At 37.6% G+C, this 72089-nt stretch overlaps 1 protein-coding gene across 1 annotated transcript; it reads left to right on the top strand.

Moving 5' to 3' along the window:
- The first annotated feature begins 22181 nt into the window (after window positions 1-22181).
- On the top strand, window positions 22182-25941 carry LOC131437407 (CCAAT/enhancer-binding protein). Its single transcript, XM_058606718.1, has 2 exons — window positions 22182-22734; window positions 22796-25941. The coding sequence occupies exon 2, from the start codon at window positions 23159-23161 to the stop codon at window positions 24350-24352; it is 1194 nt and encodes a 397-aa protein (XP_058462701.1). The 5' UTR covers window positions 22182-22734; window positions 22796-23158; the 3' UTR covers window positions 24353-25941.
- Window positions 25942-72089: the final 46148 nt, after the last annotated feature.

The following is a 72089-nucleotide window of genomic DNA, read 5'->3' as shown; positions in this document are numbered from 1 at the left end:
ATCTCACTCTCTCTTTTTTTTCAAGATAGACGATTTCCACAAACTTATAGGTTCACATGAAAAGTCTTACAGTTTTATACGGATTTCCCAAATTTGTTGTGGATACCACTTCCGGTTCCGGAGCTACAGGGTAAACAAAATTTGTAGAGTTTGTTAGATTAAGCCCGAACAAACTTTTCTATTCAATGAATAGTTGTTTTTGGGAATTCTACAGAGCAGTTCCAAGAATGAGTAAACGAAAAAGTTACAAAATCTTTATCGACCTTCTTCGATTTGGATGAAACTTTGCACATGGCTTCAGTATGGCAAACCATAAGTTTTGATCCGATGGAGAGGTCAATCCGACTCACGACTGATTTTCAAAAAATGAGTAAGTATTATTGCATTTCTCAAAAACTGCCATTTTCAAATCGTTGTAACTCGGAAACCGTTAATTGTACAAAAACGGCGTTCAGGAAGAAGTTGTAAGGAATCGATTTTGCACTCTAAAAAAATATACACCGTAAAAAATTTTGGGATTTTTTCTCAATAATTACAAAATAATCCGAAAAAGTTATATAAAAAAAATAAGGGTTTCAATTTTTTTTTTGATAATTTTTATTTTTTAAAGCTCTTATTAATACCTACAGATTGATGGCTATCTCATCCGTGCCTTTTGAAAAATGAAGAAGTTACAGCTAAAACAGTATACGGGTGCATGCAAATAATCAAGTTCTTCTCGTTGTAATTCGGAAACCGTTAATCGTACAAAAATGACGTCCAGGAAGAAGTGATAGGGAATCAATAGGGCACTCTAAAAAAAATTTACACTGAAAAAAAGTTGATTATTTTTCTCAATAATTTCAAAATGAACCAAACACAATTAAATTAAAATTATATCAGGGTTTCAATTTTTTTGATAATTTTTATTTCAAAGCTCTTATTAAACCCTATAGATTGATGGCTATACCATCTGTGCCTTTTGGAAAAATGAAGAAGTTACAGCTAAAACAATTTACAGATATATTCGAAATTTTAAGTTCTCGTTGAAAGATAATTATTTAAACAGTAGAACTAACGTAACTACGAACGAATAAACACATGTAGAACCAAAGAGGTGTGCCAGTTGACTACCTACTGTTTACAACCAACGTACTTACCTGCGATTTGCTTTCTTAAATTCTACCTGTTTCACATATTAATAGCTATTCATCGTAGAACAGATATCGATTTATAACAAATCTCTTTCGTAACAGTTACAATACTACAATATGGTTTTCCCAAAGTGTTGTAAACCTTTTCCTGGTTTTTGTGTGTTCCGGAAAATTTTTCCAATTCGAATGACGATGCACGTAGTACTCATACAATTTTCAAAACCTTTAAGCTTTAAATATAATTAAGAATTATTCATGAAAATATAAAAAATGGTGTTATAATTAAATATCCAAGTATCTCATACACAGCTACTTTTAGAAGAAAGGATATCATGAATGAATTTATTGACTTTAACCTGTAGAATAATATTCTAATGTTTAAATGATTATCTTTCAACGAGAACTTGAAATTTCGAATATATCTGTAAATTGTTTTAGCTGTAACTTCTTCATTTTTTTGTAGGCTTTAATAAGAGCTTTAAAATAAAAATTATCAAAAAAAAATCTAAAACACTGATTTTTTTATTTAACTTTTTTCGGATTATTGAGAAAAAAATCAAAATTTTTTTCAGTGTATATTTTTTAGAGTGCCCAATCGATTCCCTACAACTTCTTCCTGAATGCCATTTTTGTACAATTAACGATTTCCGAGTTACAACGATTTGAAAAAGGCATGCATGCATTTGTGAAATGCAAAAATACATATGCCCTTTTTAAAAATCAGTCGTGAGTCGGATTGACCTCTCCATCGGTTCAAAACTTATGGTTTGCCATACTGAAACCATGTGCAAAGTTTCATCCAAATCGGAGAAGGTCGATTCTGATTTTGTCACTTTTTCGTCTACTCATTCCTGGAATTGCTCATATCCAGCAATTAGTGGAAGAAACCTGTTTTAATCTACCTAGTGGTGTAACATTTACATTTCATGAGAAATTGTTCGTGAAGTTCTGAGTTATGGTAACATTTATTTCAAGGCAACAAATTTGTCACTAGCATTGTAAAGGTGAGAGTTTTATGTGCTATGTGTGGTCAGAAATTTTGTCATTTCATAACCTAATTGGGTAATTTGTAGTGAATGCGGAAATAGAATAAACAACCTACTCAATTATGTTTTACACGAACATGCCATAACCTCACAAAATCAATAGATTGAACTTTTTTGACAGCTGCCGACGGTTTGTTTACAGTTTGAAAGTTCATCAGAGGTTCATCGTTTGAATTTAAAAATTGCAGGTGGCCTCACACAAACATCGCTCCTTGATGCTGAAAACGCATAAAGGGCAATCTTTACAGTTCTTGCCACTGTGGAACACGTTTTGAACAGGTACTTTTTCGTCATTTTTCAATTTTTAATTTGCAGTCGCAAAACAAAACAAACCACCGGTAGCTGTCAAAGATGAACTTGATTCATCGGCAGGTCATTTGTATCTTCATCGTGTAAAATCTAATTGTTCGATTTATCTAACAATTTCATTAAGCTTCATTTATCTAACCATTTCAAATTAATTTCAATGAATCTTCATGCACATTTTTTTCAGCTCAAGTTTTTCAGTAAACTACAAAATATTCCTTTTACGAACCTTAAGCTTTCGATTTCAATTCGTTCCATTACCAGCGAAAGCTTATATGGGAACGACTGTTGTACCATTTTATGACCCCATCGATTCGATCTACAGTCGCTTGATTGAAGTGATACCGCACTCATCAACGAATCGAACGGCCATCAGTCGAACGAAAGGAAAAGTTGACATCGTTTCAACCCATTTACGACCGAACGGGTCATCTGATGCGCAAAACCGGCGGTTAGGTATTCAAATCCTTTTCTCACGACTGTCACTATCAGGTGAAACTGTGGGAACCGTACCGATTTCCGCAGTCTCACTAACTGATCTCGTACTGCGGTCGAGGGATGGCGTCTCGTATCTTGCGTATTTGGCGGCTTATCTCGACGATAAGAACCTTGAAAAGTGAAAACAGCGACGTCGATGTTTACGTTGCAGCTCACAACGTAATCAGGTCCCTAGCGAAACAGCGACTTGTTATCTCTGTTCCGTTGCACGATGAGTCAAAATAATTAAGTGCAAAATCACCTCGGATTTGCAGATATGGGACTATGTTATAACCGTGTTGATAGAGAAACTTCCGGTTGCGTTCGATTGCAGATAACGTTTCGTGGAAACGGGAGCTGACTTAAACTCTAATAGTTACTTTCGAACGTAACAATACAATGACAAGTTCATCTAGTGCCTGCAGGTAACACGTGTTGCTTATCAGCTGAGCTCAGTCCTTCGTACCATGTTTGATCAAAGGTCTTTGGTTTTCGTAGGTACGTCACCATGGATCAATCTTAAGGTGATTTAACCGAATCTTACCTACTTGCGTTGAAATAATTTATAGCTACTGAATCCCACAGCATTTTTGAGTAACCGACCAGGAAGTCAAATTAGTAGGTTACGATTGATTAGTCTAAGCAGTTTATCTAAAGATTTTCTGATCTTGTTGTGACTGTCAGTTTAACATACTTTAGCGATGATGTTTAAGCCGAAGGTTGTCGGCAAAGCTCAGTTATGGCTGGTTTTCATTAGGGAATTGATAACATTATTATTTTTCTACTAATAGAACTGGCCTACCAGACGTGTGGTATCCGACGGATAAAATTGGTTAAAACTGTGTGTACGTTGTTCTTGTGTTTTCGTTATCAAAGGTAACAAAAAACCAAGAGCTTTTCATTTCACGTTATTTGAAATATATATGACAAAACAAGATTTCGTTATTTGGAATTTGGCTCGTGAATTTTTTTTTGTTAAACCAACCCACAGTCTGAAAAAAAAACAGGAAACCCGCAAAGAAATCGGGAACCGTGGAAAAAGGCATCAAACAAGAGTGTTTCTTATGTAAAAAAATCCAAGAAATTGTAATGGCCGCACGAATCGCCATCCTGCTTGTTTTACCCCAAATGCCCAGCAGTTTTTGTCGAATCGAATGCCAGAACTTATACTGGCCACACGAAACGTTTTGGTGGCTATTGTACCCCGATTCCCTTTATATGTGAAATTTCCATCTAAATCCCCCTTGAGTCTTAAGCGAGCCACGTTGAAAGCACACGAAAACTACCTTATATTATGTAAAAAAGTCTGTAGAATTGAATGGAAGAACCTACACTGGCCGCACGGAACGTTTGGATGACTATTTTACCCCATTTACTCCATTTCATGAGATCCTTACTATAAATCGTCCTTAAATCTTGGTAAAACTCCGTACAAGACTTCTGGTTTAGTGATAAAACCATTACAATAATGGTATTTTCGAAACGGAATTGACAAGCGTATGCCGGAAAACGATGTTTAAGGTCGTCCTCGAATCTAAGATGGCGACTTTCGGTTTATTGATTTTTTTTTGAGAATCATCACAATACAAATATTATCGAAACGGATTTGTCTACTGTTTGGACGAAAACGATGATTAAAGTAATTCGAAAATTCAATATGGTAACGTCTGGTTAATCTATATTCTTTGAAAACCATAACTGTATTTCATTTTTGGAACGGATTTGATAAATAGATACCTTAAAAAATGTTTGAGGTCGTTTTGGAATCCTAGTTTGTGATATACCTTTCTCATATAGAAAGGTTATGCAATCACTGTGTAAACCGACTTTTGAACCGAGGCCCGGAAGGTTGAGTTTCATATACCATTCGACTCAGTTCGTCGAGATCACAAAATGTCTGTGTGTGTATTCTATTTTCTCAGAGATGGCTTAACTGATTTTCACAAACTAAGATTCAAATGAAAGGTCTTATAGCCTTATAAATTTTTTGCCTTTCTCATATAGAAAGGTTATGCAATCACTTGGAAAACCGACCAAAAAACTACACAAATCGATAGTCATTATCAGTAAGCAACTAAACAAACCGATTCCGGCTATCTTGATTCCCGGTATCCGGTTCCGGAAGTACCGGAAATAGTGGTCATATATACGAAAATAGATCTCACTCACTTCTCTCAGCGATGGTTTGACCGATTTTCACCAACTTAGATTCAAATGGAAGGTCTCCCGGTCCCATACGGAATTCCTGAATTTCATCCGGATCCGACTTCCGGTTCCGGAATTATAGGGTAAAGTGTGTTCAATATTGTACACCGTCACTTAAAATATTTTCGGATGCAACATACATTTAAATCGTTTTTGTGTCATGTTAGTTGGTGGCCGTACGAACCGACTTTGATTATACCGGTTCTCGGGTTCCGGTGCCGGAAGTGCATATAATAGTGAACCCATTTCGTTTTCTTAAGGATGGCTTACGCAATCAAAGCACTGTTTTATTCTGTATGTTATGCATAAACAATCTCTTGGTTTCTTTCAAAAATCGAAGAGAAAATTTTTGAATAAAATACCACAATATTATATGTACATGAGAAAGGCATCATTAAACCACTAGGTGGATTAAAACAGGTTTTTTATTTGGATCCCATTTCCGGTTCCGGAATTGCAAGAATTCCCATACAAAGTTCCTGAGTTTCATATTGATCCGACATCCGGTTCCGGAATTACAAGGTGATATGCACAAAAAAAAGGAAAGCAATAGTCACACACGTTTCTCAAAGATGACTGAACCGATTTTCACAAACTTAGATTTAAATGAAAGGTCTTATAGCCTTATACATTTTTTTTTATTTGGATCCCATTTCCGGTTCCGGAATTGCAAGGAAATATGTGAAAATTTATGAAAAAATATTCAATCAATTTTCTCGGAAATTTCTTGACCAATTTTCACAAACTAAGAAGCAAATGAAAGGTTTTAAAATTCTTTTACAAGTCCCCGATCCAGATTCGACTTCCGGTTCCGGTATTACGAGGCGATTTTCAATTTCATGAGTATTTACTTACTGCTAAATTGATCTAGTTGACGGATCTTATTAGTTAGTGATTATATAAAACTACTTTGGGACTACTAGTCCCCGGTTTCCGCTTCCGAAAGCACCGATAGTAGTGAAGAAAATCTCCAAAAACGGAACTCCCGTCGATTTCTCAGCAAACGGTTAAGCCGTTTTTCACGATTTATGAGCTCTCATTGTCTTTAAATATACTGTGCAATTTCATCCTGATCCGACTTCCGGTTCCGAAATTATAGGGCGATGAATGTCAAAACATTCAAATTCAAAATGATGATGCAGGGGAACGAATATAGTGTGATGGGTAAGTCGATGCCTTTAACGCTGCCCACCTGGGTTCGATTCCCAACCTCGCACATAAGGTCAGAAAACTCTTTTGACCCGAAGAGGTGAATGACAACAATGTTAAAACCTCCTATAATCGAAACAAAATGACAATGCAAAACTGGTACGCGACAGTACGTGCGGCTTTGCTCCATTCACAGCGTGCTTTGTTCAATTTCGTATAGCGTGCAGGGTTGCCACATTTATATTTTTCAGGTGAAAAATATGTAAATTTCTAATCCTTTTATTCAATTAGTACCTATATGTTAGTGTTATTACAAGATCATGATAAAGATGCTTTTCAATAATAGTGCACTTATTGCCTTTCTCATAAAGTAAGTTTATACTTTCTTATAGTTATTTATATGTTTCGTTCGAGACGTCAGTCACTGATGAGTCGAAGACGAAACGTAAACATATGAAGTTTATACAATCACTTGGAAAATTGACCCGAAGGGCTAAGTGTTCTATATCATTCGACACAGTTCATCAGTGAGTATGGGTCAAATAATGTCACTCATAAAATAAAAAATCTCGTAGTCCCATAGGTAGCTTTTGAACATCACACCGTCATTTAGAGCAACGAAGGGTAAAATTCTTCTTGATTTGGCTTAAAACTGATTCAATTTGTAGGCTATATTATTTACTTACTAAACGAACCGACTTTGGTTATACTGGTTCCAAGTTCCTGGTTCCAGAAGTACCAGAAGTAGTAGTCAAAAAGTTTAAAACGAGACTAACTCAATTTTCACAGAGATGATTTGATCGATTTCCACAAACAGGCCCAAATAAAAGTTCCTACAGTCTCATAGGTTGCTGTTTAATTTCATCCGGGTCCGATTTCCGGTTCCTGAACTATAGGGTAAAGTATGTTTAATCTTTAGTGCGACGATGCAAAATATAGAAAAATTCTTATCAAATTGACATAACTGTTTACAATTTGAAAAGGTTATGTTAGTTTATACCCAAAGAAAGTTTCTTATTTTATTCAAGATTGAAAAAAAAATTTCTTCACAAAATCTCTTGGGCATGTTTCTGAAAATATTAGTAATATGAGAAAGGCATCATTACACCACTAGGTGGATTAAAACAGGTTTTTAAACGGATTTTAACGTCGTTTACTAAGTAACTAATATAGCCTATAAAATGAAACAGTTTTAAGTCAAATCTAGAAGAATTTTACCCTTTGGTCGTCAAATGGTGGGATAACTAAGTCCTCACAAGTTCTATCTCATGCCTCCCCGTGTGTTTATGATGGCATTTGGTCAATAGAACGGCGTCGACGTGGGTACAATCGCCTTCTGCGTTAGTAGCAGAATGAGAGGGTGCGAAATGGCTTGTAAGGTAAAGCCCATCCTGAAGTGCAATATTTATCATAGTGTATTGAATCATATAATTCTGTTGTTTTTTATATTATATATTATATATTATATATTATATATGGAATTGAATTATATTACATTATATTATATATAGTAATAATGAAATTAAAAACAATAATAATAATAATTATTATTATTATTACTATTGAACGAGAAATATTCTATTTCCTACAGTACTGTGACCATAGAAGAGAATTACACTGCGATATTAACCGTTTTATATTGTATCATCGCATAATATTTCATATACTATCGTCTTATATTATAATTTATTATATTGTATTATATTATGGTATATTATATTACATTATATTATATTATTTTATCTATTATATTATATTATATTATATTGTAATATGCTTAATTATATCGACAACAGGGAGGGGCAGGGAGTGCATCAGGCTATCTTACAAGTGAATGACTGGATGATGGAGTGGATTACCAACCTGAGTCACGTGGGGGAAGCTGTTGTGTTTCTCCCTGAAGGTCTGAAATGAGTAAGACGCACCCTTCTCACAAACAAACCATCTGGCGGGTTTAAGCCGGTACAGCGAAATTCTTTATTATATGGCTGGATGTTCTTGCTTTCTTTTAACAGCAGTTATATGAAAGCTAACTGAATATGAAAGCTAATATGAATGAAAGCTAATCAAATTCGGATCTACTGTATGTCTACCCGTATACACTGGTAATGGCTTGAACAGATGGTGGCTTCACACACACAAACATACATACATACAAATATAGAACAATTTTACTTTTTTGCATCGTCGCTCTAAATGACGATGTACAAATTTAAACAAACTTTACCTTTTGAAAGCATGATGGAATAGGTTGCTATCTATGGCATTTTTTTATTTTATGAGTGACATTCTTTGACACATACTCACACACAGACACATACATTGCTCAGCTCGATGCACTGTGTCGAAAGATATAGAACACTTATTTTCATTAGTCAATTCTAAAGTGATTGGATAAATTTCCTGTATGAGGAAGGCAATAAGTGTACTTTTATAAAAAAGCATTACACTAACAGTAAGTGCAAATTGAATAATAGATTTTCAAATTTACAAATTTACTTTAAAAATATAGATTTAAATGTGACAACCCTGCACACTAGACGAAATTGAGTAAAGCACGCTGCGAACGGAGCAAAGCCAGTCGTGTTTTCTTCTTTCGTATCGCACGTACCGACGCGTACCAGTTTCGCATCGTCATTTTGTTTTGACACTCATCGCCCTATAATTTCGGAACCGGCAGTCGGATGTGGATAAAATTTCTCAGTATATTTTAAGACAATGAAGACTTCAATTTGAATCATGATTCGTTAAAATCGGTTTAACCGTAGCTGAGAAATCGAGGTGCGTTCAGTTTTTGGAGCTTTTCTTCACTATTATCGGTGCTTTCGGAAGCGGAAACCGGGGACTAGTAGTTCCAAAGTAGTTTTATATATTCACTAACTAACAAGATCTGCCAACTAACTGAATTTAGTGTTAAGTTTTATGACAACGTGAACTTCGTTTCGTCATCGCTTGTGAAAAAATATTCTTAAAATTGAAAATTTTCACTAACCGCACTGTTATACCGGAATCGGAAGTCGGATCTGGATCAACTTTTCAGAAATTTTTTAGAGAATTTGAAGGTCTTCAATTTGCATCTTAGATTGTGAAAATCGGTTAAGAAATTTCCTATAAAATTGGGTGCGCAATTTTTTAATAAATTTGCGTATATTTCCTTGTGATTCCGGAACCGGAAATCGAATCCCAATGAAATTCAAGAATAGTGTATGAGGCAATAGGACCTTTTATTTGAATCTAAGTTCGTGAAAATCACCTTAGCCACCTCTAGGAAAATTGAGTGACATTATTTGATACACACACACACACACAGACATTTTGTGACCTTGACGAGCTGAGTCGAATGGTATATGATACTCGGCCCTCCGGGTCTCGTTTGTAAAGTCGGTTTTCATTGCGATTGTATAGCCTTTCTTTATGGAAAAAGACATAACCTATACCATTATACCTCGGAACCTGAAGTGACAGCTTATTGATCTTCGAACTTGATTCACAATGCAATAGTAGCTCTCAAACGAGCCTTAGTTTGTTATAATCGTTTAAAACTTTTCAGTATATTCTAATACTTTGCGGTATCACGGCTCTGTGCACTATTTTAAGTAGCATAGTAGTATCGTATAGTGAACGAATTGAAACCGATACTTCCATAATTCGCTCACCTACGATTCGTTTCATTAGAGAATATTTGGGTTTTGGAAAGTACGCTCGCCATTCCGAAAGAAAAACAATTAGAATCTGAGCGATTTTCAGCTAGCCAAACCAAGATTTGCACTGCATTCATTTTATGAATATTCCAGAGGAGCGATTCAGTGCGATGCTTTTTGAGTTGTGCATGTATAAATAAATCGAAAATATATTACGACTTGAAATAATATTCTGCACAGCGCCTGCGCACACGACGATCATGTTCGAATCTTTACCACTTTACCGAAAAGCATGAACTATCCTATCTAAAGAATTCGTTTGTCATTGGAAAAAAATGTGTCATTTCATCAATCACCTGTAAAGCTGTTCGGTCACCGGCAAAGCATGAATCGAAATGTATGCCAAGCCAACTAATGTGTGCTTCGAGGAAAAAAACTAAAATTAATATTTGTCCAAGCCAACGCTTTCTCACAGCGTTTCTTATCACTGACGAATGGGCGCAAAGAGGGAAAAACGACAACACAAACATACACCGTTTGATGGTTGGCTACTTCAAACCGCACAAATAGTCTCCACCGGACAGAAAACGTCTCGGTGTCGGAGAGCAGCTCATTCGAGAGGACCTCCACAGGCGCACACCTTAGTTTGCATTCGAACACTTGTTATCACCGTCTTTTCAAACAACATAGGCAGCAAATGTCGCCAAGCGATATTTGCTGCGGTTTCTGATAAAACAGCGCAAGCATAATCGCATTCGAGCAGAAAATGAAGAAAACAAAAAACATTCTGATAACGGTGAACAACGAAAAGCTTAGGATGAATAAATCACCCGTTTCAGGTCACACCTGTAAAAACGTGTTTGCGTTTGACCAGGTGCATTACCGTAGTTTTCGGCGACGTCAGGTCGTTGGTATTGAAGAGATTTTAGTAGCTGACAGGTCACGCTGTTTTGTTGATGAATCAGATATCTGCTCATGCCGATGGCAAACGTCACTGTTTTAGTGTGTGGCTCTGATGGTTCAAACAATTGATCTGAGTCACCCCCGTGAACACTCAACCATCTTATCAGCGATAAGCGAATGCCAATTGAAACAAAATGACATGGAAAAAATCATCGATTAGTATGATATTGTACTTTCAATGCATAACAAATATGACGTACAGAAACTGTAAAATAAATTGGATTTTCATCATGATCGAGTAACTTTGTTCTCAGTCTAGTAATTTTGGTCTTTTAAGTCTAGTAATCTAGATCTTTTAAGGCATATTGGAACATTAGGTGTTTTTCGTTTTTAACCACGGGTATTACAGACTACATACTGTTAAACATTTTTTTTTATACTCTAACGTCGGTATCTCCATAAAGTTAGTTTAGTGGGGGCGCTGTCCGTGCGCCGCCTGCACCCTGGGACGCATAGCCATACGCTACAACTCCAGGCACTCAAGCAATAGTTTCGGACAAATCTTCCATTCCGGTGTTATAGAGATAAGAAAATATCAACACAATGAAACAAACTAAAATTTATCTAATCATAAATCATTCGTTTCAAAATTCATTCTAATATCTATAATAAATATGTGATATGAAAAGAAAATACTGACTATTTTGATTTGCTGTGAATAAAAAAATTGCTTATTTCCACCCCTGCATTAAACTACGTGTGCAATAGAAAAGTGTTCTGCAAATAGCATGAACTTTGAGGGGTGGGTAGGGTCTAAAACTTTTGAAAAATCATTTGTTATTTTCTTTATATTTTCTTATAGTAAAACATTTCAAGAATTTTCTGTGAAATTTTCAAGCCTATTGGAACGAAACTCTAGAAGTTATGGACCTTTATCTATGGCAGAAGCACGAGCTCGGCGCACAGGCCCAAGATTTCTATTTCGATTGGCTTCAAAATTTGACAAAACATTCTTGAAATGTTTCGTTATAATAAATTATAAAACAAAAAATATGATTTTTTGAAAATGTTGGAGCCTACTGGCTCCCTAGAGTAATTAATTGTTTCCATTGATTTTATAGACAAAAAACTTAAAACGCGTTTCTCTCAAAAGCAGGTTTTGAAAGTCCGTCTACATTGTCATTCAAAAACTACTGCACCATTTTTTTTTTCAAATTTTGCACACACTTTCTACATAGAAAAAAACCAGACCCCAACGTTTTCCTTTTCGTTGTTTGTTACTTTGGGGAGCTTTAACAGCCATAAAATTGTGGATTTTGTGGTGAGAAATCGTAGTTTTCACATTGAACAACCACCAAAAATTTAAAAAAAAATTAAAAATTCAAACAGAAACGTTGGGGTCTAGAAAAACTTCTTCTCTAACTATGCTGCGTTCATTTGTTCACTTCTGATTAGTCTGCACTGAGATACAGTGGACACCGCAAATCATGATTTTTAAGAAGCGTTATCAAAAATACCTCTTCATCGAGTTATTTCTCAATATTTTTCCACGAAAAAACTACAAAATGTTGTTGGAATGATGCTTTTTATCATGCAAAACATTGGATCATGCAAAACCCCCCCTCCCCCTCCCCCTTAAGTCTGCTCAGCAAATTATGTTGATCCGTGGGTTTGCGTCAGCAGTTCAACATAATCTGCTGATGCACTGATGAGTGGAAGACGAAACGTAAACATGCAATATTTACGTTACTATTTCCCCATCAAATCCATCAAATTCAAATCCCCTTCAAATTACTATTCACGCACGGAAAGAACGAAATCAGCATTTTGGAGAAAAAATTAGTTGATTTTCTGATTTTAGTTAGTTATTTTTTTGAGACAACTAAAAAAATCTTACTTTTGCTAATTTAGATTTTTTAATTCTCATTCCCTTAATAATAATAAAATATTGGTAGAAATGGCTATTTTTTTAGTTGAATTAGAGAAATAAAACGTTGCTTTCAATCAACATAAATGGTTGAATTGACTTCTGCAATTTGCAGCTATATGGCGCACTGTCACCGAAAAAACGCTAACACCGTAATGACTACTAGCCACTAGATGGCACACTACTACCGAAAAAAATCTCAGTCGCGGTTGTCTATTATATATTGGCAGGTATAAATACGTTGACATGTACAATTAAACTGCAACATTCGAATCTCACTTCACTGTTCCGCGTAAAAACATTATTACGCACAATCGCGCACAAATTCTGAATAAATACACTTTCCACTAAGAGTTTACGTAATCTTTATAAATGGATATATCGTAATACATGCGGAAAACATCAAAACAATTTGCAAGCAGTTTCAACAAGACTGTCCTTTTTTGCTTTTTAATGGATTGTTTTTTTTTAGAAAAGTAAATTCTGAATTCTAACTAACTTCATAGTTATTTTGGAAATTTTGTTGTTAAAATCCACTAATTCAAAAACAGTAATACTAATTAGGCGCAGAGCTAATTTCGGTCGTTCCATGCGTTATTGTTAGCAACCAATTTTTTTCATATTGATTATAATTTATTTCAAAAATGTGTCATTCTCGAAACCAATGTGTTCAGTGTGGTGAATTTCCTTCGCTCTTCATTTTCAGTTTTGTTTAACACTCACACGCTCGGGTTGGGATTTTCATCGATTTTTTTTTTCAAAAATTTGTAACTACTGAATAAATTGACCGATCTTGATGCCTTTGGTGAAAGAAAAACCGGGTATTCTTTAATTTCATTCTGCCCTAATCGGTTTTGATATGGTCCAAAAACACCGGTGTTATTCCAGATCGCCTTGGGGTAAGTCGGTTTTGCCATTTGGGGTATTCTATCAAAAAAACTAAAAATGTATATGGGAACAGTTCTGGAACAATCTGAAATGTGCAAGATTTACTAAAACGCATCAATTTGAATAAACTAATCATTTGGCCAACCATCCCATAGGGTACTGGAACCGGTTACAAAACATTTTTGCGTCTTTTCAAAAAAGTTTTTCAGAAGTTTTTCTGACACCAAATGCTTCAAGATCGGTCAATTTATTCAGAAGTTACAAATTTTTGAGAAAAAAAATCGATGAAAATCCCAACCCGAGCGTTTGAGTGTTAATAGAACAACCATATGAGGCAATGAAACAGGTGAAAATGTGTTAAGAAATTGAATTTGGAGTATTTTCGGTACACTCTTGTGTTGTTAAATTGTAGAAAATGCACTCTCAGTTGAAAAGAAGAACTAGTCCTACGTCAAAAATAAGCATAAAAAATATTTTTGAATTCAAAGGTTCATCGTGTACAAATTTCTATGCCACGCTTTGCGGTTGCGTTACGTTAAATTTACTAATTGACTTTTCGAATTCAATTTAGGAAATATTTAGTATTTGAGCTTTCCAAATCGACAGATTAAAACCAAACTCTACCGGCAGAACAAATGAAATCAGACAGAGGAATCCAAAACAAAACACCAACAACTCACATTCGAGGTACGATCTATACTCTAGCAATATGTGGTCTTGAATGAAAGTGAAAATCACCAGCGCTGGCCTATCGACGAATCGCGCGAATGAGACAAAGTGGAGATAGAGAAAAAAAACTAAACTATGCTGAAACAAAGCCGTCCATAACCGAATCCATGCCAACAGACTATCTCGAATCGAACTGAACCATCATCGTCATCGGCGTCCAGGCGATCACCACGAGCGGCATTGTAGTGTTATTGTGGCTGTTAGAGACGCTAGAGATTATATCATACAGCTAAAGCTATAGAGTGTGTTAAGCTGCGGTAGCGGTACGAGCCAAGAGTGAAACCGACCGCGGAGAACGGTCACCTCGGATAGCGGTACTTCATTTCGCTTTTATGTATGACGTATTCAGCTCCAACTAGCGCTGACGCAGCATAAAGCGAGCGAACGAGCGACCGAGCGGGTGAGCGATTGAAATACCTTCGGACGCTAATCGCCGATCCAACAGTGAGCATGAGAATATCTAGTATGCAACATAGCAAAGTTGCCAGATTGAACAGGGCATGGTTCAGTCAAACATTTTAATAACGAGGCATAATACTTTTATACTCAAAACATAAAAAAAACGTATCTAGATGAGCAAGTACATTTTTTTTTATCTACTACTATTCATACTATACTATACTAGTTATACTATTTTCATAACGAGTTTTTCTTTCTATTGTCAAAAACAGACGTTCAAGTATAAAATTGAGCATACAATAAAGGGTAACGCTTTCAGTCAGCTCATATACAAAAACCATTAGTTAGAGTGAAATCTGCTGTCTCTGTTCGACGGATTGATCTTAAGGGTGAGATGAAAATAGGTGCATTCGCTTCGAAATTTCGTGTCGTTATAACAGCAGTAATAATCAATTTTATCATATTTTTCGCCTCTTTCAATTTTTGCACCAGCCTGAATTTTTTAGTGATAAATAAAAAATTTTGGACATTTTAAAGTGGTATGTTTTCATATTTTTAAAAAATGTGGACGACCGCAATATTTGATTTTTTTCTAAAAAATAAATAACAGTCGACCATGCGTCCCCATCCTTTAGGGGCTGGGGTCCACGAGGAGATTGATAGTACGGAGAGAGCTAATTCTCCGGACAGTACCAGCCTAGATGCCGTGTGGAATCCGGCGGAAAAAAAATGAACCAAGAATAGATCCACTGGGTTCCTGCTTCCATGTCGTAAAAGACGATAATTGCAGGAGTTCCTTTATCCTTTCAGTTATCAGATATTTTCAATGTTTCACTTCTGATTACTCTATTTTACTAAATTATCTCTTCATTCAACCTATCAATTTCCGTCTAGCTTCGGAAAAAATGTTTTATTTGGAATGTCTTCTTTTTCCATGTTATTGTCTTTCAGGATTATAAATTGAATGATAACAATCAACTACTGCGCAAATCCGTTGATAATACAAAGTTAATAACAGAGATAACATATATCGGTATATTGAATACATAGTAAACAACACTTGATATTAATATTTCAAACAATAAATTAATATTTTTCTCGGTAGCCGGCTGCCCAGATAAACCAATATAACCAAATAATAATTTTAATAAATATTCAAAATAATAAAGCGGAAATAACAAAGAATCAAGACGCGCGTGAAATCTGTTGACCTGCATTTGGTGATTTAAAATGATTTTATAACAACTGTTTAGAATATGTGAATGCAATGAATCAACTATTTTGTCTAAATCCTATTCACTCATTTATTTTGTATCACGTAATTTCATTTATGAAAAATAGGAAAGTATAGTATTGCAAATTTTTCTTTAGTTTCCTCAAATAAGGGCTGTAAATCAAGAATTCCCGGGACTTCAATATAGGATATTGTTGAAACGTTCACTCGGGAAGTCAGTGAGTTTAGTGGTGCATCCGAGCATCTTGAAACCGGAACATACTGAGTCGCGCGCGAATAATACCAATACTGAAATTTTTACTAACAAATATCCTTCTCCCGTGACACTTGTGGAGTGCGCAGTAGTATATACGACCTCTAGTAACAACAAGTGTTGGACTAACATCCCTTCCCATTCCTTAGACGATCTACGTTCGGGCCTGGCCGGCGCCGGTACTGATCAATGAATTCTGGGATTGCCAGGAGATGTACATTGAAGGATGATTTACCAGTCTCAGGTCGGATCATCTAGAAATTCCCTGTACAATTTCTGCTAATCCCGATCAGTAACGGAGTAGCAACCAGGGGTGGTCGCTCAAGCTCAAGCTCAAAATAAATAACAGTCGACCGTGCGTTCCCATCAAGTTCTGCTAGAAGGAAATGCATTGTGCTTTGTTCTAGTAGTTTATGCAACTCAAGCGCAGGGCTTAGAAATCAAAGTAACGAAAAGGAGGAAATACACAATCATACCTCGGGTACAACCTAGAAAGCTACAAAGCAAGAACTTACTGGTATGTGGTTCATATATGAATGATAGTAATATATGAACGTCGCGAGTATCACACATATGAAATTTGGTTACGGCAGTCAAGAACTAGAGCGGGTGTCAGTTTTTCACGTGTTGTTGATGGATGTAATGAATGAATTCGATAGAATTTCATGAAATGGTCAAATCGCCTTGCACTGTGAGGGCTCGTACAACGCGCTTTACTTTTTGCCATTTCTGTATATTTCACTAAATGCATATCCAGTTGAAACAACAGCAAATCATATATTTCTTCTTTTAAATTGGTGTCAAACAGAAGTGGCCATTGATAAAGGTTGGAATCGATTACTTAGAATTATTGACTGCATATTTCATTCAAATAGAAAATGGGAGAAAAAATGGTATGAAAATACATTGCTATTTGAAAGCACACTCTGATTATTTTCGTTTATTCTATAGACTTATCATCGTCCCCTCTTTTAGTGATAGTCGTTGGTAGCTGTACTGATTTAAGCATTTCTAACAATATTTCCGCATAAGATAAGTAGTAAATAATGGCGGCCACGTGTGAACAGCAACCAACAGTTCTATTGCCAATAGCGCATTCACAGCAACGGCGCTGGATTCCCAAATATCCAGTTGAATTTGGAGTGTACTCGATATAGCACTTGTAAGCTTTGAAAAATGAGATACAGCTTATTACGGGCCCGATTAGCTTTTTTATGATCTGTGTGTCTTAATAAGACCATCTCGCGATAAAGCTTTAAATCTAAAATTGCTTGGCAGAACATCCTTCTCAAAAGCTTCTATTCCAGAGCTACTAAGGAGTGTATCGAAAAGTAGTTAGCAATATTGATTATTGAATAAAAATTTTGACATCAGTTTTCGATATATTGTAGAAAAATTACATATTTATGAATTTCACTGATTATATTGAAGAAAATCCTAGTTTCTATGAAACGCTCGCACATTGGACTTCACATTCTTCATTAAATTCTGCACAGTTACTTTTGTGACTTTCTTGGTGGTAGCTGTCCAGTTTTTTTAACTCCTGCATGTTTTGGGACACTGTACCTTCCTTCCGAAAGTGCCGCTTGACAATTGCCCAATACCTTTCAATTGGACGAAGATCCGGGCAACTCGGTGTGTTGATGTCCTTTTCCACGAATTGTACATTATTTTTTGACAACCACTGTACAACGGAGTTGGCGTAGTGGGCTGAAGCCAAATCCGGCCAGAAAAGAGGAGGAGCCTTATACTTTATGTACAGTGGCAGCATTCTCTTCTTCATACATTCTTCCTCGTACACCTTGGCGTCAATTGTGCCCTTCGTGAAGAAAATCGACGACCGCAAACCACAGGTACAAATTGCTTGCCAGACAAACACCTTCTGCCCAAACTTTTCCATCGCCACCGTGGTGTCAGCGTCGTCCAGGTCCTGGTACACCGATTTCGTATAATATTGCGGTCCGGGCAGCGCTCGAGAGCCTTCCTTGGCGTAGGTTTCGTCGTCGATCAGGATGCATCCGTCTTTATTCTGTAGAATCCGGTTATACAGTTTTCGTGCTCTTGTTTTGGCCTGAACTTGCTGTACCAGGGACTTTTTCGGCACCTTCTGTTTCTTGTACGTTTTCAGGGAGTTCCGAACTTTGATTCGTTGAATCATCCCGATGCTGGTGTTGAACTGCTTGGCCAAATCCCGCGTCGACGCCGATGGGTTTTTCCTGATGTACTCAACCACTTTTAAGTCCCGGCCGGGCTGGCTGGGACCCGTTTTCCTACCGGATCGGGGCAAATCCTTCATGGAAAGGGTCTTACCGAACTTCTCGATAATATTTTTGACCCTGATGTGGTGCACTTTCACCCGTTTAGCAATTCCGTTATACGTGACACCACTTTCTGAGCACCAAGTGTGCAGAGTTTTCTTTCGCGTTTCCGGATCAATTCGACTCATCATTGAAACGATAAACCGTACCGAAACCAATCGATTGCGCAGCTGTTATTGACATGTAAACAAACATGTCACCGCAAAACACGCTCCAAAAAATTAAGCCATTTCAGAGTAATAGCTGTTTGACTGTTGCTAACTACTTATCGATACACTCCTCAATGTAATATAATATAATATAATATAATATAATATAATATAATATAATATAATATAATATAATATAATGTAATATAATATAATATAATATAATATAATATAATATAATATAATATAATATAATATAATACAATATAATATAATTTAATATAATATAATATAATATAATATAATATAATACAAAAAATATAATATCACAACATAATGCAATATAATACAGTATACGATGGCATACACTGGGGTCTCTTTTTACGAGGATTTCCGAAGTTACACGTTTATTTATGCGGATTTCCGAAGTTACGCGGTTGTTTTATGCGGATTTCCAAAGTTTAGCGGTTTTTTTTCGGTTTAAAAAAAAAATTTCGAATTTGGAAGTCTCAAAATTTTTCTATGTTCCAAAGTCGATTTTCAGAGATTTTTTTTTGAGATTACACCAGATCTGGACGTTTCATGCATTTCTAAGATTTTTGGCATCAAAAAATTTGTTTTCTTTAGTTTGGAGTTTTTTTTACGCGGATTTCCGAAGTAACGCGTTATTTTTTACGTGGATTTCCGAAGTTACGCGGATTTCCAAAGTTACGCGGATTTCCGAAGTTACGCGGTTTTTTTTCCGGCATGAATAAAAATTTTCTAATTTGGAAGTCTCACACGGAAAGACCAAAATCAGCATTTTGGCGAAAAAATTAGTTGATTTTCTGATTTTAGTTAGTTATTTTTTGAGACAACTAAAAAAATCTTACTTTTGTTAATTTAGATTTTTTAAAACTCATTCCCTTAATAATAATAAAATATTTGTTGAAATGGCTATTTTTTTAGTTGAATTCACCAATTAAACGTGCTGCCATTTCTTAGCTAAGGCACACTTCATATCCATTCAACTAATTTTGTAGTTGAATTAGAGAAATAAAACGTTGTTTTCAACCAACATAAATGGTTGAATTGGTTTCTACAATTTGCAGCTATATGGCGCTCTGTTACCGAAAAAATGTTAACACCGTAATGACTACTAGCCACTAGATGGTCTTTTCTATATTGGCTGGTGTAAACACGATGTTGTATTGGAGAAAAAGACATAAGCGAAACATAAACTTCTTTTAGAAAATTTTTCTTCTAGATCGCTGTTTTCTTCATTCGACTTCGCAAAATCGACTCTCTCACTGAAAACTTTGAGCACTCAGAAAACAAAAACCGAATACAAGTAGTACACCGGACGGCGTGGCTCGGAAGGTTGGAAGATACAAAAAACATCATTTGACATGTACAATTAGAGTGCAACATTCGATACTCACTTCACTGTTCCGCGTAAAACATTATTACGCACAATCGCTTCAAATGCGCACAAATTCTGAATAAATACACTTTCCACTGACAGTTTACGTCATTTTTACATTTCGGTTTAGAAATTTATATATGGATATATCGTAACACGTGCGAAAAACATCTAAACAATTTGCAAGCAGTTTCAACAAGGCCGTTCCTTTTAGATTTTTAATGGATTGTTTTGCTTTGACACTTCTCATGAGTTTTTGGCTAATAAACTTGTTAATAAGACCAATTTCATTTTTGTTTTCTTTGTGCTGATAGATAAATAGAAACAAATTTTCTGATTTTAATAACAAAATTAGTTGTCAATGAGAATTTCATGTAGGATTGAAATATTGCTGGTTTGTGTCCGGGATATTCGCCAACTAAACACATTCTCTAAAAATAAGAGTTTTTTTCAGAAAAGTAAATTCTCAATTTTAACTAATTTTATAGTTATTTTGGAATCTTTGTCGTTAAAATCAACTAATTCAAAAACAGAAATTCGAATTAGGCGCAGAGCTAATTTCGGTCGTTCCGTGCAAAATTTTTCTATGTGCCAAAGTCGATTTTCACAGATTTTTTTTAGATTGCACCAGATCTAGACGTTTCGTGCATTTCTAAGATTTTTGGTATCAAAAAATTTTTTTTCTTTAGTTTGGAGTTTTTTTTACGCGGATTTCCAAAGTTACGCGGATTTCCGAAGTTCCGCGATTTTTTCCGGCATGAATAAAAATTTTCGAATTTTCTATGTGCCAAAGTCTATTTTCACAGATTTTTTTAAGATTACACCAGATCTGGACGTTTCATGCATTTCTAAGATTTTTGGCATCAACAAAATTTTTTTTCTTTAGTTTGGAGGTATTTTTAGGCGGATTTCCAAAGTTACGCGGTTTTTTTTACGCGAATTTCCGAATTTACGCGGATTTCCGAAGTTACCCGTTTTTTACGTGGTACGTATCCCCCGCGTACAAAGAGATCTCAGTGTAATATAATATAATACAAAATAATATAACATAACATAAAATAGTGTAAGACGATAATATATGAAATAATATGCTATGATACAATTTAACAGTTAATGATGCGACAATCAAATTATTTGTGCATATAAACCGGAAGTGCTATACTTGACTGTCCTTTTGTTAAGGTTACCTTTCACCTCGACCACGATGAGTTTGTAGACGAATTCGAGAAAATAGAACTTGTTGGTTTGTATTTCTTGAATAATGGATAATGAATGATGATCGCACATCGATAGTTTCTGAAAGTGCATGGAGATAAGATAAGGTAACTCTGTTCCGATAGGTGATTCGAATAATGTTGATGTTTACATTCTGTTCTTGCCACTGTATTTCTTTCCTTCGTCACCTTGATCCGACCGTAGAAACAAACCGCAATATAGTAATTAAGCTAGCAACACTGTTATACAAACCGTTCCGACCAACAAGTGGTAGTATGCATCCTCATCATAGCAACAACAATCGGGTGGTAAATTTGACGTCACCGTCGTATAGCAAATAAGTGTGCACGACGAATCGGCTAACGCAGCTCGGTGCGTAGAGTCGCGCACGACCAGCAACGAGAGTGAGAGTAGGCTCTGATGCTCCCCAGTTGCAGTCGCGGAGATCAAACTTCGTACCGAAAACTCCCGCTTTTCGGATTGGGTGGCTGTGATGTCAATACTGCGCTCTGATAGGTATGAGGAAACTCTCACTCTCAAAGTCGAACTGTCACCACCGTACCATTGTGGTCGTGGGGTAGTGGATGGGGTCGTGCGAGCTCTCGGTTTACCACCCAACCCTTCGCCGAATCCAACCCGGTTGCTTGGATGGTGTTGCTGCTGCTGTTCTATACCGAAAGTAACAGTGGAGAGAATTTTCGCTCGCGAGAAAACAAAACCACGAGCGGCGCTTTAAGCCCATGCGCTTTTTCGATTGATACCAGGTTGCTTAATACTGTTTTGCCTCACTTAAGCCTAGGCCATCCGACTGTCAACAGCGAAAAGCGCGCGCGGGCTGTCTATTTGCTGGTAAAGTTGGATTCGGAAAAAAGCAAAACCGAAAGTGTTTCTTTCTCTTCCCAGTAATCGGGCTGGAAAATGGTTTGACGCGGAGCGGGGGAAGAAGTTCGGAGTAGTGTCTGATTCGGACGGTTAGAAAAACGATCGCGACTTTGTTGTTGGTGGTGGTGGTGGAAACCGAGTGAGTGAAACAGAACAATCATCGGTGTCGAATCTGGTTGAATCATTTGGACTTAGGAACGTTGTCCTACGGCACACACCGAAAGGAGGTCTGTGAGAAAGTGCAAACTTCTCTGAACCACTACGACCCCCCTCCACCCTCGAAAGGGACAGCTACAGCGTGAGTGGAAGCGGGACGGACAATCTGCCGTTGGGTTCGAAAGAAGAAGTTGTTAATATATAACAAGTTGCATCATAGTCTTAAGACTTCAGTCTTAAGAAAGTGAACTGCCAATAAACATCTTTCGCAAATCAAAAAAAAAACAGAAATAAAACAAAACAGCGCTTTTTGACAGAACGGGTTAGTGGTGCATTCCGTGAATAATCTCGAGTTATTTTTGAAATGTTTTAATTCTGTGAAGGACCTTCCGGGATCGAGTAGCCGAAGCAGCAGCAGCAGCAGCAGCAGCAGCAGCAAGGAATTCCCACCGGAAAAGGACTTTTTGGATTACAATGGATTATTTTTATTTCTGGATTTACAACAGGAAGAAATGTGAATGCATTCAACAGAATCTGTGATAGAAATCGGGTGTTAGAAATGGACTGTTGTGAGTAATGAGGACTGACAAGGACTGACAGTGAAACTGTGCAATAACGGAAGAAAATTTACGGTGCAATTTGGCGATTCGTGATGGTTTTTAGTGCAATAAATCAGTAAAAGGTTTCGGATTTTTGGATAACCACTTGAAAGAAGTGTTTTCTGGAGTGATATTTGTGTATAAAATATGGAATCGCCTCAAATGTACGATACAAATCATATTCAAGTGCGCAGTGATATCAAAAAGCTTACGATGGCAGCGAACAACAATAGTACCAATAACAATAATGCAGCAACACCAAACAACAATAACTCACCAACGGCGATCAATCAGAACACGTTGGCACTCAAGCAACAGCAACAGCAGCAACAACAGGCTCAGCTGAACCCGATTGTGCAACCAAATGGGAACGTGTTAACCAACGGAAATCTACTATCGAAGCAGATGCTCCAGCAAATCCAGTACTCTCAAAGTGAGCTGGATGAGCTCACATCTCAGGAAATATCGTTGGACCTCCAGCATCTGATCGATGATCAGTTCCGTGATCCGGAGGCACTTGGTATCTTCACCGAAATGGTTACTGTTGGCAGTACCAATGGTAACGTAACGAACCCCTTGGTACAGACGGCTGCTGCGAAAGCCCTCCAGCTACAGCAGGCCCGGTTGTCTCAGCATACCAACGGGAACACCAATTATCAACGATCTCTGGCTTACATGCCACAGCCAGTGCACACTGGTGCCACCTATGCAAACAACTCCAGCGATGAGAACAGCAGTGTCGGTTCTTCGGACTCGGCCAACATCAAAGAAGAACCCGTCGATCCGAACGAGTACCGTCGCCAGCTACAGCAAGCCACAGGGGCTCAGTTTATGGGTAATACAACCTACCAGCTTGCTGGTGGCGGTGCCGGTGGTGGGGGTGTCGGAACGGGCAACTACGTGACCAACGGAAATGGCAATACCTTCTCGAACCTGACTCCGGCGACCGTGTTACATCACCAAGCCTTGCCACACCTTGCCGGGGCAGCCCATCTGGCAAACCTTACCAAGCACAACAAACTGCTTCCGCATGTGTCCCGGAAATCCCAGCAAAAACACGTCGACAAAGGAACCGACGAGTACCGGAGGAGACGTGAACGGAACAACATTGCCGTTCGGAAGTCCCGCGAAAAGGCCAAAGTACGATCCCGGGAGGTCGAGGAAAAGGTCAAGACTCTTCTGAAGGAGAAGGACGTCCTGCTGCGAAAGATCGAGGAGAAGAACAACGAGATCCAGCTGTACAAGCAACTCTACATGCATCTGATGAACCACAGCAACCCGGAGATCAACCAGATCTGTCGCAGCGCGCTGAATCTTTCGAACATGGGTGATCATATGTAGGATTAGTGATTTTATGTAACCGATTCTCCTCCCGCTTCTTTTTCGTCCTACTCCTACTTTTCGACATCCACCACACCCACGCTGCCGTTGAAGAAGTGGTCTGTCTAGCTTGTAGTAAATTAAATTGCATAAATCGCATTACTTAGTGAAACGTAGTGGAGCGAAACGTTTGTAAATATCATTCGAAAACTGAAGAACAAGTGTGAACTCATGCAGCAAATGGCGATAGTTTAATTGAATTAACCCTACCTTTTTGATGAACGTTTAGTACCAAAGACAGTATGTGTAAAAACTATGTAACCCGCCGGACTCTAATCCCATGAGGGTAGCCCAAAACGGTAGCAAAGAGTATGTTAAAGCTGTGCGAGGCAAAGCAAAACTTGATTTGGAAATGGATTACCTGTAAATAGACTTATTATTATTTACCGTGCATACTGAACAGCTGCTGAAGAACAAGAAAGTTATATTTTCTACCTAACACAGGACAGCTTCGACAAGACTTGTTTTTACTTCTATTACCACCCTTTTTTACCGATATATTTTATTCGTTTGTGAATGTTGAATAAATGTTTAAAAAACGGTTTGAAAACAAAATAAAAAAAAAACAAGTGTTATGTTTGAACGACAGAAAGAAACAGTCTCATTTTGTTGAATCTACTCGAACTCTCGCACCTTTTTTTCTGTAAAATGCTTTCCTTCGCAGCGCGAACCCAAGGTCAGTCTTGAAATGCCTCACATTGGCTTCCGTTTCCCATCGACATACTTCAAACCAATGTATACTATTATCCTAGAATCCTCGAAAACTAAACTAAAACGTGATTGCATGAAACGAAGTTACCAATCTCAGTCCGTTAAGACACTATTTTTTTGTCGCTGTAAATACTAAATCGTGTAACAATCTCATCTTGTCAATCAGTATCAACTCGAAATCGAAAAGACATTGTTTATACTGTATAAATTAATACTAAAATCGAACAACACACACGGAAATCGTTTGCAATAATAAGTATATTTCAATATCCTCGAGCGGCGATCTAGGCTAATTTTACATAGAGAAAGTGATCTAGAATTCTAATGAAAATAATGACAGTAGCACGAACCGTAGTGAAACCGAAAGTGAACTGAAATTTTCAATCACACATACCGATACAGACACGCATATACGTTGACTTCAAACTCAAGACTCGTGGCCTTAAGGTGAAATATACATATATTTTTCGATAAATATTAATGACCGCAGAATGTAAATGATAGCTCTATATTTTAAATACATCATTGACTAATCGGGAAACTGAAGTCCGAGTTGTTATCGCTAAGGTTCTTAATTGTAGCAGACGTGTCGTGAATTACAGAGATAAGTTAGCAGAATTTTGAATGTTTCATTACATTACTTTCGGTAGGTATTCGATTAAAAAAACGAACAAATAAACAAAAACAAAAAAAAAACTGGGATGCGAGTTTAACTAGTTCTTGAAGCAAGACTCTCAAGTTTCTATAATTATAAAGAAACAATCACACTTACACATAGAAAAAGTTAATGAACACACAAGTACTGTAGTTTTCTCAGCTTGAAAAGTCTGTTTTGAAAATAAGAAAAAATAAAGAATGTATTCAAAAAATGTCTAAAACAACAGCGGTGTTTTTTTTGTAAGTCGGTTTTTCGATTCCCGTCGCAGTGCTTCTCAGCCGATTAAGATACCCACTTGATCCTTTTCTAATTATGTGCAACGTCATCGTCGCTGGCAGATATAGCGGATGGCAGATTTAATTTCTTGGCAGGCGCTTCGGATAGTCACCAGTTTATTTTGTTGCTATGAAATCTTTGATGTTCGTATTTTAGCTCAAGTTCAACAATGCTTTCACCCCGAGGGACGCATGTCAGACTGGTCTGTATGATTGGTTGGGATGACTATCGGAAAGATTTCTTGTAGTTGATTTCAAAATTGAGATTAGTGGCTTGATCAAACCACCTTACATACAGAAAAAATAAATGATTTCCACCGAACCTTCGAGATAGTGTTGTTGTTTAGGTTTTTCGGTATTTACAAATTTTCATCTCGGAATTTTTTCTTCGCTTCATCTTTCGTGTATCGCCAGAAACATGAAACTCGAAAAACACGATTTTTTAAAGACTGTCCCATAAAGTATGGACGCACTTTGATTTCGCTGTAAATAATTCACAAGTGTTAGATGTTCAAATTTTATTCGATATACTGATCATATTAGAATATTATTCTCAAAATTTGCTACTTAGTCATTGTAGATTAGCTGGCGCACCTTCTTGCGAACGTTCCTCATTAAATTCCGTACAGACTTCTTGGCGACAAGTTTTGATACTTTTTTCCAATCATTTTCGAACTTGACAATGGTTTCGGCTGCCGAGACATGTTTCCTAAGATGTGTCTTCGTTAATGCTCAAAATTCCTCAATTGGTCGAAGTTGTCTTTTGGGACGAAAGTGACATTTTTAGTATAGTATACCATTCTACCGTTGATTTCGAGTAGTGGCAAGAAGCAAGATCTGGCCAAAAGACAACAGGATCCTTGTGGCTTCGAATCATGGGTAGAAGTCGTTTTTGTAAACAATCCTTGATGTATATTTCGCTGTTCATTGAAGCAGTGGTGATGAAGGGTTTCGAAATCTTACCACAGCTACAAATTGCTTGCCAGACCATAGCTTTCTTACCAAATTTTTCGACTTCAATTGATGTCTAGGACTGGTTTAACACTTGCTCTTCTCGCACCGTATAATATTGTGGTCCCGGCAAGGATTTGTAATCGAGTTTCACGTAGGTTTCGTCGTCCATGATTATGCAGTTCAAATTTCCAGCAAGAATCGTATTGTACAGCTTTCGAACCCTCGTCCTGATCGATGCTTCTTGTTTCGGACTACGTTTTAGTTGTTTCTGCTTCTTACAGGTTCGAAGATTCCAACGTTCTTTAGCACGAAGAACATTTGACTTCGAAGTACCCACTTTTTTGGCCACATCCCGAACTGAAACCTCCTTCTTTTGCTTGAATGCCTTCAGTATACGTTTATCCAACTGAGGGTTAGCAGGACCTTTTTTCCGACCCGTTTTCGGTTTATCCTCAAAGGTGTTATCCTCACCGAACTTCCTGATTGCATTTCGCACGGCTTTTTCACTTACTCCTTCCATTTTTGCTATCTTTCTTAGTGACAGTCAGCGTTCTGTGCACCATTTGTACACAAGTTTTCGACGTTGTTCTGCTGAAAGTCCACGCATTTCGAAACAAACTAATGAAAACGAATAAACAACTGCACAAGTGGTTAGAGAACATTGTAAACAACAGGACGCAGCTATAAAAATTGACAGATTCTGAACCATTGCGAAATGCGGTTTTTGATTGCGTCCATACTTTCTGGGACAGTCGTTAACCACACAGCAGAGAAGCTGAGTATTTCTTCCGGTGACTGAATCCATCTAGGTCGGGGCTCGAACATACGACAACTGCCTGGTAAGACCAGTTTCCAATACATTGCAATACATGGTATCATTTTATCTTTTATCTTAGCAGTTATACAATGGTATACCAGGGATAGAAACTTGAGTCTGGTGAGTGCTTAATTCACCTCTCCGGAGAAACAATTATGAAAACGTATTTAGTCCAACTAGCAGGGAGATGAGATCTACATTTTATCACTGTCATAAAAGACAACCAAAAGGAGCGTTGCAGTTCAGTTCAGAGTTTACATTCAGGAACAGGTAAAACTATGGGAATTAAAATTACATGGCATGAAATTCAATGAAGAAGAAAACAGTATCGGCTGTGACTGAAAGGCTGAACAGAGCTCCATTGTATCACAAAATACGTTCGTTAATCGACTGAACCATAGAAAAACATATCTGCTTGGCTGGAAATTGATAGATATGCACTCATATACGTAAGTGAACTTCCTAACCTTACAGACGAAACCTGTCAAATTTCAAATATGATCAGTATCTAACGATGAAAACAAATTGGAAAATTGACATGCGAATGCAATTCTCCAATGAAAACCGGGAAAATGTTACCGTAGGGACATTTTCCCTGGTTTCATTACATAATTGAATTCGCTTGTAAATTTTCCAATCTGTTTTCCCCGTTAGATACTGATTGTATTTAAAACCTGCTCAAGACGGCTCTACATCTTAAAAAAGAATTTTTCAGTAGAATTTTTAAGGTTTACCCTTTTTTTATAAATATAAAAAATAGGTATACAATACTTTAGTAAAATTTTCCGAGCCCCGGAGGACCGAGTGTCATATACCAATCGATTCAGCTCAACGAACGCATGTCCGTGTGTATGTGTGTGTGTGTGTGTGTGTGTGTTGTCAACAAAGAGGTCGAGATGTCAGAGATGGCTGTACCGATTTTAATCCAACTAGTCGCAAATGAAAGGTCTCCCCGTCACCCTGAACGCTATTGAGATCGAATGTTTACTTTTTGAGTTATACAAAGTTTTATGTCAAAATTTTTTGGCAATATCTGTCACAATTGACCTTAAAAACAGAATATTATTTCAGACTTAGATTCCGCACGGTAATAGCTATCTAACAAGCCATAGATTGTCAAAATTCGTCCATTTTAAACGGAGGTATCGGTTTTAACAGTTCGGCTGAAAAGTTCGTATCGTTTAATAGAAACACACATTTTTTTGCCAAAATTCGTTTTTATCATTCAACATAATTGCCATCAGAGGCGATACAGCGATTATAGCGATCTTCCAACTTTTCGATACCATTTTTGTAGTACGATTTGTCCTTTGCCTCAAAATAGGCCTCAGTTTCAGCGATTACCTCTTTATTGCTTCTAAATTTTTTACCAGAAAGCATTCTCTTGAGGTCTGAGAACAGGAAAAAGTCACTGGGGGCCAAATCTGGAGAATACGGTGGATGAGGGAGCAATTCGAAGCCCAATTCGTTCAATTTCAGCATGGTTTTTATCGACTTGTGACACGGTGCATTGTCTTGATGAAACAAAACTTTTTTCTTCTTCAAATGAGGCCGTTTTTTTGGAATTTCGTCCTTCAAACGGTCTAATAACGCTATGTAATAGTCACTTTTGATGGTTTTTCCCTTTTCAAGGTAGTCGATGAAAATTATATCATGCGAATCCCAAAATACAGACGCCATAACCTTACCGGCCGATTGTTGAGTCTTTCCACGCTTTGGGTTCGGTTCATCGCGTGCAGTCCACTCAGCTGACTGTCGATTGGACTCCGGAGTGAAGTGATGGAGCCATGTTTCGTCCATTGTGATATATCGACGAAAAAAATCGGTTTTATTTCGATATAACAGCTCCAAACACTGCTCAGAATCATCAATTCGTTGTTGTTTTTGATCGATTGTGAGCTCACGCGGCACCCATTTTGCACAAAGCTTTCTCATATCCAAATATTCGTGAATAATATGTCCAACACGTTCCTTTGATATCTTTAGGGTGTCAGCTATCTCGATCAACTTCACTTTACGGTCATTGAAAATCATTTTGTGGATTTTTTTCACGTTTTCATCGGTAACAGCCTCTTTTGGACGTCCACTGCGTTCATCGTCTTCGGTGCTCATATGACCAGTACGAAATTTTGCAAACCACTTACGAATTGTTGCTTCGCCCGGTGCAAAGTCTGGATAACACTCATCAAGCCATTTTTTGGTATCAGCGGCACTTTTTTTCATCAAAAAGTAGTGTTTCATCAACACACGAAATTCCTTTTTTTCCATTTTTTTCACAATAACAAAAGTAGCTTCACTCAAAATGCAATATCTCACAAACTAATAATCAGACAGCTGTCAAATTTATACACGTATCTTTTGAAGGTTGGTACTAACTGAAAATGGTATGGATTTAATTCTAGTGGTGCCCTCTCATAGAAACGATACGAACTTTTCAGCCGATCTGTTATACACCACTGTTATATCAAGTGTATGGGCATCATGAGAGTGCGTGTTTATTTTTTCACCTCTAGCACTGGATCGAACCAAAGTGCTAGAGCAGAGCACTTAAATTCTCTGAGGTGTGCGCATATATTGTCACCGAAGTGATCATTCTGGTGTATGGTTAAGAGCAGTGCGGGGCAAGCATATTCAGCAAAAATACAATTTATCGTTGAAATTTAGTTTTCCTTGCTGCGGAAAAGATTGCCATAACAAGGCCAGTGCTACCTTCTGTAAATCTAAAAATTAAATCACAGAAGTGTTCGCTCACCAGCACGCATCAATGGTCACTTAGGTGTATTTAGGCGAGAATGCGTGAGAGCGATTGATGCAAAGAGAATGTGTTTCACTCGCACCAACTTCTTTAACCACACACACACACTCAAATTCTGTCTATTCGACACTGCGAAGAAGTGCACTTTCCTTTTTGTGAGATGTTCGTCAACGGCCTCCCCAGTGTTGAAATGAAACTTACTCGATGGTGTGTCACTTTAGTGAAATGCCATCACTGCTGGTGAGACATTTCTCAACTAATTTTCATTAAAATATCACTTTTAATTTCCACAAACACAACAAACTCCCCGAAGACAGTACGGTTCTATACTACACTCAATTTATAAGTTTTAAAGAAACGTTGATGAATTGTCGATCAATATAAAATAAAATTTAAGCAAAAAACACACATATCAGGTTTTATGTACTTATTCCTTATATCTAGCAATACAAATAATCAAAACTTTAATATAAAGTTCGAGTTTCACTCTCTCAAGTTCCTCAGGTTTTAGATGTCGATAGCTTATTCATGTTAATACTATAGTAGTTTACTAGCGCCTCCTAGGCAAATAGTTTTCGATTTGTCTATCCTCCACAAATTTATTGAAAAACTGATCGATGACATTACTCTCGCAAACAATTCTGATTTTCAGTTAATAAACACTACCTTGTAGATACAATACACAATACAATAGCTGTTTACTCAATCGTATAATAGGTACTGAAACCCTAGAACAACTTCTCAAAGAAACCATCTGAATAAGTCAATATATATTTCCAACCTTGAATTGCACACTAGCGCCACCGATTAGAGAATTTTCAGACACTGTTTACACTATTTGATCTGTTTTGAACTCCGGATCATTCTTTCCGAAAACAACAACAATCTATATCATCTGGGTTTAGAGATATCTCATTATAAATTTTCTATTGTCAAATTTCCCACTAGCGCCATTCGGTGGAAAAGTTCTCAACTAACATGGTTTTCATAATGTATACGTTGACATTCCTAACAACTTTTCAACAAACAAAACTGCTCTATATCTTTAAGTTTTTTGATAAGAGCATAATTCTGATAATTAAAATGTGTATTCAAGCACACTAACTACATCTGATGAAGATATTCCGAGTTAAAACATTTGCTGTTTGACAAACTTTGAATTCTTGCATTCTTCAAAATACTATAATTTGCGAGTTACTTGAAGTTCAAATCGTTTTGTCTGTGTTAAACGAATGGTTTATATCATACATTTTTCAAAGCGCTCCTGGCGGAGCAGTTCTCAACTAATTGTCTGTCAAACTACACTAAATTGTTGGTCTAAGTATCTACAACAGGTTTGCCGAAGATTGTGTGGCTCTATCTGTCGACCGAAGCGAGATTACCGTTCACAGCCCCAATCAGTCGAAATCCCATATGCTCTGGGTCCCGTTTAGCGCGGTTATCCGGCAATAACGAATCCGGCAACAACGAATACCGGCAAAACCGAATCCGCGTTGTACGAGACCCCACTGTATAATGTACAGTGTCCACTAGACCCAAATCGGACAATCCGAAACATGTAAAAAAAAGGCTGATTAAAAGTCAATTAGAAAAGCAAGAAAATACCTGCAATTCGTGATTCAATAAGCTTTAAAAGTTCATTAATGGTTACTTTACAGAACTTTTATTCAAACTTCAAAGTTACAGCATTGGATGGTTACAGCTCTCTAGTTCGAACTAAATCTCTTAAATGAAGGAACCGGACGTGGAATCAGCACATTTGAGCGCGTTTTGTATACACTGAAAATCATTTTTGCCTTTCTCATATAGAAAGGTTATGCAATCACTTGAAAAACCGAGTAGTGAAAATTGGTCTAGCAATGACTGTGTGTGTGTGTTGTGTGTGTGTGTATGTATGTGTCAAATAATCTCACTACGTTTTCTCGGAGATGGCTGTACCGATTTTGGGGGTAAAGTGTGTTCAATATTGTACACCGTCACTTAAACCGGCGAAACAAAACACGTAAAAAATATTCTATACTGGATAGGGGTTGGGTCTAAACGATGTAAAAAATATCACAATTTTTGCGAATTTTTCCCAGAATTATCGTTTAACAAATTAAATTCAAATGTTTTGCATGATAAAAAGCATCATTCGAACAACATTTTGTGATTTTATCGTGGATAAATATTGAGAAATAAGTCGGTGAAGAGGTATTTTTGATGACGTTTCTTAAAAATCATGATTTGCCGTGTCCACTGTAACTCAGCGCAGACTAATCAGAAGTGAACAAATGAACGCAGCATAGTTAGAGAAGAAGTCTAGACCCCCACGTTTCTGTTAGATTTTTTTTAATTTTTCAATTTTTTGGCGATTGTTCAAAGTGAAAACTACGATTTTTCACGAAAAAATTCACCATTTTGTAACTGTAAAACCTCCCCACCTCGTGCAGTAGTTTTTGAATGACGATGGACACGGACTTTCAAAACTTTCGAGAAAAAGTTTTTTGTCTATATAATCATCGGAAAAAATTAACTACTCCAGGGAGCCCGTAGAGTCTAACATTTTCAAAAAATCATATTTTTTCTTATATAATTTACATAATTGAAACATTTCAAGAATGTTTTGTCAAGTTTTGAAGTCAATCGAAGTAGAAATCTTGGGCCTGTGCGCCGAGCTCTTGCTTCTTCGTTGAATGAGATAGCCATAGATAAAGGTTCATTACTTCCAGAGTTTCGTTCCAATAGGCTTAAAAATTTCACAGAAAATTCTTGAAATGTTTTACTATAAGAAAATAATAAATGATTTTTAAAATATTTTAGACCCTACCCTCCTCTTAAACCGGCGAAACAAAAAACGTAAAAAAATTTCAAAACTGGTCTCAAAACTACACAAATCGATAGTCATTATCAGTAGGCAACTAAAAAACCTGATTCTGGCTATTCTGGTTCCCGGTCTCCGGTTCCGGAAGCACCTGAGTTATAGGGTGAAATGTGTTGAATATTGTACACCGTCACTTAAACTGGCGGAACAACAACCGTAAAAAATGTTGTAAACTGGACTCAAAACCGTTACTCCCAATCTTAGGGTCAAACGAAAGGTCTTATGGTCCTACCAAAAATTACTGCATATTTTCGGATACAACAAACATTCAAATCGTCATTTAGAGTGCGATGGAAAAATTGTACATATAAAATTTGAATGAAAACTAGTAGAGTTTGTACGTCATGTTAGTTTTTGCCCTTATGAACCGACTTCGATTATACTGGTACTCGGGTTCCGGTGCCGGAAGTGCATATAATAGTGAACCCACTTCGTTTTCTTAAGGATGACCTACGCGAGAAAATCACTGTTTCATTTTGTATGTTATACTAGTTAATGCACAAACAATCTCTTGGTTTGTTTCAAAAATCGAAGAGAAAAATTTTGAATAGAATACCACAATATTATACATGAGAAAATGATGCCTTTCTCATGTATAATATTGTGGTACACCACTAGGTGGATTAAAACAGGTTTTTTACATTCTTTCGAAACTCAGGCAACGTTGCCAGGTATACCGATTTATCGAAATTTACCCCAATTTTGGACCGCTATACCACAATACAGATATGTGATCATAAAGATAAATACCGATCTTGGGTTTTTGATGGGATAAGCATGAGAAAAGGTTGTCGTAAGATCTTTTTTTTGCTCACTTAACTGAGCTCCGTAGACACATTTTCCTGGTACTTATTCAGATACAGATATAGTGCCGATGGATGTTTGCGCTAGATACAGATTTTTGGAAAAAATGACCTGGCAACGCTGAACTCAGGGCTTCCTTGTAGGTTATGAGCTTTCGCAAAACTATTGTTCTCGGCATCTTCAGTACTGTAGTAAGCTTGGAATCAGACCACTCTGGATTTTTCTGGAGTTTGTGCATAATGTGTTTTCTTCTCTCTATACGTTATTTCAGTTCCCCATAGAAGTGTAAACAAATCACTGTCAAATATTATCGTTTAGTAACACTAGAAACGTGCTAAAGATGCGCTAGGGGAGTGCCAATTTACTGTCAGTGCTAGGCTTTAAACTTCCTTTCTATTTGGAAATAATGGTAGATAATGGACTAATAATCTAACAGTTGATGAGTGCAATCGGCTTTGGGATGCCCATTTTAGTCCGCACGTTAGTCTAGTAGACTTCAAAATTCGAAAACTTTCCATGCTACTTCATTGCACTAGAAATCATTTGTATTTTATGCCACAAGACTGGGGTACAACTAATTTGTCCTAAATTTTCTTTGTAACGTTATCAGATGTTCGTAATCTGCCAAATAACCGATTCTATGCACGCACCCGATACGCACATATTTTTATGCAAATTTAGTTTTCGTCGTGACCACCGAAACCAGTAGAAGTGATTTTATTTTTTGGATATGGTTCGCATTTTCCTGTTTTCGAAAAACCAGAATTTTAAATTTGACGATTTGTCTATTACCCAACTGAACCAGACCATGCGTTGGTTGAAACAATGCGCGGGTCTACAAAAGATAGAACCTGTACATCATAGAAAAAATGACCGCATCATTTGCTGGGTTCCCATGCCTGCACGCACGCACTGTCCGTACAGATCTGTCGGTACGTTTGTCGTCTGCCGCGGGTTTAGCGGAGATCGTGCGATACATGGTGACATTACAATGCGTTAGTTCAAACCCTAGCGCTTACAATTTGAATACAGGCGCGAACTGTGCGTCGCTAGAGTCGCGTAGCATTGGACGAAAGGAAAAGTGAAACTTTCACCCACTAACGGGCTGTAAAATTTTTGACAAAGAATGCCATTCATCTATGCTCGTGCATACCTGCATAAACAGGAAGCAGTTGAAATCAACATTGACTGATCAGCATTTTTTCCGTACAAATTGACCGCTGTCAGACTATAACACTCTGAGAGCTAGATCGTTTAATTGCATTCGTGTTGTGAATAAGAAAAAAAAAACAACTTTAGCCCTTCAGGAGAAGTTTGCATTTCACTCAACGCAACCGTTTGTCTTAAAACTCGCGTATGAGGTTTACTCACAGGAAACGGTCAAAATCTGTCTTCGGACACTCACGCATTTTCCGCACCTTTTCATGAGCTGCCAAACGAGATGCCGAATGTTTCATGCTACCACTGACCTACTGGCGATCCGGACGGCCGGATGCATCTGAAAAAGGGACCTAAATTCTAAATATAAAACCTATTTATGTTTTGCTTTCTCCGACTGCAATTTTTATTTTCCCAGTTGATTCTAGCGACAGCATCGGCCCCAAAGCGCACACTGCACACCACCGACTGCCGGGTTGTTGGACAGGTTGTTCTGGCTTGCTGCTTCGGATGAGATTACATCGTCGATGAAAGTTACGCGTTCCGTGCGGTGCGGTAGTTGCTGTCTGGTAGTCCGAAGGAAAGCGCCATGAAACCAAAAGAAAGGCTGGCGCTCACGGTCAGGCCAAGAACGAATCGTTCGGAAAATGTCATGTTGTTGAACAAGCAAATTTCATTTTTCTGCTTTAATTTTTGAATTTGCTTTGATTGTATGCTTGAAACAGAAGCCTAGATGTATTGGAATACGGCCTATAATAATAAATCGAGTATAAGATACAAATTTGTTGCCGATTTTTTTTTGTGTTCGGAGTTAACAAAACCTATAAATCTGGTACAATTCTTATTAGAACTCATTAAATTGATTCCGAGCTCTAATAAGCCTCCGAGTTAGACACCCGAATCCAAAGTTCATCCGGAAATTAACAGTTCGGCTGAAAAGTTCGTATCGTTTAATAGAAACACACATTTTTTTACCAAAATTCGTTTTTATTATTCAACATAATTGCCATCAGATTGATGGTTTTTCTCTTTTCAAGGTAGTCGATGAAAATTATACCATGCGAATCCCAAAATACAGACGCCATAACCTTACCGGTCGGTTGTTGAGTCTTTCCACGCTTTGGGTTCGGTTCATCGCGTGCAGTCCACTCAGCTGACTGTCGATTGGACTCCGGAGTGAAGTGATGGAGCCATGTTTTGTCCATTGTTATATATCGAAGAAAAAAATCAGTTTCATTTCGATATAACAGCTCCAAACACTGCTCAGAATCATCAATTCGTTGTTGGTTTTGATCGATTGTGAGCTCACGCGGCACCCATTTTGCACAAAGCTTTCTCATATCCAAATATTCGTGAATAATATGTCCAACACGTTCCTTTGATATCTTTAGGGTGTCAGCTATCTCGATCAACTTCACTTTACGGTCATTAAAAAACCATTTTGTGAATTTTTTTCGCGTTTTCATCGGTAACAGCCTCTTTTGGACGTCCACTGCGTTCATCGTCTTCGGTGCTCATATGACCAGTACGAAATTTTGCAAACCACTTACTAATTGTTGCTTCGCCTGGTAAAGAGTCTGGATAACACTCATCAAGCCATTTTTTGGTATCGGCGGCACTTTTTTTCATCAAAAAGTAGTGTTTCATCAACACACGAAATTCCTTTTTTTTCAATTTTTTTCACAATAACAAAAGTAGCATCACTCAAAATGCAATATCTCACAAACTAATAATCAGACAGCTGTCAAATTCATACACGTATCTTTTGAAGGTTGGTACTAACCAGGCCCGTACCCAGGATTTCGTTTCGGGAGGGGCCCAAAGATTAAAAATAATGTTACTGAAGATTCATATAATTCTAATTCTCGGTGTGCCTTTTACGGGTGTTTTTAACAGACACTTTAAAATTTTCCACTGGAACTGTTATTGTATTACATTTCTTTACGTTTACTGTCTTGTTATTTCTGCAAACCATGTCTTAGACTTTCTAAATAATTATATATCTGTTTTTGATTTCGGGAGGGGCCCGGGCCCCTCGGGCCCCCCCTCTGGGCACGTGACTGGTACTAACTGAAAATGGTATGGATTTAATTCTAGTGGCGCCCTCTCATAGAAACGATACGAACTTTTCAGCCGATCTGTTATTCAGTGCGGCATTTTTTCCTTTCTCAAAAGAGCAATCATTAATTTCTGTCTATATTCTTCACCCTTCCAACTATTATTTGTACCGATTGCTAGAACCATGAGCATGTATCGATTTCTTCCAACCATGAGCACAAATCGTAAAATTAGATGAAAGACAGGAATAGTTTAGACACTGGATCTAAGTCCAAATAAACACTAGTTGTACTTAATTCGATCAATATACTATAAGAATCATTCTGTGTGAAGCACATCGATCTAATTTTCTCAAGGTTCATGGCATTAAACATTATTCGACTTGATAAGGATACCTCACTTGGTGGAGTGTTTCTAGGAATAAATGTTCTATAGTTAAATAATTATGAATGCTAAGACTTTTTCCTAATGTGAATTTCTTCCTATAACTTTCAACACGTCATGCTTGAAGCCTAACGGGAGAATTAATCGGAATTTAGAAAAAATGTAGATATTGGTGACAGTTTTTTGAGGGTCTTGCTGAGCTATTCCAGAAATTATCAGCAAAAAAGACGGCAAAAACCGAATAGACCTGCTCTGACTTGGATGAAACGTTGCTAATTTCTTCAGTATGACAAACCATTTGTTTTGCATGGATGAAGAAACCGATTTGACTCAAGACTGATGTTTAGAAAGGGTGAATTATTTTGGCATTCAAAATTTATTTTCAAATCGTTATAGCAAGGAAAATACTATCAAAAATGATGTTTTTTTTTTTTTTTCATAAATACGTTTATTTCATAGGCAATATACATAAGTTTTTCTTCGCCGTGGCATCCACAATACATAGTAGTTTAAACCTAATACATTTCGAATATCATATTAGTATGTTGGTACTCATTAGTTAATCTGAACACTGTTTTTATCAAGCGAGTTGCTATTTTAAATTACATTAAATAAAATACATTTATTTTGTACATGATCTTATAACTATTTCAGGATTGTTTGTATCAGTTCACCACTTATATTCAATATCCTATAGTTGGCTATTGGTTGAACTCATGGAAGAGAAAACAGTTTAACATAAAATAAAATTTAAATTGGAACTCCAATGGATTTAATGAAATGATAAAGAAGTTTCATGTATGGAAGGTCACGACAAGCAAGAATGTCGCGAACTGGGACATTGGATAGTCTACCTTGGGTACGCAAGGAATTTATTAGTTGAGATCTGACATCACGAAACTCCACGCATGTCCAAACAACATGGTCAATATCGCGGTAACCTTCGCCGCAAGCACAATGATTAGTCTCGGAAAGTCCAATTCGAAGGAGATGTGCATCTAACGTGTAGTGATTGGACATGAGTCTGGACATCACACGAATGAAATCTCTACTCACATCCAGTCCCCTGAACCATGCCTTTGTCGATATTTTAGGAATAATTGAGTGCATCCACCGACCCAGATCATCTTTATCCCAAGAAGCTTGCCAGCTGGCAAGTGTTCTTTGGCGAGACGCGCTATAGAATTCGTTGAAAGCAATCGGTCTCTCATAAATTTCACCCTCAATAGCACCACGTTTGGCTAAAATATCGGCTCTTTCATTGCCTGGAATGGAGCAATGAGCCGGAACCCAAACTATTGTGATTAGATAATTATTATTCAATATGTCGTTCAGACACTGTTTTATTTTACCCAAGAAAAACGGTTCATTTTTGCCAGCAGCGTTTGAGCGAATGGCTTCAATTGCACTCAGACTATCTGTGAAGAGGAAATAATGGTTTGGAGATAATGTGACGATTACATTCAAGCTATAATGAACTGCTGCTAACTCTGCTATATAAACAGATGCAGGTTCTTGAAGCTTGAATGAGGCCGAAACATTATTGTTGAACATACCAAACCCTGTCGCTTCTTCCATTCGCGATCCGTCCGTGTAAAACATTTTCTCAGAGTTAATATGCCTGAACTTACTTGAAAATATTTTTGGGATTTCCATAGAGCGTAGGTGGTCCGGGATTCCACGCACTTCGCGCTGCATGGATGTGTCGAAAAATAAAGTTGAGTCAGGTACATTTAGGAGGCTGACACGGATAGGAATATATCTTGAAGGGTTGATTTCCTGTGACATATGGTTAAAATATACTGTCATGAATTTTGTTTGAGATCGAAGCTCGACTAGTCGTTCGAAATTATTAATTACCATGGGATTCAGCACATCACATCTTATTAGCAGGCGTGATGAAAGCTCCCAAAATCGATCTTTTAATGGAAGAACTCCCGCCAGAACTTCAAGACTCATTGTATGTGTCGAATGCATGCAGCCTAAAGCAATTCGCAAACAACGGTACTGAATTCGCTCAAGTTTGATAATATGAGAATTTGCAGCGGAACGAAAACAAACGCATCCATATTCCATCACTGAAAGTATCGTTGTCTGATACAATTTTATTAGATCTTGCGGATGAGCACCCCACCAAGACCCTGTTATTGTTCGAAGAAAATTTACTCTTTGTTGGCATTTCGTTATCAGATACCTAATGTGTCCTCCCCACGTGCATTTGGAATCAAACCACACCCCGAGGTATTTGAAAGTCAAAACCTGTTCGATTATTCTTCCCATCATATGAAGCTGAAGTTGCGCGGGATCATGCTTTTTTGAAAAGACGACCAGCTCTGTTTTCTCCGCAGAGAATTCGATACCAAGATGAACAGCCCAAACGGACAATTTATCTAAGGTATCTTGCAATGGTTTTTGCAGATCAATAGCTTTGGATCCAGTAACTGAAACCACGCCATCATCTGCCAATTGTCTTAGTGTACATGGGGTTACTAGACAGCTGTCAATGTCATTCACGTAAAAATTATAGAGGAGCGGACTGAGGCATGAGCCTTGCGGGAGACCCATGTAGCTAATTCTGATTGTTGCCAAATCGCCATGTGAAAAATGCATGCGTTTCTCTGACAAAAGGTTGTGCAAACAATTATTTATAACCGCTGGGAGTCCATGTTGGTGGAGCTTGTCTGAAAGAACATCAATGGAAACTGAATCAAATGCTCCTTTAATGTCTAAAAATACAGATGCCATTTGTTGCTTTTGAGCGAAGGCAATTTGGATGTCAGACGAAAGTAATGCAAGGCAATCATTCGTCCCTTTATTTCTACGGAAGCCAAACTGAGTATCTGACAACAAACCGTTCGTCTCGACCCAAGTGTCGAGACGTCGTAGAATAATTTTTTCGAACAATTTTCTGATGCAGGACAACATCGCAATGGGTCTATATGAGTTGTGATTGGAAGCTGGTTTCCCCGGCTTTTGAATGGCGATAACTTTCACTTGTCTCCAGTCAGGTGGAACAATATTTTGCTCAAGAAACTTGTTGAACAATTCCAACAAACGTCTTTTTGCGAGGTCGGGCAGATTCTTCACCAAGTTGAATTTAATTCTGTCCAATCCAGGAGCGTTATTGTTACAAGACATGAGTGCTATGGAAAATTCCATCATTGAAAAGGGGCTATCAATGGAATCATCATTTGAAGAAGACTCCCTAACAATGCTATGCGTAGGAACGGAATCTGGACAAACTTTCCTCGCAAAATCAAATATCCATCGATTCGAGTACTCCTCACTCTCATTTCCTACGTTACGATTCCTCATTCGTCTGGCCGTATTCCAAAGAGTGCTCATTGAGGTTTCTCTTGACAAACCTTCCACAAAATGTCTCCAATAGCTGCATTTCTTAACCCGAAGTATGTTCTTGTACTTGGTTTCTAAAACCAAGAATTTTTCAAAATTCTGAGGGGTTCCTCCTCCTCGTTTTAAAAACGTCTTGAAAGCATTTTGTTTCGCGTGTTTAGCATCTGAGCACTCTTTGTCCCACCAAGGATTTGGAGGTCTTCTGTTAGACGATGGACCAAGAAATCGTTTGGTTTGGGCTTGTTCTGCGGCCTCCAGAATCGAACAAACGAGGAAGTCATATTCTTCAAGTGGGGGAAGCTCTTCCATTGAAGTTAAGACACTTGAAATATTACTTTGGTATTTAATCCAGTCAATATTTTTTGTCAAATCATATGGAATATTAACTGAATTAGCAATGCCTTTGTTACTGCTAATTGAGATGATGATTGGTAAATGATCGCTACCATGTAAATCAGGAAATACTTTCCAGGTGCAATCTAATCGAATTGAAGTCGAACAAAGAGATAAATCTAATGCACTTGGACGTGCAGGAGGTCTTGGGATCCGTGTCATGCTACCCATATTTAGTACCGTCATGCTAAAATTGTCGCAAATATTATATATTAGAGATGATCTGCTATCATTGTAAACGGAACCCCACATCATTCCGTGCGAATTGAAATCTCCTAAAATCAAACGTGGAGCAGGAAGGGCTTCGACAATTTCATTAAGCTGTCGTTGTCCAACTTGAGCTCTTGGAGGAATATATACCGAAGCAATGCAAATGTCCTTTCCTTTAATGTTTATTTGACAAGCAACAACTTCTATACTAGAAGTCGAAGGAATGTTTAATCTATAAAAGGAATAACATTTCTTAATTCCTAAAAGCACTCCACCATACGGGGAGTCTCTGTCGAGACGTATAATGTTAAAGTCATTAAAATTTAAGGCTATGTTTGATGTAAGCCATGTTTCGCACAAAGCAAATACATCACATTTTTGACTATGCAACAAAACTTTAAATGAATCAAGTTTTGGCATGATGCTTCGACAATTCCACTGCAGGACAGTGATTGAATCATTTGCGGCGGATGATAAATTATCCATCAAATGATACAAAACCTGTAAGAGCTGGCCATTGAGCTGATAACTGTTTCAAAAAAGTTCTAGCTATTGGAAGGAATGCTGTTATGATGGTCTTTAGAGGTTCAGAAATATTGAATGCAGCGAAAATCCATTCTACAATTTCCGAAAATTTCAGTAATCCTGTTGGTGAATGTGAAATGGAGCCCACTGGATTATTGTCTTTTCTTGAGCTAGTTCCTGGATTGGTTTGTGAATTTGACAAACCAGGAGGCACAGTTTTTGGTTTTAAATTTGGCTTTTTAGCTTTAACACGGGGATCTTTTTTTGAAGGTATAATTTTAGGTGTCTTTTTTGGTATTTTGTGGTTTGTTAATCTCCTCTTAACAGACCCTTGAGGAGTGACAAACGAGGTATCTTCACTATTTCCGTCAGAGTCAGATTCCTCTGGCTCCGCAAGATTTGAAAAACCGTTTTCGGTTTCCAAAGGGGAGACATGTATGACCGTTTTGAGCATTTCTGCATATGTGCGCTTAGACCGTGCTTTTAAAGAAAGCTTCATTTTGTCTTTACGCAGCTTAAATGCAGCGCACACTGAAAGATCATCATGAGGGCTTTCCCCACAATAAACACATTTTTCAACATCTTTATCGCAAAGATTATCCTTATGAGGCCCTTGACATTTGATACATTTGGACTTATTACTACAGTAAGTAGCTGTATGTCCGAATTTTTTACAGTTCGTGCAATTCATAACATGCGGTACGAAAAGCCGAACAGGAAGACGAATTTTATCGATATAGACATGGCTAGGCAATGCAGATCCGGCAAATGTTACGCGAAACGAATCTGAGGGACGATAAGACTTTTTTCCATCGACAATAGATGCTGAGTACAATTGTTTGCACTCGAGTATCTTAACTCCCTCAAGCATGGAGTTTTTAAAACGGCCAACTCCATTTTTAAGTAAATCATCTGCTGTCAGACTTGCTTCAGTCACAACACCGTCAATTTCTACCTCCTTCGATGGAATGTAAACTCGATATTCAATAGCAAATAATTTACAGGTTACAATATCGTTTGCCTGTTTCAAGTCGTTAACTACAACTCGAATTTTATCTCTATTAACCTTACAGATTTCTTTAACTTCAGAGAAATGTGATGTCAAATCCTTTGTAATTTGCATCAAGTTTAAAATCTTTTCTTTTTTTCGAAGATAGACTATCCATGGCCCAGTGGTACCCTGTGGATAATGTTTAGCCCTCGGAGTATTTAAACTTTTACTAGTATCCGGAATCGGATTCGGATGATCTTCCATGAGATCATCCATTACATTAAATTTTTTTTGTAAATTAATAATACCAAAATAAAAACTTATGTTTAGTAAAATTTCAGATATAAGAAATAAAAAATAAATTAAATTAAATCTACCTTGTAGCTGATGTCTCTGTTCCTTTATCGTGAAGAACGACGTGAAGCTCTTCCAACGATTTCCAATTGGCAGTCTTTTGCTGTTTCCAATTGGCAGTCTTCTGTCGTTTACTGCTATCTCAGTTGCTCTGCCGTCGTTGTGAACACCACTGCACTTGCTGTACCTGACCCCAGGTACAGTGCTTTTGCTCTTGGTGGCGATCAAATGCGATGCTTGCAGTGTAGCACCTCGCGATATATGCCGTCTCTTTTGATCCTACGCAGCGTACAAATTCTGGTACCTGGTAGATCAGCACTGGGTTGCTTTAGCACCTCTGTGCCTTTGCACCCCTTCGTCTTCGCACCTTTATGCGATGGCACCTCTGTGACTCGTCACTTCTATGCTCTCGCACCTCTGTGTCTCTACACCTCTGTGCGTATGAACGGGATGGCCTTCGTTGCTAGCTTTCCAGTCGGGAAACGCCCCGAATATTGCGTTTGCTATGGGCAGTTTAACTACCTGAAGCTTAGAATTGTCTCGGTAGCAGCCGTTAACTCACGAGCCAGTACAATCGAAACACAACCTCTTCGCTTGAATGGTTTTTACTGAATGAAAAAAAAAAAAAAAAAAAAATGATGTTGTAGGCAATAAAAAACATTTTTTCTGTGAAAATAAAGTTAAACGCTTTTTTTTATCTGTTATTGAAACCAACACAGTGACGTCAATGCGTCTCATGTTTTTTTGTTGTTGAAAACTCAGGCACTTCCAGCTGAAACAATTTTTAGTTATTTTCAAAAATTCTTGTTTTTGATGAAAACTATTAAATTAGGCACCAAAAAATGCGATACAGGTTAAAAACAATAAATTTAGTGACCTACTTCCTTGAAATAGCCGTTTCGTAATATTCAGATATGAAATGCGAAGAACTCAGATTCTCTATGAATTCGGCTAGATATAAGAGAAGAAATATAATATAAAAAAGTATTTTAATTCACCTAGTGGTGTAATGATGCCTTTCTCATATTACTCATTACATCATAAATATCACCGTGAAATTCGCAAAAAACAACTGTTTATTGAATAGAAATAGGAAAATTTGTTCGGACCTAATCTCAAAAACTCTACAAATCCTGTAGTTCTGGAACCGAAAGTAGTATACACAACCAATTAAGGAATTCCGTATGAAACTGTAAGACTTTTCTTTTGAACCTATAAGTTTGTGAAAATCTATTCGGCCATCTCCAAGAAAAGTGAGTGAGATCCTTTTTGCAGTTTCTAATCAATATTTCCAATTCTTCCGAAACCGAATTCAGATGAACGGAATAGCCCAAGTTGGTTCGTTTGCCAGCAACAAATATGACCTACAAATTGGAACAGTTCTGAACGTAGTTAAACCTATACTTACTATTTCATGCTCTATTTCTATTAAACCAATTAAACGAAATCTAACAAACGAAACGAACCTGCGTTTTTGTTACTTCTGCATATGTAAGTCAAGCTAAACAGCATGAATCAGCAACATAAAACATGTAGTAGGTTTCTTATTATTATTAATATTATTATTATTATTATTTTTATTAATATTATTATTATTATTGACATTATTACACAACCAGCACAGTGTTACTGCACTACCGGCTGTGTAAATTGCATATTTTTTCAAATATTTTTCAATTCATTGACATTCTTCTATTCTTTCGGTCACACTTATTCGAAATAGAACAAAGCTCGTTTCTTTCGTTTAGTGTTTTCTTCTTCTTTCGGTGTTGTACACATTGTCACTCTACCTATATAGCGATTTGAAAACTTTGACACTAAGGAACCGGAAGTCGGATCCGGATGAAATTTCACAGTAGCTTTAAAGACAGTATGAACTTTAATTCAAATCAAGATTTGTGAAAATCGGTTCGAGCATCGCAGAGAAATCGAAGTGAATTTAGTTTTAGAAGTTTTTCTTCTCCACTTTCGGTGCTTTCGGAAGAGGAAAAGTGGAGACCAGTAGTGCCGAATTAAATTTTCATGCCCGCAAACTAACGAACTCTGCAACTAGGAGTACTTATCAAACAGTTTTATGGGGTTTCTACCTGTTTTTAACCATCGTTCGTGGAAAAATACTAATGAAATTGGTAATTTTCCACTTATCACACTTTAGTTCCGGAACCGGAAGTCGGATCCGGATAAGATGTTCTACAAATTTTTAGGATATTATAAGACCTTTCATTTAAATCTTAGTGTGTGAAAATCGGTTGAGTTGTTCCAGAGCTTGTGTTGGTCGTTTGTGTCGCGAATGACCGGCCTTTAATTTCGATTTTAACGCGTGTTAAAAGTGCTGTTTTGTGTTAAAATAGGGATATTTGGTGCCAGTGAACATTTGCTCCGGACTGAAAGTGCAGCTGAAGAGTTTCGGCCACGGATAGTGTGGTTATTCACCGTTGAAATTTCACACGGAACCGAAACTAAGTATCGCTTGCAAATTATTGTTTTTGTTCTCCTCGTCGGGCGCTCACAATGAGCGACGGTATGGAGGTGGAAGACAGTAGCGACAACGGGGTACATCGTTCCCCGTGCGCTCAGTGTGCGTTGCCTATCGTCGACAGCGACGAGAGTGTGGAGTGTTTTGGCAAATGCAAACTTGCCATACACACAGCGTGTTTGCCCGGCGTAACAGAGGTCGAATTGAACCTGTTACGTAAGCTGAAGAATTGCGTGTATGTGTGTGATGCGTGTTTGGCGCTGCATGAGTACGACGATAGACACCGAGAAAAAGTGTTGGACGAAATTGTGAATAAATTCAATGAGTTTGCATGCGTCATAGACTTGGCGAAAAATTTCGAAACGAAAGTGAAAACGATTGTGAGCAGTGAATTGAGTGCTTATGTTAAACGGTCTGCCGCTGCTACCGAGAATAGTGAACCTGGTCGTGTGTTGCGTTCTACATCAAAAAAGCGGAAGCTGGAAGCTGCCCTCGGAGAAAATAAAAATGATGGGACACCAAAATCAGGGCTAACATTTGCTGACATGGTGAAGATTCCTGTGGTACCCAGTACGGAAAAGGTAGAGATGCGACCGAAAGTCCAAAAAAAGCCTGACCCAGTAGTGATTATCAAGCCGAAGCAAGGATCCGAGAGCACAAATACCAGAGAGGAACTAAGGAAAAGAATCAATCCGAAAAACATGAGCTTAAACAAAGTGATCCAGGGCAAGGATGGCACTGTAACGGTAGTACTGAAAGACGTAGCGTCTTCAAAATTGCTGAAGGAAACCGTGGAAAAAAATATGGGAGAACAGTATGACGTAAAGATACGCGAAGGAATAAAGCCTACCATCAAAATAGTCGGATTGAGCGAAGAAATGGATGAGGTGGAATTAAAGGAAACGTTGGTCGAGCAAAATGACGTATTCAGCGACCTGAAACACTTCAAATTGCGGAAGTTCTACTGCAATGAGAAGTGGAAGTATGCCCAGTACAGTGCAATCGTAGAACTCGATGCAACCACCTTCTTCAAAGCCATGGACGCTGGAAAGTTGAATGTTGGTTGGGATCGATGCCGTGTGTTCGATGGTCTAGACGTGACTCGCTGTTACAAGTGCTGTGCCTTCAACCATAGGATTGCTGATTGTAAGGCTGAACGGGAGACATGCGCGATCTGTGCCGGTGAACATAACGTGAAGCAATGCCAGTCGAAGCAGGAGAAGTGTGTAAATTGCGACAAAATAAGAAGTGAGCGGAAGCTGGACATTGACATAAACCACCCAGCGTGGAGTAGTGAATGTCCCGTTTACATGAGAGTCAAAAAACGGCGAAATGAGCAAGTTGACTACACCGCATAGCAATCAGAATCATATGAAGTGATATGTCTGAACGTTGCTGGGCTTCCGACGCATTTTGATGAACTGAAACTACTTATCGACCATGTCAAACCAAAGCTGGTGATTCTGACAGAAACACACTTGACTGTTACTAGAGACACTGACGAGTTCGCAATCCCAGGCTATATAATGATAAACTGCATCTCACGGTCTGCTCATACTGGAGGAGTGTCGATGTATATCGATAACCGGCTCAAAAGCACTACCATCTCTTGTAAGACCTTCGGTGATAACTGGCTTCTTGCAGTAGAGATAATGACACCTTCTTTTGCTGGGATCTTTGGAGGAGTGTACCACTCGCCTAGCTGCAGCGACAGAGACTTTCTCGAGAACTTCGAAAAATGGCTTTTGGATATTATCAAAGAGGAAAGAACGAATGTGATTTGCGGCGATTTCAACATCCGGTGGAATGGCGAAGGCTGTTCCCGTGAGCTGAAAAATATTACAGAAGCCATTGGATTGAAGCAAAAAGTGATGGAACATACACGCGTCACCACCACGAGCGGTACAATTATTGACCTGGTGTTTTCCAACGCGGCTGAGTGTACAGCGAAGGTTGCACCAAGATGGAAAATAAGCGACCACGAGACCCTGGGAATACACGTAGAGGAAGTATCGAAGATCGAAATGCCGAATCGGAAGGAAAAGTACACGTCCTGGCGAAAGTACTCTAAGCAGCGGCTGCAGCGAATCCTCGCAGACGATGTGCGACTTGAATACCATGGGCCATCGTTGAATGAAAACGCGCGAAATCTAAGCTCTTCTCTAGTAAGTGCAATGAACCAATTGACCGAAACGTGCACACGGAACCCAGCGCTTACAAACGCATGGTATGGCTCAAGCTTGTCTTCGATTAAACGAAAAAGGGATAACGCATACAAGACCTTCAAACGTACATCGAACACAGAGAACTGGCAGCGCTACAAATTGTGTCGTAACAGCTACGTTAGAGCAATCCGTTCTGCGAAGAACAATGCAGTGCAGGAGGAACTTGCAAGTTGTACTGGCGATTCGAAACGGTTGTGGAAGCGGTTGAAACAGCTCATCAAACCAGGAGGTATTGCTCGTGAAGAAATAAAATTCGATGGAAATGGTGCAGCGTATAGCGACGAAGAGACAGCAGAACGGTTGAATACCTTCTTTATCCAAAACGTTAAGACTATTTATGATTCTATTTCGCCGCCTAGCCAGACCCCATTAGTGTCTGATGCAACAGTGCGTTCTCCAGTTGACGCTGAGTTCCACCAGTTCCAGCCTGTTACCATGCCTCAGCTTGTAAAGGTGGTTACATCCCTAAAGCCTTGCTCTGGAGTAAATAAGGTTACCAAACGAGTTCTCGTCGACGCACTTGACGTGATGGGTGATAAACTACTGGATATTATCAACATGTCTCTGACGCAAGGAGTTTTCCCAGACGAATGGAAGGAATCGATGATAATTCCAATACCGAAAGTGCCAAATTCAACTCGGGCTGAAGATCGCAGGCCAATAAACATGCTGCCTCTCTACGAGAAAGTGCTAGAGATGATAGTGAAGGAGCAACTATCAGCCTACATTGAGGATGCGGGAATAATAGTAGAGGAACAATCAGGATTTCGGAAACAACATTCCTGTGAATCGGCACTGAACCTTCTCCTGCTCAAATGGAAGCAGGCAATCGAGCAAAAGAAGATAGTGTTGGCTGTTTTCGTAGACTTGAAGCGTGCGTTCGAGACGATAGACCGGAGAAAGCTGATTGGAGTGCTACAACACTATGGCATAGGAGGAACTGTACTGAACTGGTTCAACAGTTACCTGGAAAATCGGACACAAGTGACTAGATACAATGGGGCGCTATCCTCGGCAGCAGCGGTAGACCTTGGTGTTCCACAGGGAAGTGTGCTGGGTCCATTATTGTTCGTGTTGTACATAAACGATTTGAAAAAGACGTTGAAAAAGGCACAACTCAATCTCTTCGCTGATGATACCGTAATATACGTCACCTGTGACGGTTTTCGTGAATGCTACGACGTGATGAACGATGAACTAAAAGTGTTCGCTGATTGGCTGAAGTGGAAAAAACTGAAACTGAACGTCAGCAAAACGAAGTGCATGGTGGTGACTACGCGATCAAGGAATGAATGCAACGGAGTGGTACAAATAGATGGTGAGATAGTCGAGAGGGTCGATGCGATCAAGTACTTGGGTGTAATGCTGGACGAAATGCTAAATTTCAATGAGCATGTAAACTACACAATCCGGAAGGCTGCCCGGAAGTTCGGCGTGTTGTGTAGAATCAACCGCTACCTCACATTCGACAACAAAGTGATGGTCTACAAAACATTGATTGCTCCCCATTTCGACTACTGTGCCTCTATTTTGTTCCTGGCTTCCAAGCAACAACAGCGACGTATGCAGATTCTCCAAAACAAGGCCATGAGACTGATCTTGGGATGCGATCGACGAACACCGAGAATTTTTATGCTTGACTCTCTACAGTGGATGTCGGTGAGACAACGCGTGGAGTATAATACAATGATTTTTATTTTCAAACTAACGAACGGAATGGCTCCCCGATACCTCTCACACACAATTGTGTTCGCGAGAGATGCCCATCGCTATGAAACAAGACGAGCCGGAGACCTAAGATTGTTGAATTTCAGAAAATCCTGTACACAGAACTCGCTATTTTACGCTGGATACAAAATGTTCAATGAGCTGCCTAACGAAGCGAAGCGGACCAACAATCTTAGAGTATTTAAAGATCTCTGCAAGACTTTTGTGAGACAGAGACCCTTGGATTAGCGATGGAAGAGAAATGGATGGGTACACGGAAGTGCAGTAGACGAAACTAAAAAAATATCGAAAGATAACAGCTGGTAAACCTTCCCTCTACAAATAATTGATTGTAAACTTTTTCTCAAATGTTCACATATTACCATATAACTCCGGAACCGGTAGTAGGATTCAAATGAAATTCAATAGCAGGCTATGGGACTATAATACCTTTCATGTTAATCTTAGTTGGTGAAAATCGGTTCTACCATCTCTGAGAAAAGTGAGTGCATATTTTTGTTACAAACATACGCACATACACACACTGACACAAACACACACACACTCACACACACACACACACACACACACACACACACACACACACACACACACACACACACACACACACACACACACACACACACACACACACACACACACACACACACACACACACACACACACACACAGACATGCGCTCAGTTCGTCGAGCTGAGTCGAATGGTATATGTCATCCGGGCCTCGGTTAAAAAGTCGATTTTCACAGTGATTACATAACCTTTCTATATGAGAAAGGAAAAAATAAGAAAAACTTTAGAAAAATTTTCCGAGGCCCAGAGAGCCGAGTTGCATATACCAATTGATTCAGCTCGACGAACTGACTAAATATCCGTGTGTGTATGTGTGTGTGTAAGTGTTGTCAACATAGAGGTCGAGATCTCAGAGATGACTGGACCGACTTTAATCAAACTAGTTGCTATTGCATTTATTTGAGAACGGATGTTTACTTTTTGAGTTATATGAAGTTTTATGTCAAAATTTTCAGGTTTTCAACTATACCTGTCACAATTGTCCTCGAAAACAGAATATGTTTATCGACTTCGATTCCGCACGGTAAAAGCTATCCAACAAGCTTTCGATTGGTTGAATCCATTCATTATGCGGTTGTTTCTTAGCACTTAGGTCTCATAAAAATTGCTTATATTTTATCAGATCTGATTTCCGGTTCAGAAAATACAGGGTGATTAGTGTAAAAATTTCACATAAATTTATAAGGTTTATCGGGATTTTCACAGAAGTTGAGAGTCGATGATCAAATAAACTTATTTCAGTTTTACCGGTATTCGGTATTTGATCCCGAAAGGTACCCAAAAATTTTATTTCGAACGCTCTACGATTTCTCTTAGATAGCTACATTGATTTAAAAAAAATTCGAATCTAATTAATTGGTTAACAATCTATTAGTCGAGTTCAACTGACTTCGGCTCCTCCGATCTCCGAATGTAGCTAAACAAAAATTTAAATTAACACTCCAAATACCAAGCCTGAAAAAAAGTTGGAACGGTAACTTCGAACTGTCATAGCTCAGCTGTTTTTCAATGAATCTCAATAAATTTTACACTCTCGAATTTTGTGAAGTTCGTAGATTGATTCAAAAACTTTGTAGGAGACGATTGGTAAAGGAAAACCAATGAAAATTTGATTTTTCCCGTTCCAGGTTTTTTTTCGCGTGCCCAATATGCCCTATCTGCCTTCCAATTTTCTTTCCTTTGGCATAAACGTCGCATAGAAAATATTGAACACTTCAACTTCACCGAGTCATAACTTTAATGTTAGTCAAGATTTTCGAAATTTGTTCACCATTGGAAAGGTACTACTTCCAGAAATAGAATTCACTGAAAAAAAACAAAAATAGGGTTGTCTATCTAAAGTTATAATGAAAACTGTAGATAGAAGACTTCAGAAAAGGTGAGACTTTTTAAAATGTTCGTAAATATCTCGAAAATCAAAGTGATGACCTATATACACCCAAACCTCCATTTACGTAACTAATATATGTATATATGTATTGATATACGTACGCATGTGTGCAAATATTTGTATTTCTTAATACATATAAATATTGGTGAAGTAAAAGCGATCATTTATATGTATAAATATATACACATATACGCAAACGAGTGAGTGTGTAAGCATACATACATACATATACAATGTTCGTAAATGGAGGTTTTGATGTATTTGTACACATCATTCGATTGCTAGTGATACCAGCTACAATTTTCGTCCAACTACTATTCTTGCACTATCAAAGGAAAACCTTGAAAAATCGATGAATTTATAAATATATATGAATTTTTCATTTTTTTCACATGTGTGTATATAAATCAAAAATTAAAGCGATGACATGTACATTTTTCTGCTCCAAAATATTGGAATCATTACCAGAAATAATTTATTGATGAACAAAATTATATATCCGTTCAAAGAATCTCAAGAAATTTGGTACAAATACAAAGAATTTCTATTATTGGGAACTTAAAACTTATGAATTTCATGACATTTATTATTTTATTATGTTAGTTGGAGATTTATTATGAACAAAATTTACAAAATAACTGAAACTTGAATTTCACTGACCATCTGAAAAATTTCGACAAATATACCTAAACACAAAAAATAATTCTATTTTTGTATTGGACAAAAGATGCACAACCCAAACGCAATTGATAACAACTAAAATTCTGATTTTGTTTTAGATTTTCTGTAAAATCTCAAAAAAAGTTCGTATACTAATCCATGGCAAAAAAAAAATCAACTACAATTTAAAAATAATTTATTGCCTGATTTTTGTTCTACAAGCAATTAAGAACAACAATATATACATATCTTACATTTTCCTCCATCCTAAACGACATCAATTATAATCGGTAGAATATTAAAATTTAAATTTCATAAACTTAGAATTATTTCGGAATGTATAGAATTCGAAAATTATTTGAATTTTCTATTCGTAAATTCCACTCGCAAATCTATCATATACTTGTTTACCAATTCAGAAAAAGGAGAATTACGCATTTAGCTCAAAAAATCCACTATTCCAGGTACTTATGAAACTGGAATCGCTTCGAATATTGGCTTTGCAGCCTTAGCGATTAGCACCAACCAACCAATCTACCTGCAGCTTACAGTTGTCTTCGTCTCGAAAAACAACCTCTCCGTTTGAATGCTTTTTACTGAATGAAACCCTGCACTTATGTTACTTTTGTATATAAAATTCATACTATATAGGTTTTTTTTTGTATATGAAATTCATACTATATTGATTTGCAATAATCAATTAATATGGCAAATTTCATTAAACATGTGGTTTATTAAACTTTTAGATCCTCAGTTCAATCGTTAGGCAGTCGAGTACCGGGAGAGAAATACGGAGTTTTTATAACTGACAGCCATTTAGTTCGAAACTGAGGTGCTATGATAATGATAAAACAAGACAATAATTTACTTATTATAATTAATTTTTAATTATTCATTTAACTTAAACGATTCGTACGAATAACAATCGCTATAGTGGAGTGATCCTTGGTTTGTCTCACAGTGAAACTTTATGCTCTGAAACTACTCACATCCTAACAGTTCCAAGACCAATTTTTAATTTGTTCTGCCCTGATTTCATCTTCCAAACCATGTTATCACAGTAAACGTCCAGGCATTCAACTAAAATATCGAAGACAACAATTACGTCTAAACAAAAAAAATCTTCTTAATCCACCTAGTGGTGTGATAATGCCTTTCTCTTTCTTCAAAACAGTCTCCGAAAAACATTTTTTATAATTTTATTAAATAATTTGTGACACTAATTTGGGCTCGTTTTTGACACCAATTGATTCAGATTGAATCGAGTAGTTTACAAAAGCATTCTTGACATTTGGGTTGCCTATTTGTATGAGAAGAATGATGCAAATTTAAAAAAAATTTATGCCAAAAGTCTTAGAATTGCATGACACGTCAAGATTTAGTGTCATTTCGAAAATTATTTTTTTTCAATTCAACTTTCTGGGACTTAGAAATTACCCATGTCCGATTAAGCTCAAATTTTGCATGAGGTGCTTAATATCATCATATCTCTGGAAACAGAAGTCGCAGTCATTTGATATTCGAACTTGATCAATGGCCTAACAATAGCTTTCAAACGGGCCTAGACTTGTTAAAATCGGTTAAGCCATCTCCGAGAAACATGCGCGGTAAAAAAACAACAAATTTTGTCGGTTACGTCACTTATTCACACACACACACACACACACACACACACACACACACACACACACACACACACACACACACACACACACACACACACACACACACACACACACACACATACACACACACACACACACACACACACACACATTTTCCGATCTCGTCGAACTGAGTCGAATGGTATATAACACTATGGGTCTTCGAGGCTCCATTCGAAATTCGGTTTTTCCAGCAATTTCTATAGAGAAAGGCAAAAAAAGTTCAGATCCGAAGGATTCGAGACTACATAATTCGCATTTCTCTCGGATAGACTTCTGGTAGGCCTTACAAATAATGAATGAAGCAGTTGAGCAGCTTTTTATTTAGACAATATGTGCTCGATTAATCAAATTACACACATCATTCTTGTGGAACAACTTTATTACTGACGAATAGATATATTCGGAATGGAAGCAAAGGACGCGGTCGACTTGAGCTCACCACCATCCAGGCGGCTTAAAATATGCATCGAAATACTAAATTCATAATTTGATTTAAGTTAGTGAATGAAGCGTATGTAATAATGAAAACTACAAACAATGATTATGCGAAACACATTTTCAATGAAAGCACCGCTAACGGATATCCACATGGTAATAAGCGATGAGGGGCGCGTATAAATTGAGCTCATCACCACCTACAGTATGAAAGAATGAAAAACAACATGAAAGAAGAAAAACGTTTATCTCAAATTAGACTATTCTAAAATAGATAAGAAAAGTTCTCTTGAAATTTCAATATAGATATTAACAAGTTTAGTAAAAAAAAGTCTCCACATTTTAAAAACTGAAAGTACTCTAGCAGTTGTGGTCTTTTGCGATATTGAAGCATGAACCCAGCGGATCTACTTTTGGTTACATTTTTTTGCTGTCGGATTCTGATCCAGCCCGGAGAAAGATAATAGGTAATATCAACCCCCTTTCAGACCCCAGCCCCTTCCACCAGGAAAGTTACAGTACAGTATCTATCTTTCATCTCCATGTGATGCTCAAAAATTGTTATACTTTTCACATCACATTTTAACTGAAAATTCAATGTTTCATCAAACTAGAGTAATACATATCCAGAACGTTTATGCCAATTTATGATTAAATAATTTCGAAACAGCCTTTTGTAAGTGGCATTAAAAATTAAGAATTCAGTTCTGTTTTTCGTTGATCTAGTTCAAAAGTGCAATTTGATTCAGAATCTTCCGTCCGTCTAATAACCATCACTTATATTGGAACACTTCAGCAGATAGTGCGCCACATTCGTATGGAGATCCAGAAACACTCTGGCAGAAAAAAAACATTCAGACAAAAACAAAATTGAGATTAACAACCAGATTCTCTACAGTTTCTAACCCAGTGCTCTAATTCTTGAGGCGGAAAAATGCGATCACATGGTTAGGGCGGGCTGCTCATGGCCTGCTGTGGGCCCTTGGCTCTTCCAAGTGAGCATAGCGCTATTATCGTTCACCCAGCAAAGGCCCTGTCTTCGTTTTCATGCTGCACTTTAGGCGTTTGTTAGAACGAGAAGACGCGTATGATGCGTGAAGGCGTTATGTGAGCTCCAAAAAAAAAAAAACAAACACGCATCCGACGCAAAATTAGGTCAAAACTATTTAAAAACTAAAGAAGACTGCGTTGCGTTTGCTGCCAAAAAAACACGAACACTACTTCTTGCCTGTTGCGATGAGAGCAGGGCTTCCATTATCAAGTAGAAACGAGAGAAAAGATGAAAAAGAAGAGGAAGAAGGGCAGCCCTTCAAACCACATATCACTGTGCATTAGATTGGAGCAACTCCAAGCCGGTGTTTTGGTGTGGTGCAGGGGGGGGAGCGGTACGGTGGGTCAAAGGGAGCACATTCAAGATGATAAAGCTGAAAGTCGTATAAATTTTATTCTGTTTATCGCGTTTTTTCGGACCGGTCACACAGCTTCGAATGGCGAAGAAAGCGAAAGTGAACGTTTGAGCCCTGCACGCACGAAACTCTGGATGTGAGCGCATAAACATAGCTTTATCCTACATTTGGCGGTGCGCGCTGCGCATGTGATGCTGGATTTTCGGCAATTTATGATGCTGCGGCTGATGCTACGGGAGAGATAGATGCTTGTTTTGATGGTGGGATTCGGAATCGGATGCTTGCTGCAAAACCCGGCGATGTGTTGGATGGCGGCGGCAGTATTTCTCTTGTTGAGGCATGATCGGTGATCGTAAGTCAGATGATGTTACGAGTGCGATTAGGTGGATCTTTTCTGTAATTCCAGTAATTAATGTGATGGCGAGATTGCGGTTGTGCAAGAAACTCAATTTATTCGGCGTTGATTGGTTTTGCTTAACTGATATGATTAATTACAATCTGATCTAAAGACAACGAAAACTTTAGTTCCAATTGGTTTGGAGTGAAAACCATTTAAGTTATAAGCATTTCAAACTCATCTGGACGAATATGTTTTCCGAGGAATCTCAGTACTAATGGTTCTCCCGGACCCATCTATGTGATTATGTCAAGATAATGAAGTAAACCACGATTTCGCGGTGCATTTCGCAGTATAGCATTGATTACAGTCGGTGTTGAATAGTCGTTCGCACCAGAAGCACAGGCAAGAGGTATTGACTCCTGAAAAAAATTTCTGTCTAGCTACCCGAGCAAAGTCAAGCATCAAGAAGAGAGCAAATCGAAATCTAGTTATGATAGCAACATCACATTGAAATCTTAATTTGATTTTAGCTCATCAATTTTTCAATTGATATCATATTATGTTATCTTTTTGCTGTTATTTTTTGGAAAAAAATCTTGCGAGGCAAAAATTTGGTGAAAGTCCACAAATGATTATTCAAAAGTAACAACTTAATAAATGTCTCAAAATAGGACTAATTTCATTAGGTGATACAAAAATGTAAAAGTAAATTTTAATGGAGCAATTATTTCTTCCATCCTATGTTGCGTTTTACAAAAATGCTTCGACATCTTGGGGGCTGTCCATTAAAGACGTCACGCCGCAAGGGGGAGGGGGATGTTTCATAAAACGTGACCTTTTGTGACAGGGGGAAGGGGGGGAGGTTTTTGGAATGTGACGTCCAATATTTTCAATGAGCTCATTTTTGAAATACCTAATTGCTTTGCCCTATTTCCTGAAAAAATCTCCACAAAAAACGTTTACATTCTATATGAAAACGTGTATTTGTTGATGTAAAAGCTTCATCTTGTAAATTCGGAAATGAATGATGCAGGAAATCATTTCTGTTGTGATCAGCAAAAGTGCACGGAGGAGCGAGTAAATTAGAGAAATTAATAAATTTTGCCTAATATGAGTAAAAAAGAAAAAGATGTCTTCAAACGGTATAACTTAAGTTATGCATTGACAATTTTTTCAGTAATTTGATTTTCTAGCGTTGATAATAGTATATCATAAGAATTTCTCTTATCTGATTCTGATGCAGTTTATTCAATTGTACTCAATTTGAAAAAGGGCGGGAGATCAACGATTTCAGACGTAGATCATGTCATGTCTTATCTTTATCATATGTGATTTTCCTCCACCAACATCGAATCATCCAATGATTGAACTTACATAAATCAAGAATCATTTTAGCCCAAAATCATTACCCATTGTGTGACGGAAGATCAGTACCGATATTGATCGATGTGATTCAAAATTCACTGATCAACTGATCATGAAAAGATTCTCCGGCAGTGATCTCGTTTTGATGAGGTTTTGGTCTTTATTTTCTCAGCCCTGTATGCTACACTAAGGAAATATTATTCTTTACCTAAAACAATAATATATCTGTGTACCCCTAAGAGGAATAAAACAGATGATTTAAATGTTTCATAAATTCCAACCAAATACATTTGTTAATTTATATAATTGATATTAATAAAATAATTCCGATGATTTTGTAGTTTTAGGGATATTTTTTAATCTAATGAAAGCATATAATAAATCGATTTTTTTGGGGGTCTTTGTTTCTGTGACAATTTGTGACAAAGGGGGGATGGGGAGTCAAAAATCGTCAAAAAAATCGTGACGTCTTTTATGGACAGCCCCTTGTGACAGTTGTCCGGAACCATAACCGTGATCAATGAGAAGATTTTTTGTCAACACTTTTGCAGCTTTCACACCAATAATCCTCCTTATTTTTGCTTGTAAGATTATTGTTGTAGAACCACACATCTGGAAGACATTGGATAGGTTGACGATCATTCAACAGATCCGGCCAAAAGGCCTCATTCTCTTTCGAGGACGTACAGAGGCTTGGCCATTCTCATCTCACTGATCGTTAGCCACAGATATACCTTCGCCAGGAACTTGATATGAAAAATACAGTTCTCTAACAGTTTTCGCGTTTAGTTTACAAAAAGTGTTAAATGTTTTGATTATTATTTTCGGTTGTTGTTTTAACCGTTACTGTCTGTGGTTCAAAAATCGACGATCGGCATGGCCAATGTTTTTTCGTGCATCAACTAACAAGTCCTTTAAAATAGATCAACTTACTTTTAAAAAATACGCTCTTCTTTATATCATATTTTTAAAATAAAATTTAGTTCATGGAATTAAAAATTTTTTCAATATATAAATCGTACCAGAGGCAGCGGAAGCCCTATTGGGAGTATACTGAATTTCACACCTAGAAAATTTCTGGAAACGTGGTTTTTTTGTTTACTACCACAACCATGCCCACTACCTCCTCTTCAACCGCAAACTTACCTACAAAAACTCGTTCACTCCACACCAGCGTGACATCTGTTCTTCCGCCCCAAAACCATGCACAATTCGATACTTACAGCGATTGTTACTATTTCTAAGTTCAAACTATTACTACATTGAATGTCTCAGATTTCAGAACCTAATTAATAATAATACTTTAGTGACTTATTGGTGCAACCATAGATAACAGATATGCAGGCTCGAACAATTTTTTTCAAAATCCTGTGTAAATTTAAAATTTGCTATACGTTGGAAACACTACTGCCACTTACTCGACTATTCGCCGCGAGATTTCAAAACGTTCCACTACGTTCCGGAATGATAACTAAATCCTCCTGCCTTTTATACAAGTATTCCAACTAAAAAAATTGTTACCATTTATAACACGATTTCCCTAAGTGTTGAAGACAACTTTATTTCCATGGTCGCATAAATCGGAATAAAATAAAAATAAACTTGCCATTTTAACCAACAGCAAAACAAAAAGCTAACGTGAAGTGAATATTGCGCCCAAAATTGTGGCTCATGTGAAAGCGCACCCAAATCGTGGTGGAACCTCGTGTCGATCGTGGTGACATCTGTAAGTGTTCGCCATGCTGATGTTTGCCTAACGATGCCTTTCAATAAAAGTGCACTTATTGACTTTCTCATATACAGGGTGATTTTTTAAGAGCTTGAGAACTTTTTTAAACAATAAAACGCATAAAATTTGCAAAATCTCATCGGTTCTTTATTTTAAACGTTAGATTGGTACATGACATTTACTTTTTGAAGATAATTTCATTTAAATGTTGACCGCGGCTGCGTCTTAGGTGGTCCATTCGGAAAGTCCAATTTTGGGCAACTTTTTCGAGCATTTCGGCCGGAATAGCCCGAATTTCTTCGGAAATGTTGTCTTCCAAAGCTGGAATAGTTACTGGCTTATTTCTGTAGACTTTAGACTTGACGTAGCCCCACAAAAAATAGTCTAAAGGCGTCAAATCGCATGATCTTGGTGGCCAACTTACCGGTCCATTTCTTGAGATGAATTGTTCTCCGAAGTTTTCCCTCAAAATGGCCATAGAATCGCGAGCTGTGTGGCATGTAGCGCCATCTTGTTGAAACCACATGTCAACCAAGTTCAGTTCTTCCATTTTTGGCAACAAAAAGTTTGTTAGTATCGAACGATAGCGATCGCCATTCACTGTAACGTTGCGTCCAACAGCATCTTTGAAAAAATACGGTCCAATGATTCCACCAGCGTACAAACCACACCAAACAGTGCATTTTTCGGGATGCATGGGCAGTTCTTGAACGGCTTCTGGTTGCTCTTCACTCCAAATGCGGCAATTTTGCTTATTTACGTAGCCATTCAACCAGAAATGAGCCTCATCGCTGAACAAAATTTGTCGATAAAAAAGCGGATTTTCTGCCAACTTTTCTAGGGCCCATTCACTGATTTGCAAGCGTTGCTCGTTAGTAAGTCTATTCATGATGAAATGTCAGAGCATACTGAGCAAATAATAATGCATGAAAATCATAACCTCAAAAAATCTGAGCAAATACTAATGCATGAAAATCCTAACCTCAAAAAAATCACCTTTTAGAAAGATTATACAATATGTTCTATATAATTCGACACAGTTCATCGAGCTAAGCAATGTATGTGGCTGTGTGTGAGTATGTGTCAAATAATGTCACTCATAAAAAAATCTCGTAGTCCTGTAGGTTGCTATTGATTCTCACACCGTCATTTAGAGCGACGAAGGGTAAAATTCTTCCTGGTTCCAGGAATTCTTATCAACTTGACATAACTGTTTACAATTTGAAAAGGTTATGTTAGTTTATACCCAAAGAAAGTTTCTTATTTTATTCAAGATTGATAAAAAAATTCACAAAATCTTTTGGTGATATTTTTTAAAATATAAGTAATATGAGAAAGGCATCATTACACCACTAGGTGGATTAAAACAGGTTTTTCCTATATAATACTGCGGTATTCTATTCAAAATGTTTCTCTTCGAATTTTGAAAGAAACCAAGGGATTGTATGTGCATTAGCTAGTATAACATACAGAATAAAACAGTGCTTTGCTCGCGTAGGTTATCCTTTAGACCCGAGAACTGGTATAATCGAATTAGGTTCGCACGGCCACCAACTAACATGACGTACAAACTCTACTAGTGAAGCTACTTTTGTTATTGTGAAAAAAAGGAAAAAAAGGAATTTGGTGTGTTGATGAAACACTACTTTTTTATGAAAAAAAGTGCCGCCGATACCAAAAAATGGCTTGATGAGTGTTATCCAGACTCTGCACCGGGCGAAGCAACAATTCGTACTGGTCATATGAGCACCGAAGACGATGAACGCAGTGGACTTCCAAAAGAGGCTGTTACCGATGAAAACGTGAAAAAAAGATAGCTGACACCCTAAAGACATCAAAGGAACGTGTTGGACATATTATTCACGAATATTTGGATATGAGAAAGCTTTGTGCAAAATGGGTGCCGCGTGTGCTCACAATCGATCAAAAACAACAACGAATTGATGATTCTGAGCAGTGTTTGGAGCTGTTATATCGAAATAAAACTGAATTTTTTCGTCGATATATAACAATGGACGGAACATGGCTCCATCACTTCACTCCGGAGTCCAATCGACAGTCAGCTGAGTGGACGCGATGAACCGAACCCAAAGCGTGGAAAGACTCAACAATCGGCCGGTAAGGTTATGGCGTCTGTATTTTGGGATTCGCATGGTATAATTTTCATCGACTACTTTGAAAAGGGAAAAACCATCAACAGTGATTATTATATAGCGTTTGAAGGACGAAATTTCAAAAAAACGGCCTCATTTGAAGAAGAAAAAAGTTTTGTTTCATCAAGACAATGCACCGTGTCACAAGTCGATGAAAACCATGCTGAAATTGAACGAATTGGGCTTCGAATTGCTCCCTGATCCACCGTATTCTCCAGATTTGCCCCCCAGTGACTTTTTCCTGTTCTCAGACCTCAAGAGAATGCTCGCTGGTAAAAAAAATCAGAAGCAAAAAGCGGTTTAAGTAACGCTGTACAATATTTAACACACTTTACCTTATAACTCCGGAACCAGAACTCGGATCCGAATAAAATTCAGGAATTTCGTATAAGACCTTTCATTTGCGACTAAGTTGATCAAAATCGGTTCAGCCATCTCTGAGAGAACTTAGTGAGATTATTTGGCACATACAATACTTTTCTGTTAAGCTTTTCATTCTTCTGGATTCTCCAATATATGTTTCCACTCAGTCATTTGCAAAAACTGAACTAGGAAGAAACATTTTTTTCTGGAAAATCGAACATGTCTATTATGTAGATACTGAAAATATTTTTGAGCTTATAACATGAAATTTTAAAATGTGAATTTGTTTTTGTGTACAGTTTGTACAAAATGTCTCATATGCAAGATTTGAGTAATTTTACAAACTCCGATTTTTGAGAAGAAGGCTTGCACAATGAAATAAATATAAACTGGATCCAAATCGGACCCAGAAACATTCTAACACACACAGACCCAGAAACATTCTAACACACACATAAGCATCATCCATATATGTTTGAATTGAATTACTACGATTTGTGCTTGGATGAATACTCTAAATTATTGGTTTATAATATACTGACAGTCCTGCTATTGACACCTTATTAACAATTTTTACTTCTCAGTTTATGTTATCAATAAACTTTTCTTTATGTACATCGCGGTTTGTTTAAAACTTGCATCAAATTTTAAACATATCAACTCAAATCGAGCCACAGCGATATCATTTCGAGATATAAATATTCACTTTTGGGCGTACGCGTACCGGTTTGATCTTGCTGATCTCATGTACGATGGTCGCGCATACCAAACCCATCGGGTAAAACTACGCATTATCCCAAAATTGTGCATATTTGGTGACGGCGCAGACAAAATACGACGGCGGACCCGCGAACAATCCGAGAGCCCACCGCCATCGCAGCTATAAGCTGGGGACTACATGGCATCAGTGCGGACAGACGACCCCCGACTCACCGGTCGTGTTGACATGCACGCAGCACAATAACATCGCCTGGACAGGAATTAAAATTTAAATCGGCTTCGTGTAATATTATTTATTTGCGTCTGGTTAAGTGGGTCACTGAAGCACGGTAGGCATTCGGTTTCTGTCTTCGGTGTTGTAGGCGCTTTGATCCGAGGTTTTCCTTTCCATCTTTTTCTTACGGAAAATTAAAATATATTGGTATTTTTTGTTGAGAGCCATAAGAACAATTGAAAATCATAAAATCTAGACTATGATTGAAATTTTCTACATCAAGATTTATTTGAAATCAATCTCTTTTGTCTAATTGTTTTCCACTTTTTTCTGGAAAAAAACAATAAGACATCTTTAAAAAAAAACGTTACGTCACGGAAGTTTTATTTTGAATACTAAACTATTTATTTTTAATTCGAACTTTCGGCTTTCATATGTGACATAGTATTCGAAAATGGTGCTAACGTGTGAAAACATATTTTCGAAATAAACCTTAAGTTAAGGAAATGCGCTCGATGCTCAATGCAAAGGCCGCTGGTCTTGAAACCAACCGAACCGCCAATCATACCTCGTCACACAATATAAATGACAATTCTGTATAAAATGTTCAAAACGACGTATGTAACATTGAGAGATTCTCTTTGTTTACTTTCTCTTTCGATTATTGCGAAATATTCCTGCTTTTTTCGGTAATTTCTCCAGAGCTGATTAAAAGATGATAGCTTTAGTTATTATTATCGGTAAATAATTGGAGAGAAGGATTGCTAAGAGTGCCGTAATAATCAAAAGAGAAAGTAAACAAAGAGAATCGCTCACTGTTACATACGTCGTTTTGAACATTTTATACAGAACTGTTTTATAAGAATAATCTACAAAAATGGAAATGATAATTTATTCGCAATAGCTGCTTGATTTATAACATGCATTGTTAATTTTGTAACGAAATGTTCGTTTTCAAACCTATAGTTTTTTTCCTCAATCCCCCAGACAGCCAGATGCTGAGAGATAAATGTGGAGTCATTTTAATTAAAGACCATATATTATTTCATATTCGAAAAAGAGTCAAAAGAGGAGAAAAACTACTAACAAAACCCTTCTTAATCCACCTAGTGGTGTGATAATGCCTTTCTCTTCTTTCATAACAGTCTCATGAAAATTTGTTTCATACTTTTATTAAATAATTTTGGATACTAATTTTGACACCAATTGATTCAGATTGATTCGAGTAGTTCACAAAAGCATGCTTCAGTGTTTATGTCACACAGTCGGCATCAATTTTCAAAACTAATGCTTGACATTTGCGTTGCCTATTTGTATGAGAACAGTGATGCTAATCTAAAAAACGTGTTTAATCCACCTAGCAGTGAGATGATACCTATTTTTATCAATCCGCATGTGTTTTTTGCATGAATATTCTTCGGTGTTTAAGTTTTCATGACATTATTTTAATGACCGTCGTTTTAAGCGACAATTTGAGATTTTAATCACTCATTACTCTGTAATGTCGAAACTGCGAATCGGATCGAATTTAAATCTAGAAGTGTGATAATCGATTAAACATGCCATGATATGTAAGTTCCACTCTAGAGTTTACGGTAATTTAAGGTACTTCCAGAGCCGGTATTCAGGAACCAGCATAACCCAAACCGATTCGTATGGCCATATGACGAATAAATTACAACAGTTTTGAGTCCAACTTTGAAGCTTTTCGGGATTGTCATCTTCTATATCGGTTTGAATTTTAAAAATTCATCATCACGTAATTCGAGAACCGGAAGTCATAATTGGATAAAATTAATGAATTTTTGTATGTATGTATAAAATTAATCAATTTTGTATATAAGTTTGTTTTAATTTGAATTTTTGTTTCTGAAATTTGATTAGGCTTTTTTTGACAAAACGATTGAGCTTTGAGAAACGATTTTATACTGGAACCGGAATTCTAAAAGCGGTATGGCCGAAGTCAGATAAATTTACCTGAGTAGCTGTACAGTTTACATTTGTTTCAAAATATTTGAAAATCAGTTAAGGCATCTTTGAGAGATCATAGCACGAATTAAATTTTTAGGTGCCTTCTGATCGACAACTGAATACCACTAAAATTGAAAAAAGTTAATTTTTTTATCGACTATCCAAATCTGCTAACCCGATAAACCTGATTAATTTATGTGGAATAGACATTTTTATACTATCCCCGAAACCGGAAGTTGGATCTGACTTAAAAGCAAGATGTTTTATAGAACCTTGAAACTTTTCATTCGAATCTTAGATGATTCTTGGATTTCATTTGAATCTTAGATCGGTTCAGCCATCTACGAGAAAAATGAGTTACACAATTTTGATTTCGTTTCACATATCATCCTGTAGTTCCAGAACCAGAGGTCGGAACCAAACATAATGCAGGAACTTTGTGTGGGAGCATACGACTTTTCGTATGAATCTGAATTTGTAGAAAAGAAATTTTCCGAGAAAATTAAATGAAATTATTTGTCACACACGCATTTGCTGATCTCGACGAACTGATTCGAATGGTATATGGATGTTATGTAGTTCCAGCATTTATTGCTGTAAGTAGTTTAAAACAAAATAATTTAAAAAAAATCTGCCATCATCTGGTTTATATATGTCATATTCGAACGATTATGTTGCCAAAAACGAGCCGTGCCAAAATCGGTCCGAGGTTAAATGTCATGAAAAAGGATGCTGTACACAATCCTTTTGGTACTTAGAAACAATTGTATGTAACAGTATAAAAATTCGTGTTTTCCGTTGCTCCCAAGCATTTCTTTGTCATACAGCGCTCAAAATTCCTACTGCTGGAATAGGGGGAAAAGTAGCTTACAGAAACATTTCGATATCTCCGTTAAAAATGGACGGATTTTAACAATCTATGGCTTGTTGTCTAGGTATTACCGTGCGGAATCTAAGTCTCAAAACATATTCTGTTTTCAAGGTCAATTGTTACAGATACTGTCAAAAAACTGAAAATTTATACATAAAACTTTGTATAACTCAAAAAGTAAACATCCGATCTCAAAACCATTCAATAGCATTTTGGGTGACGGGGAGACCTTTCATTTGCGACTAGTTTGATCAAAATCGGTTCAGCCATCTCTGAGATCTCGACCTCTTAGTTGACAACACACATACAGACACATACACATACACACACACACAGACATTTGCTCAGTTCGTCGAGCTGAATCGATTGGTATATGTCATTCGGCCCTCCTTCTAAAGTTTGAGCGAATTCTATACCTATTTTTTATATATATAAAAATAGGTAAAAAACCCTTCTCAATCCACTTTGTGGAATTTTCATATATCTTGAAAAATCACCATAGGGGGGAGTACATGAAATTTTCGAAATCGAAAAAAAATGTTGATGCCAAAAGGCTTAGAATTGCATGTAACGTCGAGATTTTGTGTCACCTCGAAAAAAAAAGTCCCAGAAAGTTGATTTTTTCAAAATAATTTTTTTTTTTAGATGATACTAAATTTCGATGTTTCATGCAGTTTTAAGAGTTTCGGCATCAAAAAAAATTCGATTTCGGAAATTTCATGTACTTCCATCTATGGTGCTTTTTCAAGATCGAAAATAGTCAAACCTTTACCACCGGGCAACACCCCTTACGCATGTCCGATTTAGCTCAAATTTTGCATGAAAGCTTTTTTCGAGGTGCTTAAATTTTTGGGCAGTAGAACTTAACGAAAATAGAGGTGATCCAAAAATTTTGGCACCCTTATATATAAGGGGCTGTCCATAAAAGACGTCACGCTTTTTTGACGATTTTTGACTCCCCATCCTTCTTTGTCAACAAATACACGTTTTCCTATAGAATAGTAATATAATTAGGTATTTCAAAAATGCGCTCATTGAAAATATTGGACGTCACATTCCAAAAACCTCACCCCTCCCCACTGTCACAAAAGGTCACGTTTTATGAAACACCCCCCTCCCCCTTGCGGCGTGACGTCTTTTATGGACAGCCCCATAAGAGCGGTAAAAATCAACGTGTTTTGTCGGTTACGTCACTTATACAATCATATCTCCGGAACCAAAAGTCATAGCCATTTGATCTTCGAACTTGATCAATGGCCCGACAGTAGCTTTCAAACGAGCCCAAGTTTGTTAAAATCGGTTCAGCCATCTCTGAGAAAATTGTGCGCGTTCAAATATCTTCTAAAAGTGCACACACATTCACACACGCACACACACATACATGCACACAGACATTTTCCGATCTCGTCGAACTGAGTCGAATGGTATATAACACTATGGGTCTCCGATGCTCCGTTCGAAAGTTGGTTTTTCCAGCAATTCTAATACCTTACTATAGAGAAAGGCAAAACGCGACACAATTTCAATAAAAGCCCCGCTAAAAAATCACCCCATGAGAATAAGCAATGAAAAATACTTATGAATAGAGTTCAAAAACGAAAAATATCATAAAAGATTAAAATCATTTGAGATTAGACTAGTTTTGTCGTTAATACGACTCACTTTACTATGGGGCGCCTTTTCAAAATTTACCCCCTGAGAGAGTGAAAAGTTTTTGATCGTGAATATCTGCTGTTGCATCTAACGTATTAACAAAATTTTGACTACATGCCATCGGAAATATGATCACAATTTTCTGATAGATTTTTCAGTTGTGTGACATAATCTCAAATAATTCAAAATTCTTTTCTCAAATAATTCAAAATTCTTTTCTGAATCTAACTACCATAAGATTCGAATTTTTCAACTTGAACGTATATTGCAACAACATCGAAGTTTTTCAATAGTACACTATTGAAAAACCTGTCTGATTTGATCCATTCCAGCACCAGCCAATCAGAAGTTCTGAGTAAGAGAACAAAATATGTCCTGCTCCAGCGATATAAATATTTTGCCACATTTTCTATCATTTTGTTCTCGACTCCGCGATTCAAGCTCAGACGAAACCTGTACTCGGCGCGAAAACTAACATCCATCCTCCCAATCCGTGGTGGGACAAAGAGTGCTCATCACTGAACGCGGAAAGATCTTTAGCATTCAAAAAGTTCAGAAAATATGAAACACCTGATAATTATAGAAATTACGCAGCGCTAGGTAAGCAAATGAAGAACTTAGTTGAAGCAAAGAAACTAGTTTACTGGCGACGGTTTGTTGACGGATTAACAAAAGAAACATCGATGAACACTGTTTGGAACACAGCCCGACGAATGCGCAACCAAAACACAACGAACGAAAGCGAGAAATATTCTAATCGCTGGATATTCGATTTCGCTAGAAAAGTATGTCCCGATTCTGTTCCGGAACAGAAGATCTCCCGTGTCGCAACATCGAATACAAACGAAACACCGTTTTCGATGGTAGAGTTCTCACTTGCGCTCTTGTCATGTAACAATAAGGCCCCGGGGTTAGACAGAATTAAATTCAACTTGTTGAAAAATCTTCCTTACTCTGCCAAAAGGCGCTTGCTGAATTTATTCAACAAGTTCCTCGAGGGTAATATTGTTTCACACGACTGGGGACAAGTGAGAGTTATCGCCATTCAAAAACCTGGGAAAACAGCCTCCGATCACAATTCGTATCAGCCGATTGCTATGCTTTCCTGTATCCGGAAGTTGTTCGAAAAAATGATTCTCTTCCGTCTAGACAATTGGGTCGAAACTAATGGCTTGATTTCAGATACACAATTTGGTTTCCGCAGGGGTAAAGGAACGAACGATTGTCTTGCGTTGCTCTCAACAGAAATTCAAATGGCATTTGCTCGTAAAGAACAAATGGCATCAGTATTTCTAGACATCAAGGGGGCTTTTGATTCAGTTTCTATAAATATACTATCTAAGAAGCTGCACCAGCATGGTCTTTCGCCGGTTTTGAACACCTTTTTATATAATCTATTGTCCGAGAAACACATGTATTTCGCACATGGTGATTTGTCGACAATACGATTTAGCTACATGAGTCTTCCTCAGGGCTCATGCTTAAGCCCCCTTTTATACAATTTTTACGTAAAAGATATCGATGAATATATCAACACATCTTGCACGCTAAAACAACTTGCCGACGACAGCGTTGTGTCCATTATAGGATCCAAAACTGCCGATCTGCAAGGACCATTACAAGATACACTCCACAACTTGTCCACGTGGGCTCTTCAACTTGGTATCGACTTCTCTACGGAGAAAACTGAGCTGGTTGTATTTTCAAGGAAGCGAGAACCAGCACAACTACAGCTTCAGCTAAGGGGTGAAAACATAGCTCAGCTCTTCACATTGAAATATCTCGGGGTCTGGTTCGACTCCAAAGGCACCTGGGGATGTCATATTAGGTATCTGAAACAAAAATGCCAACAGAGAATTAACTTTCTTCGTACAATAACCGGATCATGGTGGGGTGCCCATCCAGGAGACCTGATCAGGCTGTACCAAACAACGATATTGTCCGTAATGGAATATGGATGCTTCTGCTTCCGATCTGCCGCGAACACCCATTTCATTAAACTGGAAAGAATTCAGTATCGTTGTTTAATGGTGATTGAAAACTTCGAAAGGTTTGTCGAGCTTAATTCTCAAACCCGTTTTATGGCCTTGTATTTTGATTACATGGCTCAGAATATTAGTCCTTCTTCGTTTATTCCAAACCGTGCTCATTTCTTGGATACTCCTGATTCTACTGTGTTTTTCGACACATCCAGGAGAGAAGAAATTCGTGGAATTCCGGATCACGTGCGCCCTCAAGTGGCTTCAAATATTTTTTATAATAAATTTAGAACAGTCAACTGTGAAAAGATGTTTTACACTGACGGATCAAACATCAACGAGTCCACAGGCTTCGCATCTTCAATCAAAACATCACCGCTTCTTACAAACTCAGTGATCCGGCTTCAGTTTACGTCGCAGAATTAGCTGCTATTCAGTACACCCTCGAGATCATTGAAACCTTGCCCAAAGACCATTACTTCATTGTCACGGACAGTCTAAGTTCAATAGAAGCTCTCCGGGCAATGAAGCCAGGAAAGTATCCCCCATATTTCCTGGGGAAAATACGGGAACACTTGCGAACTTTATCTGAACGGTCTTATTCAATATCGTTAGTCTGGGTTCCTTCGCATTGTTCCATTCCGGGAAATGAAAAGGCAGACTCATTGGCTAAGGTGGGCGCATTAGAAGGTGATATTTATGAAAGACCAATCTGCTTCAATGAATTTTTCAGTATTTCTCGTCGAAGAGCACTTGAAAGTTGGCAAACTTCGCCAGCTGAAGGCTGGATCTGCCAAAGTTATTACATTATCTAAATATACTATCCTAGTTTTAAGTTATTTGTTAATTAAAATTATAAAAAGCCCTTGGCATCTTAGAGCTTAAGCAGTGTGCCTTTAAATATTATATAATTGAATAAAAAATATCAATTTCAGTTCAAGAGTCTAATGAATATTCTACTAGGGGCTGGGGTCAACCAGAAGATTGATAGTACCTATTAGCTTTCTCCGAACAGTACCAGCCTAGATGCCGTGTGGAATCCGGCGGAAAAAAATGAACCAAGAATAGACCCACTGGGTTCCTGCTTCCATGTCGCAAAAGGCGACAATTGCAGGAGTTTCTTTTTCCTTTCAGTTATTAGATATTTCAATGTTTCACTTCTGATTACTCTATTTTACTAAATTATCTCCTCATTCAACCTATCAATTTCCGTCTAGCTTCGGAGAAAAGTTTTATTTGGAATGTTTTCTTCTTCCATGTTATTGATTGTCTTTCAGGATTATAAATTGAATGATAAAAATCAACTATTGCGCAAATCCGTTGATATTACAAAGTTAATAACAGAGATAACATATACCGGTATATTTAATACATATTAAAAATACACTTGATATTAATATTTCATACAATAATACAATAAATATTCTCGGTAGCCGGCTGCCCAGATCAACCAATGTAATCAAGTAATAATTTTATTAAATAATTAAAACAATAATTAATTGTTTGGTGATTTAAAATGATTTCATAACAACTGTTTAGAATATGTCAATGCAATGAATCAACTGTTTTGTCTAAATCCTATTCAGTTCGGTTTCACATCTCATCCAAGTCAGTCGATAAACCAAAATCGCTTACGACAATACCACGGCAATGGATGACGAACCACGAACAAACTGCCCCTTAATCCTCGCCGGAGGAAAATGGAAGCTCCTCTCCACCTAGAAAAAGGGTGACAACGAGATCCAATACAAAAAAAAATTATCAAAAACTCAGCTAAATCGGCCACGTAACGCTTGTACGCAAATAGGCCTGAATAAAATATCTTTTAAATAAAAAAAAAAGCCTATTCACTCGTTTATCTTGTAATTTCATTTATAAAAAATAGGGAAGTTTTTATTCTTTACGCGATAGTATTGCAAATTTTTCTTCAGTTTCCTCGAATAAGAGCTGTGAATCTTGTGAACTTTTCGGGACTTTGTTGAAACGTTCACTCGGGAAGTCAGTGAGTTTAGTGGTGCATCCGAGCATCTTGAAACCGGAACATACTGAGTCGCGCGCGAATAATATCAATACTGAAATTTTTACTAACAAATATCCTTCTCCCGTGACACTTGTGGAGTGCGCAGTAGTATATACGGCCTCTAGTAACAACAAGTGTTGGACTAACATCCCTTCCCATTCCTTAGACGATCTACGTTCGGGCCTGGCCGGCGCCGGTACTGATCAATGAATTCTGGGATTACCAGAAGATGTACATTGAAAGATAATGTACCAGTCCCAGGTAGGATCATCTAGAAACTCCCTGTACAATTTCAGCTAATCCCGATCAGTAACGGAGTAGCAACCAGGGGTGGTCGCTCTAGCTCAAGCTCTTTACAAAACATCATCTTACTTCATTTTCTCAGAGATTGTTGAACCGATTTTTAAACATTATCCGGATTCGATTTCCGGTTCTGGAACTACATGTTATACGCGCGACCAAATTTTCCTGCTTCTATTCAATGAACAGTTTTTTTT

Source organism: Malaya genurostris, chromosome 3, assembly GCF_030247185.1.
Source record: "Malaya genurostris strain Urasoe2022 chromosome 3, Malgen_1.1, whole genome shotgun sequence".
Classification (NCBI taxonomy): Eukaryota; Metazoa; Arthropoda; class Insecta; order Diptera; family Culicidae; genus Malaya; species Malaya genurostris.
Note: the sequence above shows the minus strand (reverse complement) of the source record. Positions and strands in the feature narration are given on the sequence as shown.

Coding starts and splice junctions, on each gene's coding strand:
- LOC131437407 (XM_058606718.1), top strand. CDS start 23,159: ATGGAATCGCCTCAAATGTACGATACAAATCATATTCAAGTGCGCAGT.